General features: G+C 44.7%; 1 protein-coding gene across 1 annotated transcript; it reads right to left on the bottom strand.

Annotated features, from left to right (window-relative positions):
- Positions 1-645: 645 nt before the first annotated feature.
- PPP2R5A (protein phosphatase 2 regulatory subunit B'alpha) lies at positions 646-45,863 on the bottom strand. Its single transcript, XM_057413603.1, has 13 exons — positions 45,510-45,863; positions 27,118-27,314; positions 21,234-21,335; positions 17,032-17,124; positions 14,560-14,690; positions 14,396-14,455; positions 13,044-13,152; positions 10,535-10,588; positions 6,192-6,242; positions 5,249-5,368; positions 5,038-5,165; positions 2,843-2,944; positions 646-1,880 (listed from the first exon to the last, which is right to left on the bottom strand). The coding sequence occupies exons 1-13, from the start codon at positions 45,658-45,660 to the stop codon at positions 1,748-1,750; spliced, it is 1,431 nt and encodes a 476-aa protein (XP_057269586.1). The 5' UTR covers positions 45,661-45,863; the 3' UTR covers positions 646-1,747.
- Between the last annotated feature and the right edge of the window lie 26,226 nt (positions 45,864-72,089).

Raw genomic sequence — 72,089 nt, forward strand, 5'->3', positions numbered from 1 at the left:
TCTGGATGCCCAGCTCAGACGTGTGGAGGCTGCAGGGCAGCAGTGCCCCACGGTATGTTTGCCCCAAAGGCTTTGATGCAAGAAAAGGAGCACACCAGGTCACAGTCTGCTGCTTCCATCCGCTGCTAACAGAGGAATTAATGTAGAAGTAAGCATACCAGAAGCATCCCCCTTTTTCCTTTTCGACTTCTATGGAAGAAGTTCTTCCCTGTGAGGGTGCTGAGGCGCTGGCACAGGGTGCCCAGAGAGGCTGTGGCTGCCCCATCCCTGGCAGTGTTCAGGGCCAGGTTGAATGGGCCAGGATGGAAAGAAGGGGCCCAGCCAATGGCAAGGGGCTGGATGAGCCTTAAGACCCCTTCCAACCCTAAACCACTCTGGGATGCTATGATTCCATAAAATCTACTACTTTCAGGTGATTTCCAGAGCAAATCATGGCAGTGCCCTGACAAAACACAGGAGCAACAACTCACTGTAGTAGAACAAAGCCACCCTACTCACCAAACCTGAAACCCAGCAGCCTTCACCTCCCTCCAACACTCCTGCCACACATCCTTCAGAGACTTGGGTAGTTAAAAGGTGCTTTGTAAAAGCCCTTCTAATTCTCCTGGTCTTTATGAACACAAAGATATGATGTACAGCACTAAATACAAACATAAAGACTTTATTGAATGCTGCTCAATTCCCCAAAGGTCTTTCATTACAAAAGTTTTCCACACAACTGCAATTGAAGAGATTGGAATGGTACTCTGATAAAAGATGTGAAAAATACTTGATCAAGTAAACAGACAAGACTTCTATTGTCAGCTTTCCACTGGGCAGAAACAGACTGCATTTTCTTGAAAGAACACAAGGAACTGTTCATTGACATCCTTCCCTCCCTCCTTACTAAAGACGGAATTAATAATCCCAATTTTGGTCTCATTCTTCAGTCCATGAGATGTTAAACCTAATGCAGAGCCCATCCCAGAGCACCACTCCGCCAGGCATCCTCGGGCTGATGAGGAGCATCATTGATGGGCTCTAGGGGAAGCTCCATCCTCAGCTGTAGCAGGAGGAAATGTCTAAGTAGCCCAGGGCCAGGAGGCAGCAAAACCAGGGTGGAGGCACTCACGAATGGGGAGCTTAGAGACACAGAGCACTGAACCTGGTGTAGTTGACCTTCCCTCCTTACCTTGCCTCATTCTAACATGAGCATTAGATAAATCTGGATCCAAATCCCATCAGGACTGCAAGGACAGCGCTGTATCTCAGCTCCTGCTGCCGCTGCCAGGGGCACATACCGAGTATCTCGAGTTACTGGTAACGTACCTTGGTTTTATTTGAGAAAATACAGCACAACTAGAAGCCTTTCCTATTGTCTTAACCAAAGTATGCAGCGATGTGAAAAGCACATAGAAAACAAGGAAAAATGTGTACAGAGCAAACTCTACCACCTATGTGCAACACAATCAGAAATTCAAGTCATAATTCTCACCACTCCCGGAAGAATTTCACTCATTAAAGGATGCTAATTCAGGCCTAGGAAACGCTGGAGGTGACAGGATACCGATAATCAGACAGGTTTACAATATGCTGTGGTACGACATCACTTACTTAACTGCTGTATTGAAACTCAGATCTTTACGTTTGCCAGAGGGAAATAAAAGTGGCTGCTGCTGTTATACTGATGAGGTTTCTCTTGCAAATCCTTACGTATCTCAAAAGGGTACAAAAGTGTGTGTCTGCCGAGCAGGGGCGCCCGGCTCTGTTACTTGGCACTTGTGCTGTGTGCGTTGAGCACGGTGTGGGAGCTGTTCTGCTTCTCTGCCATCGCCTTCTTCAGCTTTAACTCCTCCAGCTTTCTCCAAAGCTCTTCACGTTCCAACTCTTTCTTTTTCTCTCTGCAAAGAGCAAGGGATCAGTTTCAGATGTGTCTGAAGTGCGATGTGGAGACACAGCTACTTAAACCCCAAGATTCACATCTCATAGAATGGTTTGGGTTGGAAAGGACCTTAACACCATCCGCTTCCAAACCTCACCCTTGACCATGTCTACTAAGGCTCTATCCAACGTGGCCTTGAACACTGGCAAGGATGGGGCAGCCGCAGCTTCTCTGGGCACCCTGTGCCAGCACCTCAGCACCCTCACAGCAAAGAGCTTCTGCCTTAGATCTAACCTGAACTTGCCCTCTTTCAGTTTGAACCCATCACCCCTTGTCCTATCGCTACAGTCCCTGATGAAGAGTCCCTCTCCAGCATCCCTGTAGGCCCATAATTCCTCCTGGTTTTCTCCAGAGCTATTTTTAGTGGCAATTACAGTTTCCTCTGTTAAAAAATGAGTGCATGAACTGTATCTGTTAGTGGCAAAACTCTAACTTTGCTCCAGCAAACCCACCGAACTGCTGTAGTGTGGCTCTGCACAGATGACTGCAAGCCTAAGGAGGTTCTTTACATCCAAAGAAATGAAGGGACTACACATCTTTGGGGGAGAGAAGCACAGCTACTGCCAGGACACAGAGCATGATGCCCCAGCTGGCCTAGGACACCCTGCACCCCACCTCCCTACTCCAACAGCAGGTCACCAGGGTGAGGGAGAAATCTGAGCTATGAAGTATTCTCCAGCTCAGCTGTTCTCAGCCAAACCCCACCAAGAGCAGCAGACCCAGCACCAGGCAGCCCCTAACAGCCAGGCCTGGTTTGACCCCTTAGGAGAGGGTGGGCTCCCTGCCACAGTGCAGGATAAGCTGAGCCCTGCCTACTGCAACCTCCCACTGGTGGGCAGCTCCACATCAGAACTGCCCCAGGCACACCACGTAAGCTCTGTTTCTTTTCATCAACACATGTTTGGAAGCACTGGTCGATACCTTTGTCTTTCTGCCTTGTACGAGCTTGTGAGTTCATCGAAAAGCTTGCCATTCATTTCCATCAGGGTTTTCAGCACGTTGTACACCAGTGCCACAATGGTTCTGCAACACAAGGAACATGACCGTGAGGACACAAGATGCTCTTCGGTGAACAAGTGCTCAGTTTCCGGAAGATTCCACTGAAAGATGAGTGACTTTGCGACACAAAATCCTCAACCATCACTTCCTCTGGAAATTAACAAGTTGCACATGTAAACACGCTCTGTTTAACCTTAAAATCCCAATTCTTGTCATTGCACAGGGTGTAATTACCAGTGCTGCGGCTGCACTATGAAGCCATTCACTTACGTTCACATTTAAACCGGGTTTTGACAACTGTTTGATAGGATTTGAGTAAGGAAATACGAGAGTCCAGAAAAATCAAACTCCTCCTGGCTCACAGTGCCAGGCCAGGGCAGAGGGACCACAGGCGCGTGCTTTCACAGAGTCACTGAAAGGGCTTCTGGGAGCGGGGAGCTCTGCTAATGCAGGCTCCGTTCAGGAACCAAATGGAGACCATTGGATACCAGTTCCCAGTAAAGGACCTTCCTTTCCTTAAGCAGCTTGAGCAATAGTGGTTGTGTCCTGCATGGCTGTCCCTGTTTCCACCTTGGGCATTAATCTCGTGTGAAAGCAGTTGTATTTCAGTAAATTATCTCCACTATGGTGGTGGTTATCTCCTATACACTCACTCAATTACACAGAGATGCAAAACCAGCAATCAAATAGCAATGAAGAAGGCGCCCAGCATTAAGCTTAACACTGATGAAAAGAGACGAGAGTCTTCCCGTCTTTTCCCTCGCCAGCAGTTCACCAGCACTCAGCAGCATTGAGTGCAAGGCTGTGGAGCAGGGAAGTCTTGAGAAATGAGTGAAAGAACCACCTAAGGAAGCAGCCAGAGGTCCAGGTTTGCTTTTTCCATGCTCTCTGTCCACTGTGGCACTATGAAATCTCCCAGCTGCACATCAGAGGCCTTACCCTCATTCAGAGCACACCTCTGCACTGAGCCCAGCCACACACCCAGCTTTGAACACTGGCTTTCATATGGTTTGAAGACAAAACTTACTCAGGGTGTTGGCTTTCTCAGAGGAAAAGCGTGGTTTTGAGCCAGTAGCTAAGGCTGTATCAGACAGACAGATAGGAGCATGTTTCTCTGCCCTCCAAAACAGATTAAGCCCCAAACTTTCTTCCCCAAACTTCCTCAACATACACAATGATCCTGGGTCTCCCACTTCCTTCATACAGAGCAGCTTCCATCTGCAGTCAGGAAAAGAGGGACATCCTTCACATTTGTTGAGATCCCAAGTATTATCAATGCTCCAAGAACTCGTTTATATTCAGGCCCGGCTGATACATGTGCAGCTACACACATCACCTGCACAGATCCAGAATGACTTCAGAGCCTCCAAGGGCTTAAAGCAGGGCACCAGATTCACTCTGGAGTTCCAGGACTACCTGCCTACCCTGGCTTTTGAGCTTCGTATGAGCTTTATGGGTTCAGATGACCTTTGTACGAGCTTTACCTCCTGCAAATGGACTTGCAGCTCAATGCAGGATGCTGGACAGGAGCAAACTTGCTCTTTAGTATTTCAGTGGGATTACTGCTTACTTTCAAACGTGATATACAATTACTAGTATTTAACTTCTGCCATTAAATGTAAGGTGAAGCAGTCACTCCTTTCTCACTAGCACCCTTCATAGTGGTAGGCATTGCTCTTCTCTGAGTGTATCCTGCCCCCTGCTTATCCCACTGGCCAGCAATAACTTCTTATGGAGACGCTGACAGGAGTTTGTTGAGCTGAAGTAGGAAAGGACAGCAAAGTATAAATACAGCAGAAGCATCCTCTGGAGATGATACTGGTCTAAGTAATAGTAATAGTAATTTGCATTTTTCATTAAGGTGTAAGACTAAATGTGATGACAGGATGAAGAGCAGCATCCCATTTCCTCGTACTTTCCCAGTAAATTCCAGGTCTCCATCATAACATTGCAGAAGAGCGAAGACATGCTATTGCCAAAATCATTTAGCACCCATCATCTCGGTGAGCTCACCTGATTTAAGTCAAAACAAAGTCCTATTTACAAGCTTCTCAGCTAAACCTGACCCAGCAGCCAACCGATTTATGGTACCATAGCTGGACTTAAACATTACGTACGGATTCCAATGTTCTTTGGAAATCTTGTACAAACTGCCAAACATAATGGGTAGGATTTTATCAATGTTCTCCTCGATCAGGCTGAGGATATATTCGTTATTCCAGAAGTACAAAGCTCTTTCCGCAACCTGAAACACAAAGTTTAGGGGTCAGCAGCCACAAAAGGTGAGTTACTGCAAGTTCTTCTTTTGCTTTTAATAGTCTTTTTTACCTGAAAATGGGAACTTGACACACACTTGGATATTTGCTTAAATAAAGGCTCTTCTATCTTTTTGAACTGTGTCGGTTCTATTACATCTAAGATTTCTTCAATTTCACCTAAAAACATGACCTGTTGGTATAAAAGAAAGACATCAAAAAGCATGAGAGTGTTTTATACCACCTCTGTCAACAGAACCAAGCCAAACAGCTCATACATCAGCTCAGGAATCCTGCCAAGAATGCTGCAACCGTGTGTGTCAGACAGCCACGGGCAGCATTTGATGTCTTCAAGCCTGGCTGCAGGGATTTCTGTCACCAGAGCTCTCCAAATGGGCTTAGGAAGTGAGAAATAGTTCATTCCAGGTTTAAATTACAACCAGCACTAGGGTGGGTGCCACAGGAGACTTTATGAACCCTCACATGACGAGGGACAATGGCATTAAGGGACCCTGCTCTTAAAGAGCTGTTGGGGGGTGGGATCTGGTGGCATCAATCAAACTCCTGATCTTCAAGCTCATCTTGACTACATAGAAGAAAACAGAAAAGAAGAATTTCCCAACAGCACTAAAAGCTGTGTTTGTACTATGGAAAAAGAACATGCATTCTTCACTGGACACCTGCTATCTCAAGTCCTGCATCAGTGTCACATTGCAAGTGACTATCTCCAACCTGCTCTTTACCTAGTAAGAGACTTCTCACATCAAAATACTTTCCCCATAGGGTATCTTTATTAGAGTACAACCAATAATATGGTTTAATGTGGTAACGCCACACTAAGAGCAGACATACAAAAAGCCTGCACCGAGTTAACATGACAGCATCTCAAGAAGCTCCAGGAAGTGCAAGACTGCTGCAGGGTCCCCCTGGGAAGCAGGGCAGAGGTACCTGCCCCTGCCCCGCTGCCCTGCACAACACAGCAGGCACCACACCACCAGAAACGAGACAAAACCAACCTCTTTCTGACTGCACGTTTTTGGCCAAAATTTGAGCAGTCCTCTGATGACCTACATTAAAAACACAGACAAGTTAAAGCAGAACAAGTTTATATCACATACTGGCGAAGATTTAAACAAAACAGAAAAAAAACATCACCCCAAAAGAGTTTGGTTTTCCTCTTTTCTTTACCCAGAGGTTGAATGAAAACTGAATACAGGTAAATGTAGCTCCACTGGAAACAAATACTGTGCTGTCTCATTTCATATTCATCAGGTGTAGGTTATCAGGGTAATTCAGACCCTGATCGCTTCACAGGTCCTTGATTATCTGGTCACACTCCATGCCCTTAGGCTGCAGCACCTCCCATATGGAGACAGGCTGAGAACACTGGGGCCGTTCAGCCTGGAGAAGAGAAGCTGCGTGGAGGCCTCAGAGCAGCTTCCAGTGTCTGAAGGGGGCTACAAGGGTGCTGGAGAGGGACTCTTCATCAGGGACTGCAGCGATAGGACAAGGGGTGATGGGTTCAAACTGAAACAGGGCAAGTTCAGGTTAGATCTAAAGCAGAAGCTCTTCCCTGTGAGGGTGCTGAGGCGCTGGCAGAGGGTGTCCAGAGAACCTGTGGCTGCCCCATCCCTGGCAGTGTTCAAGGCCAGGTTGGACAGAGCCTTGGGTAACGTGGTCTAGAGTGCCTGTGGCAAGGAGTTGGAACTGGGTGACCTTTAAAGTCCTTTCCAACCCAAACCATTCTATGATTCTACACATATTGACAGGATCCTGGTAACACTGGATTAAAGAAAACCATGAATTTAACTCTCCTGTAGCTAGATTTCCCATAGTATCTTTTGCCTTTACTTGTCTATGCTTTGGGGAACCCCTGTCTTGGCATCAAGGCTTGAAGCCTGAGCACAAGCGGTATATGGTGACTGCACTGCAGGGGAGCCATTGGTCTCCATCACTTCCTCTGCTCTTCCGGAATGGGAAATAGGAAGGACTGAAAACTCACAAGAGGTGAACTTGCAGGGAAAACAGATTTCAGTATCTACGCTGGAAACTATCTTACACAAGACGGGAAGAAAACCTTTGGGATGCTGAATTAGAAAGTACAGCCCCAAGAAGAGCGGGGGGAGCACAACAAACAGAGGCTGGGGGCCTGTCTCCTAGAAACAAACATCTGACGTGGTATCTGAATGACAAAATTAATGCTGGCTAAAAATAGCACTGTAACTGTATGCTTCGGAAGCAGAAACATTCTCAGAGCCTCAGAAGTGTTCATCGGAGGCAAGGACATCTCTTTCTGTGATACAACACCCAAGTGATCGCACCCAGCCAGAAAACTTCAACTATTAGAACGCTGCAGCACCTCCTGTATGCAGACGGGCTGAGAACACTGGGGCCCTTCAGCCTGGAGAAGAGAAGCTGCGTGGAGACCTCAGAGCAGCTTCCAGTGTCTGAAGGGGGCCTATAGGGATGCTGGAGAGGGACTCTTCATCAGGGACCGCAGCGACAGGACAAGGGGTGATGGGTTCAAACTGAAACAGGGCAAGTTCAGGTTAGAGATAAGGCAGAAGCTCTTCCATGTGAGGGTGCTGTTTTTTGCCATGTTGATGTTTTTCCCCAGCTCCCAGCTGTTCTATTCACAACTCGGGGTACTGCCAAGGTGGCTTTCCAGAGATGAGCCTGGATCAGGCAGTTCTACCCAGCTGGCTGAATGGTGCAGGCAGCTGCAATGCCAACACCAGTGCCTGAAGCAGGAGCAATCAGCCCCAAGGGTGACAGCTTTGCCTTTGTCTGTGAAGGGGAGGAGAAATGTGAAGCTCCCCCATTTCACTGCCATCACCTGATGGGGCAAGCCTTCACTCCTTCACTTCTATAAATGAAGCAAGCCAAAAAACTTCAGACAAGCACATTTACCAAAGCAAAGCTGTGAGAAGCCACCAAACACCCCAATTGGAACATGAATTTACCGCTCTTGAAAGCATAAAGCTGAGCCCACTGGAAGAGTCCAGTCTCCAGCACTTGTTATTGTAAGAGTGCTGAATATACTTTGCTACAGAGACTCATACTCTCAATAATGTGATCAGAGTATAAGAGGGCAGACCTCAACAAGATACGTAACTCCTTGCTCCTGAGAGAGGGCATCAGCTTCCAGCTTGACTATGCTATATGTTAAAGGCTTATATATGCTCATTTACGTTCAAAGATTGTATTCAAAGGAACATTCAACATGAATGTGGAGCTGAGATCTTGCTGCTCATACTATGCAGAACTCCTAAGTTTAATGTTCTTTCCTGAGCTCACAAAGTGACTTACACCAGTAGGCACTGCCTAGAAACCTGATGTACAAGAACCACGTGGTTAGCCCGATTCCTTCAATGTAAAGGCCATTGCACTGAGCAGGGTTAGGTAACTCTTCCTGTCAAAGAAAGGGAGCTTGCTTCTCTGCAAACATCAGGATTGACCTAAGGCAGCCTCCCATAGCTACAAGAGCGTGCACCGAATGTCCTCTAAATTGACCCAGAGTGACAATCCATGCCAGAAAAATAACAGGAAGGTACTTGTGAAGGCAGCCTCTGATGGGCTCCTTAAAATATCCCTTGACCTAAAGTCAAAGAAAAACTTCCAGATGCTCTCTCATCAGCTGCCCCAAGATGTAACATTGCCTTTTCAAGCACTGCAGAAAGTCTGAGCTTTGCTTTCTTATCTGACCAACTTCTATTCCTTTATAAAGCGTCAGTTCTGCTCAGAGTAATGGCCAAAGCAAGCACAGGCAGCGACTCTGCAGTGAGTTAACCTTCCCTGCTCTGAATTTATCTTTACTGATCAAGAGGCAGCCATAACCATCTGTATCATCCAGCCTCAGATTTGCACCATGGCACTCCTGTTTCAAAAGCACTGCCTTCTTCACTGTCAAATGGGCTTGGATCCTGCACCACAGCTCTGTGCATTCGGATCATTTAATTCAATTTCACAGGTCTCCATGTAATACTGCCCATTTTCTGCTCACATGTCAGCTGTCAAGATGCCTGGGTGGTTTGATCACTTGGCTTAAGGAATAAGGCTCACACAGTTCCCTTCTCCTTGCCCTATCCAACAAATGAAGCTTATTGACCACTGTAGCTGGCAACACTGCAGTGCAGAGGGAAAGAAAGTGCTTCAAGGAGACAAGGCACATTTACAGCCAGGTCAGCCACCTTCCACCACCTACAGAGCAACTTTTCTGATGAGGAACACCAATACTTAATACACGCAGGGATAGGAAAAGGGGAAGCCACTTTAAACTGAAAGAGGGTGGATTTAGATTACATCTAAGGCAGAAGCTCTTCCCTGTGAGGGTGCTGAGGCTGCCCCATCCCTGCCAGTGTTCAAGGCCAGGCTGGACACAAGGGCTTGGAGCAACCTGCTCTAGTGGAAGGTGTCCCTGACCGTGGCAGGGGTTGGAACTGGATGACCCTTAAGGTCCTTTCCAACCCAAACCATTCTATGGTTAATGGATGTGCAGAAAACAAGCTTTCACTGCAATGCCAGTGAAGATCCACACTGTTCCCACCGAGCTGTTCATCTTCTTTTTCTTATGCTGAAAAGCATAAGCTTTTCATTTTCCTGTTACAAAAAGGGATTTAAATATCAACTTACCAAAGGATTTAAACATCAGCATACCCCCAGATGGAAAGGTTTCCAAGTGCCCAACTAAATCCAGTTTCTATTGTGGCTGGTCTGACATCAGCCCTTGTCCCCAGAGCTGCTGCACTGCCCCGAGCTTGTGCTCTTCTTTGCAGGCATTGCCAAAGCCCCAGCACAAAGAAGTGCTGCAAACCCCTTTGAGCTGAGCTGTCAGTGTGGATCACAGAGATTCAGCCTGGCAAGAGCCTGAAGCACCTGTACAGCTGCTGAGAGGCACCCCGGGAACTGAAGGGACAGCACAGGAACATTCAGAAATCAGAGTCCTTCCTGCCTAAATGAAGTGCTGTTTTTCTTTCCAACTTTTATTTTGGGATTGTTTATTCCCTAAAATATTTCAGCTTCACGCAGTGGCTGCGCACAAGCCACCAGCACCAAGAATACTGGGATTCTAGTTGTTACCAGGAGGGAAGACAGTTGTTACAGGCTTTCTCATACAAGGTGATCTGCATGATAGCAGTGGTTTGAATGTCGAGTTACATTTGTGCCTTATCTTGGTCACAGGTTGAGAGGTAACTGCCCTTTCAAACCCTGTTCTAGAGTAAAAACACCCCCCCCCCCCAAACGGCTCTGGCTCACGAAGGCGGCACAGACAGCATTGCTCTGCAACTGCAGCAACTGACACTGCAATATTTAGGTGAAAGTAAAAATAGAAACCCATCCAACTCAATAGCACACTTACAGGCTCTGTTAAAGTTGTATCTTTTTCCAGGAACTGTACAACACAATAGGCGAGCTGGAATGGAAGGCAGATGAGTAGTTAGTTTAAACAAACACTGTTTAGACACTGCAGCATAACTAAATATCACAGCTTATAATGGAAGCACTTAAGATCGGGGCAAAGGGGGACCCAACCCAAACCCCACCACACAGTCAGTTTGAGTTCTTCCAAACTAAACAGAACAGCAATTAAAGCAGCAAGATATACAGGCCTGCTCTATCTTACTAAAGCTTTCTGCATACCAAAACCCTTCCTTTTTTTTTCCCCTCCCTCCCCCCATCCTGGAAGAGAATCACTTTGAAGCTTGACAGACATTTCCCCAACTCAAATCCAGTATCCAGACAGACTTTCTCTCAATGTATTATGTTAAATATCTATAGTAAGATACATTTCCTGTATTAACATTGCAAAACTGAAATTTCAAACATCTATACCAAGATTAAAAAAAGGTGGTATTTTCAGTCAAAAAAAGGAAGTTTTATAACGGGTCTGACTGAACACACATTGCTCGATGTCTAGACACATCCAGCACACAACAGCTGGCAGTGAGATTACAGGCAATAGCACTGGAAGGTGTTGCACGGCCACAAGAGATGAGGCAGCCAAACAGCCTATCCTGAGCAATGGTCAGCAGCAAACACTCATGAAGAGTGTCTGAAGGAGGGGAAGCAAAATGTCATCAAGTTCCCAGCACCCTCTCCCAGCCTCTGGTGAGTCCTGTCCAGGAAAGTCTTCTTAGGCCAAAGTGTGATACTGGGTTATCCAATTCTTGTTTAGTTACTCAGCACATAGTCAAGTAACTAACCAACCATACCTCTGCCCATTACACAAACTGTACACGGACCCTGTCACTGAAGTAGTTACAATGCCAGATTCCATTAAGACCGAGTTTAAGAAGTCACAATCTTTTTCATCTCACAGTATGAAGCAAAGACAAAGGTTATGGACATGTACTACCTACACTGACATTGCTATACTTAGGATGCTTGAATTCAAGCGTCACCTCTCTCTTTTTTTCCTCTGTCATCCCAAAGCTGATAATTGCAATTCTGTAATTACAATTCTATAATTACAGCAGGTCTAATTTACTTCTGTTACCCTTAGGCTAAGGATGCATACGTGTAGCTTCAACAAATAATAAATGTCACACTTTAATCTCATAAAATCCCACTCCATGTATTGTGCAGTAATGCTCTATTGTTCACAGACACAAAGACTCAAACTTAATTCAGCTTTAAGGCTTTAACTTTTGAGAATAGGCTAAACCTGTACTGTACAAAGCAATCAGACCACCCCTGCCCGCAAAGCTGATGTGATGCTGGTCTCCACCTCCAGGATAATACAAACCCAGAAAACACTCAGTGCTGAAACTGCACGGGGCAATATTGCGGTACGACAGCAGAGGGGCATAGCCTGGTCAGCAAACCAAATGCTACTTTGGGTACATTCGGTACAGCTGAATTAACAGGACTCTTTCAGGTAGCGATGAACGTAACGTGATGTTAAACACGCCACAGCAAAGAGGCCGGCTTGCTGCGCCGATCTGCCAGTGAGAGGGCCTTTGGCAAGCCACTGGTCCCTTCCTTAACACTGATTCATTCAATGGAGCAGCCTACTGCACAGCAATAAGCCACAAAGACAAGTGATTTAATTAACTTAAAACTTTATAGGAGAATCAGGAATTAACTTGAGCTCTGACTCAATCCTGTTTGTAACTCTACAGTCATAATGACTTGCTTTAATTAGGAACTCATTTCCTTATATCATTGGCCTATAAGGAGCTGTATTAGTGAGTTAAGTTAACAAAGCAAGTTTTTAATTAGCCACAGCAGAACTGCAAGTCTGCATCAAATGGATTCAATACTCAAGTGCCATACGTCTGGAAAGGACACAGGTTATTCCTCAAATAAAAAGCTGAATCTCTGTGCAAGTATAAGAATGGGGCAAATGAACTGCAGCATTCTGACAGTGTGTCAGGACCTACATAATTCCTAGCTGGATTGATCCAGAGAGCTATTAGCCATCTCTGCCATTTATATCCAACATTCTCCTCCCCTCCCTGTCACTGGTATGGCTTTAGGAATACAAAAGCACTTCTTAAGTACATACCTGGCCATCCTCGAGGTTCCTTTATGCACAGCATTCAGGTTACATAAAGGAATTGATAACAGCACAAGGTCCTGAGATTAAATGAAGCTTAAAGTGTGACGAGACAAGCCAGCAAAAAAGCTTCTCACTTCAGTTGACGTGACTTTGACTCACCGTTACATTCTTTCACTCTTAATACGTGATAAATATTATCTCAAAAGTAACATTTAGACATAAGATCTGTAAGATTATTTTTAAGAGTGACCAAATTTGCAGATATTTTGGGGTATTGACAGAACACCACATTCAGATTTCCTTAATTTCAAATGCAAATACAAAACTCCCCCCCCCCCCCAGCTCATAATAATAGGCAAAAGCTTACCTGTGCATGGAACAAAGCTAATCCCTTTGCAGTATGCATGGGAATCAGAACTTTCATAAGGAACTGTTTGTGTTCTGCTTTCAGTGGCAGTGCAAAGCCATTGATAATACTGAAAACAGGAATAAGCAGGGTTTATTTTTCATAAAAACCTATTTTTCCCAGCAAGTCAAGAATTTATGTCAATTCAAGAGATGCCCCATTTCTGATTCCATTTCTAAACCCAGTTATTTTGAAGCCATAAAACAGCTCTACATATGCATAACCTTTAAAGTGTTGGTATCATGGGAGTTTAGACTTTTAGTAGGAATACCCAAGAACCACAGCAGCAGTCAAATAATGCACGTTAGATGAGCTGAAGCATTTTGATTGGGACCTTGACTAAGTAAAACCATCCACAGTAAGCCTTGCTGTCTTAACTGTAATGCTGAGACAGATGCATGAGGAAGCTGATCCATTCCACCCACAACCACAAACCACTTGCAGAGAAAGAGACGCTGTGGCATATGGTTTGGAACTATTTTAACAGTGCAGTTTGAGGCTATTGAACAGCCCTCCCCTCCAAAAACAACATTCAAAAGTTCTCACTGATTCAGTAATCTCCTTTCTAAGAGCTGAGCAAAAATTCTTCAGGAAGAGGTTGGGGTTTCTCTTCCCCCTACATCTGAGATAAATCCGAGAAAACAAGGGCATTCCTGTCATTTGCTTTTCATGACAATTTGTTCCACAACAAACTGGTTGGGTTTTGGTTGGATTTGTTTCACAATGGCTGGATTTTCAGTTAGACCAGTAATAAAGTTTTCTACTGTAAAATGTGTGTACCAGTTCTGGAAACACAGTAAAATATTACCATAAAAACCTTCAAAGTTAAAGATTTGTATTAGTGAAATAATGTCAAAAGAAGATAACTCAACCCCCCACCCCCAGCACTTATAAGGCTTTCCTGAAGAGAATTTAAAGAAAACCAGCCTGCTGAAGATTAAAGCATTTCACTCAGCATGAGGACAAAAGTTAACATTCATTTTTGGAATCCAGAAACAAGGGGAGTTGGAACTGGATGATGTTAAGGTCCTTTCCAACCCTAACTATTCTCTCATTCTATATAGAAGACAAGGAAGAGTAGATATTCCTGACAAACAAGGAGCCTTACAGTCATCTGTAAAACTTGCACCAAACCAGAGTAACTTGCACTCTATACCTTCATTTGATATTCACATGGTAACCCAGATGCAGTATCAGACCAGTGACTGCACTTCACTGCTCATTACTGTAGTATTCCTCTTCCCCTCCATTCCCAAAACAAGAAAGCAGAAGCAAACACCCACAACGGTTTGTATTTGTCAGATCAAACTTACCTTCCTAATATCTCAAGGAGTTCAGCAACACCATTGAAATGCTCTGTTTCGTATATAAACCTGTTACAAAAAGAGACATCAAAACAGAGGATCAGAGATCCCAAAGAAACCATAAAGGCAAGATACAATATTCCTCAACCTGGTCACACACACGCAGAGCATACCTGAGGAAAATGTTGTTGATCTGTTTCCTGATGAATGCTCTCAAACCGAGGAATTTCCCGTAGATTCGATGAAGAACTGTCTTTAGGAAATCACGTTCTCGTGGGTCTTCACTATCAAAGAGCTCCAACAACTTGAAATATGAAACTGAGATTTATTACTTCTGAAGGACTTCAATTTTGTTATGTTAGAACCAATTCAAGTATTAACTTTCATTTGCAAGTTGGCATTAGAAGAATTAGTTTAACCTAAAATCGTTTTTAGGTCAGTATTGTATCTTCAAAAGTAGATTTTTAATAAAGCTGCTCATTAAAAAAGAAAGAAACCACCAGCTTCATTCCCTTCAGAAGCCGGTATACAACAGACAAAGCAATTCCAACAACTATTACACTATCAAAAGGAAAATTAAGAATGAGATTATCAGACTTTAGGGTAAGTGGTTTACACTTAAGTGAACCAAGTCTGTGGTACTGCTCATCTCAAAACACTACTTGTCTTGAAGGTTAAGCAAAACCATTCCCGTAAGAGAAATGTAACAATTAATAATTTAATATGGAGGGGGTCATAAAAGAAGCATAAGATCCATAACTATTAACCAATTCTAATGCCACAAGCAGCTAAGAAGATCTCCCACCCGTTGTTTTCTTGTAGAAAGTCTGCCAAGGAATGACCATACCCACTCGAAGACATCAAAAGATATTCCCATCCCACTACAGACCATTACTGTAGTGATTTCATTTCCCCTGTGGATCCAAGTAAGAGCATGTTCAGAAACACTACCTGCACTATCTCAAGCAGTCCTCAGCCTCTGCTCAGTGTGGGTCTGGGGGCTCAGGTATGCCTACAGCAAGCAGCAGGAGGGACTGGGAACAGCTGTTCAGGAACTTCGTTCAGGCTCATTTTTATATTTAGAAGGAATTTCTCAAGGTCACTACTGCACTTCTCCCCCCCCCCCCCCATATATCTATAGATAGATAGATATCTCAGTTCACTGCATTGTCTGTCTTGTACTATACAGAAAGATCAAGTGAAAGGTCAGGAATTGAAACACTGCAATGGGGCTTTTAAGAGCAACACGTCAATATTGGACACGCACAGCCAGAAGTTCAGCAGCTTCAGGCCTAAGTTTTTGTGGGGAAGTTGAACAAAATAGAGAAGAAGGTAACACTTCTAACCAAAAACAGTAAGACCAAACAAGTGGAAATTAAATGCAGCCACTGAAGGAGGGGAGGGAAAGCGCCCATCTATGTTTTTACTCTTCATTGCTATGCTGGCCTGCCAGCACTCACTGGAGGTACTGAGCTTTTCCTTAACAAACAAGTATTTTGACATGGTAAAAGAAAATCCCCACTGAGTAACCCTGGACAAAAGTCGTTATGGTATTCTACAGCCCAATTCCCTGAGAAGTTGTATTTAATATGAAATCTCACTTCACTCTCTAGCTTGTAATGACTTTGCAAGGTAAAGCATGATTTTCCTGTGTACTTTCTTCCTTGCTTCTCCTTCTCTAGTTAACACACAATATTAAAGAGAATGACACCATCTAATCACAAGTTAGCAGATGTTGGAACACATTTCATGTCCAATAAGTACATGAAGTTTTCCCATGATAAATCTATGACAAAACAAACATAAAAGCACTACAAAAATTCAATTAGCACATTGATGATTTGACTGCAAGTTACAAATCATTAAGAACACAACCTGTGTCTACAAATTACAACTACCTTCCATTGCAAAGCACTAAGGTTGATAGTTGAAGACAAAGTGTTTCTGAAGCCAGTAATTAGATCTCGTCTGTGTGGTACGATGTGCTGTTTATGTGGTGCTTGGCAGAAACCGCTGCTGGAATAACTAAAATTTAACCCTGTGTCAATGTGAAAGTTCCACTTTCTTAAGGACATGTCATAAGGACACAGAGCTGCTGCAGCAAGTCCAGAGGAGGCCATGAGGATGCTCAGGGGCTGCAACACCTCCCATATGGAGACAGGCTGAGAATATTGCGGCTGTTCAGCCTGGGGAAGAGAAGCTGCGTGGAGACCTCAGAGCAGCTTCCAGAGTCTGAAGGGGGCTACAAGGATGCTGGAGAGGGACTCTTCATCAGGGACTGCAGCAACAGAACAAGGGGTGATGGGTTCATACGGAACCAGGGCAAGTTCAGGTCAGATCTAAGGCAGAAGTTCTTCCCTGTGAAGGTGCTGAGGCGCTGGTACAGGGTGCCCAGAGAAGTTGTGGCTGCCCCATCCCTAGCACTGTTCAAGGCCAGGTCGGACAAGGCCTCGGGAGACACAGTCTTGTGTGAGGCATCCCTGCCCATGGCAGGGGTTGGAACTGGATGCTCTTAAAGTCCTTCCCAACCCAAACCATTCTATGATTGTACGATTCTAATATTCTCCTTGTCTGTACAGTCCATCTGGTAAGTTAAGCTGGAGAGGTGATCTTTAACTCCAGGGGTGAGAAAACTCTGTGCTTACCTGCTGTACAAACTTCTGGTCAATATACCGCTTTGCAATGCTAGGCTGAAAATCCGGGCTCTCCAAAAACCTCAGGAAGAATTCATACACCAACTATAAACATCAAAATGAAGAGTCTCAAGTTAGGAAGCGCACAGTAACACAGACCTCAGGCCCACCACCACAGAGTCAGTGGGGCTATTCACATGCTTAAAAGGTCCAAAGGGAAACCGAAGCCTGACACATCACTGCTTAATCACAGCCTTTACTGGAATTGATTGAAACAGTTACAGTAAGTAGCAAGAACACTAATTCCCAGAAGAATCAAAGTTTAGTAAATAAGTGACTGAAAATATCACTATTAGACAAAAAGCAAGTTTAGCTATTCCACAGTTATTTCATGTTCCATAAATTCGCATTTTCTTCTATATTAAGAATCTATTTTGTAGAAATAAGTTACCAAACACTTTACAGCACTGAGGGTAAAATTAAATGTTCCAACACCACGAAATTCCTGAAACACGTAAGAAAAATCTGCTCAGTGTTCCTGAAATTAAGTTACAGCTGAAAACTCCAAAAACGAAAAGTCATTAAAAAGCTGAACACAGAAACTGAAGGGTTTGGCTCAACATTAGGTTTCAATATCCTGGACACTCAAGTCAAACAACAGGACCCTCTGCAGATTTATCTTCATGTATTTAATCCTTTATATTTTGTAGTACATTATGTCTACTGAGTTCAAGTCCCCATTTGCTATGAAACCACAATACCCACAGATGGAAAAAGAGACAGGAGAGAGCGCTAGTGAGGGCCTGAGGTAGCAGAGAGACGCAAGAAGCCAGAGCACAAGTCCCGTATTTTGGGGTTTATCAATGCACTACAATGTAGTACAATGCACTACCATGGCAGATGTGTAAAATACACACAAGACACCGCTTAACCAAGACAGAATTGGGAGGAAACATGTTGTATGTCCAAATACATTAACAGCTGCTTATGTTCTCAACACCTATTCTTAACTCCATGTTAAGCTGGTTAATAGTAATACTAAAATGCAAGTTAGATACATGAAGACATCACTGACTGGACTTCTAAATAACACCCACACAGAGCTGTGGTCACACCCACAGGCAGGCATCTGAACTATTACCACACTGAGCTGAGAGCCAGTACCTGAGAAATTCAGGATTCTGAAGTTCACCTGAGAGAAGTGCTTGACAACACGTACTTTTTATCCAGAACACTTGAGATGAGTTACTTACACATAGCCTCACGGAGGGTATTGCTGTACCTGCAAAGCAGAGGCTCAGAAGCACAAGTTCCCCTTCACTCTCTCTTCCCCTCTGGCAGACGGTAACCAGAGCTTTTCAGATCAGCAGTTTACATGTATACAGATTTCATGTAACAATACTGTACTAAAACCTGGACAGCCTTAATTTGTCTTCTTGTGCATAAACACAGTAGCTGCACAAGAGACAACACAGGACAATTTTTAAAAGCTTGGTAACAGACAATCCAGAAACATATTTCTAAGTATTACCATACTCCAGCCTCTGCCTTGGAAAGAGAGAACCCATGACTCTTTCATGTCTTCAGCAATCACTGCACAGACAGCAGGATCAAGTGCACCCTCAGCAAGTTTGCAGGTGACACCAAGCTGAGCGGTACAGTTGATGCACCCAAGGGAAGGGATGGGATCCAGAGGGACCTGGACAAACTTGAGAGATGGGCACATGTGAACCTCATGAGGTTCAACAAGGGCAAGTGCAAGGTCCTACACCCAGCTAAGGGCAAACCCCTCATATCAGTATGAACTGCAGGGCACCGTCCAATCCTACACATGCTTGAGGAAGCGTATTCAAACCTGACGGGATACACAGGTTTGACAGGATACAGCAGAATTGTCACGGGACAGAGCACCTTTTACAGGTGAAAACTAAATGGGTATGGTTCGTTTTCCCAAAAGTACAGGGGAAGGGAAGGACAATTGTGGCTTCTTTCCATAAATAAATACAGGGACTGCAATAAATATCAAGGAGAACTAAGTTAAAGCATAGCGCTGTAACATCTTGGTACAAGCTGTCCAAGATTAAGTTTAGGCTATCAACTACAATGGCATCCAATGGAACATCTCGTCTATAAAACAGAACAAGTCAATACCAATCCAAGATCCTCCATACTTGATGACAACTTAAACTGTCACATGTCTCATTTCTGCTAGAGGAGAATATGCATTAGTAACCTTCTGGATGCTTCAGAGAAGCACATGCAAGTCCAGAATCATGACTGCTGCTACTGTTCTGAAAGACCTTTCAAACAGCATGCTCAAAAATCCAGTTTCTGAGCTGTAGCACAGGGAAGTTTTGTGCACTGTGGGAGCATTTATGCAATTCTGATGTGTACAGAATTGTCAAGCTTCCTGATAATCAGTACCACTGCTCCTACAGCAGGTACAGCTGGTAAAAGGTACCAAATAACTTTGGAAATCCTTGGGAAAGCCATGAAGCTTTACCTAGGGCATTTCAGGAAGCAGGCTGCAATGGCCACTTCTGGATAGTCAGCTTCTCCCTTCTCCTGCATACTGATGTTTGCAAACTTAAAATTATAACTATCACTAGAGACTACAAGGGGCCTACAAGGATGCTGGAGAGGGGCTCTTAATCAGGGACTGCAGCAACAGGACAAGGGGTGATGGGCTCAAACTGAAACAGGGCAAGTTCAGGTTAGATCTAAGGCAGAAGCTCTTCCCTGTGAGGGTGCTGAGGCGCTGGCACAGGGTGCCCAGAGAAGCTGTGGCTTCCCCATCCCTGGCACTGTTCAAAGCCAGACCGGACGGGGCTTGGAGCGACCTGCTCTAGTGGAAGGTGTCCCTGCCCGTGGCAGGGGGCTGGAACTGGATGCTCTTCAGGTCCTTTCCGACCCAAACCATTCTGTGACTCCATGAAACAAGAATGGATTCTATCCACAACTGATACTGACTGCTTTTACCTAAAACCAGAAAATGAGAGGCAGGTATGTTGAACCTCCTTGAGTTTAACCAAAGCATTATCATTGGAGATACTAAATCAGGGGAGGACTGTTGGATTTGGTCATTTTGGTTCTCAAAATCGGTTTGCTTGGGTCCAAAAAGTTATGCAATAACTCCTGTTACCTCTGGTGTTTCCATCTTCTTTCTCCCAGACATCACCAGAATGTTACTGCGTTAAGCAACCAATTCCACTAACCCTGCAACTCCCCAGGCTTCCAAATACACAGCAGCTGTAATGCCAACCTGTTCAACCTCGTTCGGCTGTTATAAACCATCTTGAGTGTTGCTTTAAAGCAACGCCTTCCAAATGGTACTCACGGTACTGAGTCTTAAGTTGTGACTACACACATTGGTAACTTACTAAGCCATTATCTAGCATGTTATTTTATAGAGACATGCCAGCAGATGCAACCAGAGAAGAATAAATATCCAGGTTTTTCTTTATTTATTTTCCAGACAACTGGTACCCAACTGCCACATCAAGACAGAAATATCCATACCTCCCCTTCCCAAGCAGGTCTTCAGACTACAGCAAAAGTAATAATGTGGTCTGTGGAAGGGAAGAGGAGTAAGGATTGTGCACACCACCTTCCTCATGCCCAAAATCTGATGCTTCAAGTACTTTTGTGCTACTGGAAGGCAAATAATAAGTTATCAAACTCAGTCTTCTACCATTCAATAGCACATAAACTGTAAAAGAAAGAGGAAAGCACAAACTGCTTCCATTGTGCTGAAGTGAGAAATCTATTGCAGGATGAACCACGAGTGCAGGAGAGGGAAATCCACAATCAATGACCAGACAGCCTGGCCAAAAGTCATTTAGAAAAAGGCTCCAAACCTCTTTCAGTTTCTCTTAGATAAGCCTAAAGCACAAGTGAACTGGTCACAGAAAGCACAAGTGAACTGGTCACAGAAAGCACAAGTGAACTGGTCACAGAAAGCACAAGTGAACTGGTCACAGAAAGCACAAGTCCTTTTCTACACAACGAACTATAGTTTACTTATGACCTGAAGTGACCCAACATGAACAGTTTTACTCCCGAGAGACAGGGGTATTTTGAAGTCAGATGATGCCACTACTGACTGTAAGGGACACTTTCATGGCCCTTACACCCTTCCACCTTGTCCTGATATTAAGGTCCTTTCCTATCCAAGCCATCCTATGATTCCATGACTCTGTAAAAGGATCGCATACCTGTATGTGGGGCCATGAGGCTTCAAGAGTTGGTTCGTCTTCTTCTGGATCAAAATCTGGATTATCACTAGGTGGAAGTGTTCTGAAAATATTAGAACTAATCTGCAAGAGAAGAGAATTTCATTGTATCACTTCTTATGCTTGCACAGGTCACGCTCAGCAAAGTGCTGCTGGTGTCCTCACATTATGTGAAACAAAATCGTATTTAAAAACCCCAATATAACAGATAAATATTTTAATGCCCTTTTTATTATCTCATCCCCCCCCCTTCAAAACTGCTAAATCCAAACAGCCAGAAGTCTGAAACACGCCAATGAAAATAATAAGAAAGTAACATTCGTCTTTCAACTGGGTTACAAGTTCGGAGCTGGACACGGTCACGTTTACGATTTTACTCTGAAACCAAGAACATTAAAAGAAAGTTGTAGTTTCCCCTTACAAAGATCAATTTTCAACTCTGTGTCACCAAGAGCTGGTTTGACTGGCACAGAGAAGCTGCGGCTGCCCCATCCCTGGCAGCGTTCAAGGCCGGGTTGGACACAGGGGCTTGAAGCAAGCTGCTCTAGGGGAAGGGGTCCCTGCTCGCGGCAGAGGGCTGGAACTGGATGACCTTAAAGACCTTTCCAACCCAAACTATTCCTAATTCCATATAAAACAATAAATACAGCATGACTAGCCATTAATTATTTTAACAGAGCTCTCCACATCTAAGGCACACAACCCCCAAAACAGCTTTGATTTCCGAGTTCTTCACTTAATTTCAAGCTATTTCTCACTTTAAAGTCAGAACTGAAAAACTGTTTGCAATCTTTCACCTTTCATGATTTCAAGCTGTTCACAGTTTTGGGCAGTCAGAAATATATTAACAATTGTAAATGTCTGACTTAATACAGAGTAACTTTGGACAAAAACCTAAGAAAAATAGCTACCAAGTTACTTGAAGATGGAATTGTCAAATCCAATTCAAAAGGGCAAGTTTGAAAAGGTTTCTTTAGGGATTTTTTAAGTATACATTAGTTTAGAGAGAAGACCAACCTTTCAGATGGCAAAAGAAAAAGAAATGGCATCTCTTCTGCCAGATGTAACATACTGGATTTTAAGCCTCTTTATCATGAACAGAAGAGAACATAGAGTTCGTTTCTGCATTTTCAACTGGTTGCTCACTTGTAGCCCAACTTTTCCGACCATCTTTCAAACCCTTTATGCTTGTAACCAAATCTGCTTCAAATAGCTGCTAACCACCCAAGCCTATTGAGCACCACAGAAAATGCAAGTCTGCAGCAAGTGCTGCTGCACAGCTCCCAGGGAGTCTCCAAGGTGTTTGAAGAATGTGGCAAAAGGACTTGAAAAGATCCTGAAGTCACCCAGCTGGCTCTGCACTGAGGAATCAGCTGCCTCATTAAACAACATACAAAGCTATTGCATAAACTGACTTTTCATTTCCTCCTATGTGCCTCATCCTGTGTCATGTCACTGTCTGTACTGTTGGTACACGGTAAATCTGCAGACACCGCTGCTCTCTGGAGTAGAAGAGCTATGATGTTCTGTATGGATGGGCACTACAGCAGTCTCCTTGTTTACTGCATAGCAGGAAAAACCCAACCTGAAACAGTACAGTTGTCCTTTAAAGGGACTGGGGGCTCCGCAACACAAGAGAAACTGGGGGGAAAGAAGGAGGAACTAGGACTCTGGGAGAAGGAGAAGTTTAATCAAGCCCAAAATCCAAGGCTAGTTCTGTTATTTGATACTCTTAGCAGGTATTCAACAAAACCATCAACATACAAGTCAGTCCCTTACAGAGGCTTCCCCACCTCTCCTTACAAGTCTTCTGGTAACAGCGCTTGAAAACACATCCTTATATTTCTAGAGGCATCTTGCTGAAATGGCCCAGTCAACCTTTGAGCACAGAACCTCGGTGTAGAGAAAACAACAGTTTCAAGGCCAAACCTAAGGTACTACCTACTGAACATACGTGTGCAGCAGAAACGAAGAGTAACACTCTTGGCCAGATCTGTAGAAAACTAATGCTATGATTTTCAGAGCATTCAGTGCTTCTCCTGGTACGATCAGCCTCCTGAGAACTAAGAATGAACTGGGTACAACTTTTATGTACAAGCCTGTCTCCCTAAACCCAGAGTCCATTTACTTCATTATGTTTTGAATACTTGGCTTCCTGTCTCCTTTGATTTTTTTCTAACGTCTTGCTAACAGTACTGATCAAAAATGTGGCTTGGGTTAAAACCCCCATTATTTTTCCATTGGCAAATTCTTCTCTATATCCTCTTACACTATTTAAAACATCCATTTTCTTTTGTAAGCGGGGTCTTATCCCAAAATTGTGATTTGAGAAATACAGATCCTAAAAGGCTTTTACAGCTGGAGAGGTTTCCACAGAAGCCCAGCATTAGCTTCCTCAACTAAATCTCAGAAAGCCTGGTGCCAGTGACATCTGAAAACGTGCTACTTCATGTATTAAGATACAGCAATTCCATTTTATTAGAACAAGAAAGAAAAATGTCCCTTATTATACTGGAGCAAGTTTAGAGGAGGCCACAGGGATGCTCAGGGGCTGGAGTACCTGCCGTATGGAGACAGGCTGAGAACACTGGGGCTGTTCAGCCTGGAGAAGAGAAGCTGTGTGGAGACCTCAGAGCAGCTTCCAGTGTCTGAAGGGGGCTACAAGGATGCTGGAGACGGACTCTTCATCAGGGACTGCAGCGATAGGACAAGGGGTGATGGGTTCAAACTGAAACATGGCAAGTTCAGGTTAGATCTAAGGCAGAAGTTCTTCCCTGTGAGGGTGCCGAGGTGCTGGCACAGCGTGCCCAGAGAAGCTGTGGCTGCCCCATCCCTGGCAGTGTTCAAGGCCAGGTTGGACACAGGGGCTTGGAGCAACCTGCTCTAGCTGAGGTGCCCCTGCCCACGGCAGGGGGTTGGAACTGCATGATCTTAATGTCCTTTCCAAATGAAACCCATCTGGGATTCTATGATTACCTGTGCACTTCCCAATGATCTAAGCTTCTAGAGAGACAGAAGATTCAATTCCAATTTCTGAGTGTGCAGATAGGAATAACAGATGGGGTTTGAAATGCTGAATTCCCAGCTCACACAAGCTGCTGGGACACTTATTTACACTGGATTTTGATATGCTGGTGGGGAACAAGAGGAGGCTGGCAGGGACAAGGAAATGGAGGAGTTGTTTACTGGAGGGGCATATCTGTTACACTCCCACACCTAAAGGTTTGGGATAAAGGCTAGATAAAGGTTAGAGCCTGTAAACTTCCCAGGATGTTTTCAAACTGAACATATTCACAACACCAAACCCAGATTTGCTGTTGGCTTCAGAGTACTTCCAACTGAGAAATTCCAAACAGAGAAGACACTACTTTTAGATGACCAGAAAGGAGGTATTCTGGGGTACCCCTTCAAAACTGTTAAGTAAAACTCTTCCTCAGTTCTTAATTCAAAGGTTTTGGCACAGGAATTATATTGAAATCAGGTTGCGTGGGGCACCAAAAAGAATCTACAGCATGTCTTGCCCATCTGCCTAAGCAAAGGGGTTTGGGGGAGGTTTATGGCTTGAAGACATTGGTATCATTCCCACCAGTGCTCCCTACCTCAAGATCCAAGCAGGGACAGCTACACAAACCACTACTGCATGGTACTGGCTATCACGGTAACAGAGACTATGTGAAGGGAAGGAATGGTCAGAGCCCTCCTCACCTGCACAGACCTTGCCTACACACTGGTCAGGAACAACACTTATTTTCCTCTTGATATCTGTAAAGGATTGTTGACTTTGCCCCCCCAAGACTTGGGCAGCTCCAAGGAAACTGGGCTGCTTCTTCCGCAAGCTGGAGGAAAGGTGTCCCAGGCCTAGGGAAAGACAAAGGGGCTTTCTGCCGCTGATGCCACTCTGGCTTTGTCAGGGAATATTTGGAGGCTGTTCATCCTTTACTACTAGTCAGATAATAGCAGTGTTTTATTAATACTGAATTCTACTTTTTCACCCCAAAATCCACTATCCTTCAGACTCTGCAAAAGACCTCGAATGCTTTTTCTTTTAATGTAGTAATACTGTCCAAAATCTAAAGAATTAAAAAGAAAAAGAAAAACCTTTTTTAAACCTCATTGAAATTTTACTACAAAGGAAGGCCTCAAGCCTGACACACGTGTTGTCTGGAGGAGAGACCCAGCCAGAGCTCTTTCTGAAAGCTGGTACTTGGGCCTGATTCACAGCAAAGACCTTTGCTGTTGCCAGTTGCCTGGGAGACTAGAAATACTATTCAGGCTTGGAGGAATCTTTTGTCTCAAGCTCTGAAAAAGCTCTCACTGAGCATTTTAGGCCTTCTTCATTTTTGGTCACTTTAGCGGACAAAAGGAGGCAGAAATTTGTTATGGAAGGAAAACCAAGCATCCAGAGAGCTCAATCACTGGCACAACAATAACCTCAAAAGAACAGCTCAACACCACCTTATCTCCAAGAAAAGAAAACAACTGCAGAGTAAAAGAAAAGCTCCCTTCTACAAGTATGATAAGCTAGTTAGTATACTCTTTCTTCTAAGAAAAGGCTAGAGAGCACACAGGGTAAGAAAATACCGCAAGGGTTCAGGCTTGCTGCCACCAGCAGCAATAAAAAAGCCAGAGAAGAGGTGGACATGCTCTGTCCCTTCTGTTCTTGATTTTCTTGTGTAGAACACATTGAGGACAGAAACACAGGTCCTTTAAAAAAGCAAAACTATACACACACACACACTGCCCCCCCAGTGTCCTAAATCTTTTGTAAAACTTACTAAGCACCTGATGAACCAGCCAAAATGATTAACAGGGTTTCAATAATTCCAGCCCTTTGGTACAACGGCACATTTTCACGCTTATTTCTATTAAAGATCTGGTATCAGCTGCTCAGAGAAAAAAAAAAAACAAAACAACAAAACCAAACAAAACCCAGTGAAAAACCTTAAGGAAAAAAACAGCTTGCATTGCGTAGAAAACCACAAAAGACACAAGCCATATGTTTGAGCTGGTCTGCTTACGTTCCTGATAGCTACTTTTGAAGTCAGTGTTGTGTGTCTGTAAACTCAATTGAAGTTTAGAGAACCATTAGCCTGAGTGCACAGGCACTAAACAACATTCTTTCTACAGTGAACATTTCTAAAACAGACAGTTTTCAAGTATTCCAGATGATTGGCAAACGTCCCTCAGTTGAGCTCCCTGTACATGGAGTACAGGCATAGCTGAAGCGTTGCTTAGGTAGCACATGAAAATGAATCTAACATACCTGGGAAAGTCAGCAGATAGTAACCACAACTATTTTGTTGCTTATTCAACAAGCCATTGGTAGAAACTGGACAGGATAAATCATCCCATGGTTTACAAGTCAAGCGAACCACTTAAAGACTACTCTAGCACAGCTCTCCAAGGCCAGAACAGTAACAGCCAGGCACAGAAAGTATTTACAAAGTAGAGCTGCTTCCCTACACTGATAAACCCTTCTGTTGACACTAGTACCCACAAGAATCTTTACTCGAAAACTTTAGCCTTCATTCTACTGCTATTCTTAAACAGACAGGCAGCACTAAAATACTGCCTTTTTCTGAATGAGAACAACTTCAAAGCTTACCCAGACTGCAAGCATCTGCAATATACCTGCTCTTTCATTTTCATTAACCTGCATGCATTATATTTCAGCTAATAATTAAAACTCGGGTTGTTTTTACAAGCCTTTCTAAGCAATCTTGTAGACCAAGTTATCATTCATGAATTATACACTATATTGCATAAGCAGAATAACCAACAGCAAGCCCGAATTAGATGTCATCAGAGTCATAAACTGATTAAGATATCTTATTAACATTGAAAATATAATGAGCATTCTACATACCATTTTCACTATGTCAGCATAAGCTGATTCAACAATCACTCCACGATTCGTTGAAACATATTCAACCAGTTCATTCAGTGTTGCTCTCTTAATTTCTTTGCTTTTCAGGTCTGAAACAGAGTCCATGAAGTCAAAGAGGACACAACACTGTTGCAACTTCTGACAAAAAAGATCTTGCTGCTCACTGAAGGTGGCATCTATGAAAGAAAAACCAAAACCCAGCAGTTAAGTCCAGAGAAACAAACTCTGCATTGCTAAATCGCTTGTTGGCTAACATTTGCATTGCCATCAGTTTGTCACTATGGGGAATAGTATGTTCTGTATAGACATCAAATTAAGAAATGATGTTGTCAAAACTGAAAATATCTGTTTAAGTATATTAGAGAATGACTCACTATTCTCAACCTGTGTTTCATACAAGAAATAAAGAGTAAACATATGGCAATAAATGTATTTATGAAAAATGAATTAACTTTATTTGAAATATAGACATGAATAAGTACCAAGTCACTCTCATCAGAAGTCATACACAGCAGCAGTGCATCATTCTAACCTCCCATTCATCCGATTTGGCTCATTCTGTTCCCTAATCCTTTATTATGTAACCTGGCTTAAAAACTGCAAAAGCTGCTTTAAAGGAACCTTGTCTTTTTACCCCAATACAAAATACTTCACATACTTTAGACCTCATGTGATAAATGTTTTCCTTAAGAATCAACTCCAATAATTCAAAAGGATTAACCCTGGATTTCCATGCTTTGGCCTAACTAATCTATTACAATCTTAGTCACATCAGGTTTACCAGCTTTTTGGCCTATTAAGACAATGTGTTTGGCTATGACTTGGCATTTTCATTTGAAAGTGCAGTTTCTGTCTAAGCTGATAAGCAAAATTCCTCCATTAGTATTTCACATTAGCTCTCAAAAAGGATGGATTAAGTACCATACACTTCAAATACTGTAACTGTTCAAAAGTTGCATGATCACAACAAAAGCAGCTATGGTTCTAACTGAGAAGTTGGTTTGGTTTAATGCATCTTTTGTTCTTGTTTTTTATTGGTTGCTGGGGTTCTAAGCCACTCCAGCAACATTGCATCACCTCATTTAGCAGTCAGTTGGGATTCCACTTGTTCTGGTGAAAGATTAGTTCTAATTTCATCTGCAAGAAAGGAATGTTCTCCCTCTGAAGCATTTTCAAGGCCTGTCGATCACCAGGCAACTAATCCCTTAGCTTCATGCATTCGCTGTAGTATTGATACTAGCACTCCTGCTCATCATAGGGAAATTATCAAGACAAGAAAAAGGCAATTGCCCTGTAAAACTGAATATGCAAGTCTCGCTTCAAAATTCAAACAAACCACAGAAAGACCTCACGCTTCTCCTGATTGTTTTAGGATTATTCTTATTAAACCAACTTCATTTTAAGTTTTAAATTTAATAACTCACTCAGGTAATGCCAGTTCCTCAGGTTTCTTACCAAAACACCTTCCATTTAGTGGCTGGAACAACAGTCAACAGTGGGTTTAACATTCAGTCATTATCTGATAGACTTTTTGTTTCCATAAGCAAAAAGTAATAGCTACAATGGACTGAAACCCCTCTGCTGCAATCCCAACTGTTCGCTCTGCCCTGAGAGTTCAAACACCGTAAGACTGTGGTGCTCCCTTCCACAGCTATGATCCTATGAACTGAGCAGAACAATTTCGGTGAGCTTTTGGAGAAAAGCTACCAATTGCTATTCCCTTGCAAAGACCAGTTCATACTTTGGAATGGTAATTCTGCCATGGCACCATTTTTCTGTGGAGTAAGTATCTTGCGAGCTGCTTATTTCACTCAGAGAACAAAGGTGTAAAATCATGAACATCAGCTGCAAAAACAGTTGTAAGTTACACAACATTTCAGCTCAGATCTAATACTCTACAGCGAATGGCATGAGTAAGTATTGTATCACAGCAACAAAGCAGCAACAGTGACATGCCGAGGATCAAATCCAAAATGCCTAATTTAAGGAAGAGATGCAGGGAGGACAGCTCTCTGAACTAGCTCCAATGACAGCCAGGCTCAAACAAGAGTCAAACCTACTCTTTTCTTCCCTACAAAAACTTAGCTGAACTCCAAAGTGCAAAAACCCAGCAGTGAGCTGGCTGTATTTAGCTTATGTTCAATAAGACCAAGTGTCACTAATCAGTTTCCCAGCAGAGAGCATCTGAGTGCTCCTAAGAGGGGTCAAAACAGACTAAAGATCTAGGGTTAAAAGCAAGTAATAGGAATTCAGACAAAATAATCAAATCACTTATTCCCTTCCCCAGAATATTAAAGAAACCCCTGCATTAGCCCCTTTCAGTTAAATATGAGTAACGGATCCTATCTCTCCTGCCATGCACCACCAGTCCATTTCATTAGCAATCTGATCCATCTCAACTAGACATGTTTTCTCTAATGAAAAACTGCCCATTAATCTGGTTTGTTACTCTCATCATTTAAAGCAAAAACAAAGCAAATCTTCTTCTACACATATATCCATTTGCCATACTTACAAGGAGAATCATAAAGACCTCTACAAGAGGTGTGCACCCATGGTAATAAATCAGGTAATAAGAAAGCCAGATCTGTTGTACCGGCACTGCCCATCTTCATGCGCTCAATCCCTGCTTGACACATCATGCATTCGTCCCAGGAATGCTATCAGAGATACCATGGGAACTACCAAGTGATTTGGGAGAATGTGTCTGTCAGATAGTGCTCTGAACTTTTACAGCCTTGTATTTAACCATCTCACTATCCCAGCACAACAGAAGCTACACAAGTCTACACCACAGCAAAATCATATTGCAATGGTTTATCCCAGTTCTATGAATAAAATGAACTGTGGCACCGTAACTGCATCATACCAGAGCTTTTAGCTTTAGTAGTTTAACAACCTGTGTCATGAGACTTTAAAACCAGTTTAAATTTAATACCTATCAAGATTTACACCATACATCTGAAGCTCAAGATAATGGCTTCTCTTCAAATACCCCAAATAACATAAGGACCACAGAGGATAATGTAAGCTCAAAAGGAGGAAAGGGAAAAAAAAAAAACAACAAACCCAAACACACTCATAAGGAGGCCTGAAGCATTAAAAAGGGAACAAAAGCATTCTATCCTATCTAGAAGAGTATCATACGCTAAAGCACACCCCAGAAAATAGGCTACACACCATGTGATCGAGGTGATAGAAATGCGATTGCCTCGACTTTGTCTTCTACATGCGGCTCGACAGAAGTGTGATTTAGGACATTCTTTAAATCCACTGTTCTGTTCCTTGAGAAGTTGGTTGTAAGTTGATTTGAAGTCCTTGGGAAGGTAATAATGACATTTTTAGGCAGGCAGAGAAAGCTGATACTTAATCATGTGTTAGGAAATCCTAAAGACACTGATTTCCATCTGACACCAAAAGAGCTGCTGTAAACTATGATCCACTTCAACCATGCCTCTTTCTAAGGATATTCATTGCCTCTGGGCGTTTCCAGGCTAGATGGTAGAAAGTTTGCAACAGATGAAAACAGTTCATTTGGTCACTGTCCTTCATAACACTGGAATTCTCAACAGACTGTTCCTACTACTTACAAAAACCTGACAATAGCCACAATATCAAAGGATAAAAAGTTACAAACAAGTTGAGTCGAAGTTCCTCTGAGCCAAAGTTATGAAACACTAAAACTGTTTCATTGCACAGATCTGTCTGTAAGTTGAATGCTTTCAATTTTTTAAGGTCATCACAAGTCTACCCATAGAATATTGAGTTAAAAGATGAATTTCTTTCCGGGAGGGCCAAAACAAAACATAGATAGGGACAGAGAGTTCACAATCACAGAGCTACCTCCCTGGCATGTAACTGGAGAGACAAACACCACCGTATCACCAGCCAGAGGACTACAATGACATCTTTCCACAGTATATTTATCTCTTACGTTTACAGGCCCTTCTCTTGGAAGGAAAGGACAGATTCTTCTTTCTCAATAAAACTGTTTTCCCAAGATCTTCTGTACAAAGCCAGAGAACCTAATGTAATGCTTGCTTCAGTAGCAGGAGCCAGAAGCTGAGTCCACAAAACCCCCTCTCTCAACTACACAAATTAGGAGCTCAAATACCATCCTTCCTTGCCAATGGAAAACAAACCCTCTCAAACATTTGCAACAAGTTCCCAGTGGGTTTTTTTTAATACCTCTAATTCAATATTTCTATTTTTCCCTGAAAAAGCTACCCTAGAAGATGCAGAAGCCAGAGAAACGACCATGAAATTTTCCTCTTGAAGCAGTCCACACACAGCCCTTTCCAACACTTAGGGGACAGTGTTCTTATGGAATGAAGCACTGCATCTCTCCTTACAGTAAACGGGGTAAGGAGAGATGGCAATCCTACACTTCTACATAATTCCCTGACAAATTGAAACACAGACAAGGACCGATACGTGACAAGGATCATGCCACAGTTCTGTTATGTACTCCACAATGCGAAGTTCAACATTTAGTCTTTGCTGTCTGGTTACATTTACTGTACTATATGCAGCTGTACTCAACAGTGGATGTATGTGCCAGAGCAGAATGAAGGCATAACAGACATGGAGAAAGAAGAACATTACTATGAGAATCAAGTGTTTGGGTTTGTTTGCTTGTTTTATTTCTTTCTTCACATCACTGAATTATCAACACTTGTACAAGCTCTTTTCAGTTTGGTATTAGTTTGGAAAGGGTTAGTCTGGTAAACTCCGCCCCCGCCTACATAAATCAAGGGAGTCCTGTTTAATCTAAATTTAAGGTTTATTTTTGCCCTGGGAAGTTCTTGTGTGCATTGTGATCTCTCATAGAATCTGAGTGTCAGTGGTTATGTTCTAGGCATGATAAACCATTACGAAATGGAGTTTTGATGTTACAACAGGGGACAGACAGTGTTTCCAGGCTCTCAGAAGCCTGCATCTTGAGCTTGACAGGCAACAGCATAGTTGGCCAACAATGAAGAGGAAAGAAGTCTCCCCCGACTACTCCTTTGCCATTTATTCCTCTCTTCCCTCCTCTGCTCTCAGTCACGTCCATCCCTCAACACTGCCTCTGGAACCTGTCAGACTCCTCTGTGAGCTGCTTTAACTCAATAACGTGGCTGTATTAGTGAGGTTAAATGGCTTCTGGAGGGGCCTGATGTGCCCTGGCACAAGATTAGTGATGGGAGCAAATACTCCTTTCAGCTGCAGTGAGCTGCTTGTTAGCTCACTCTGTAACCACATCACCCAACTCTAGAAGTATGAGAACTGAAAAATCTTACTCACACATTAAGTGAGCTACTTTTATGAATAATAAGTTTGGGGTTATGTGGGGTTTTTTAAATTACTTGCTTCGGTTTTCTTTAAGTTCCTTTTTAAAGGAAAATGCAGCCCCTGTATAAAATCATCACAATATACTTAGCTATACTGGTAGTCTATAATATTCTCCAGGAACACCATACACCCATGACAGAAGCTTTTGGTAACTCAGCAGCCCAACTGAAACTGGTGGGGCTACTCAGACGAGCACTCATGCAGCACCTTAGGTATCCAAGGAGTCTTGTCACCAGTATTTTCAGGTCTTCCATGCAGAAAAACTCTGCCACCCTAAGGAATAAGTACCATTTCTTAATAGACATGGGTTGCAGGTTTCCCCCTCCCCCTCCATTCAGAGTTTAACAGCATGAATTTTCACATTACCTGTTACCCCAATGCCTACAGCTGAACTCTGGAAAGGGCTGAGTAAGTTCCTCTGTGTGTTTTCAGTCAACAGAGCTCTGGCCTTCCAGGTCAGATAGAACAAGATTATGCATCTCAAAAGTCATCCAAGTCCCTACACAGTAGTATGTTTGCTCACAAGAGGAGTTTAGTAGACAACAGGGTAGAATAGTATTCTCAAACTCTAGGCTACAAGGAAATTCATACTACATATAGGAGATAACCAAAACAAAACTTGGCACAGAACTAAAGGTACAGAAGGCATTTTGGTCAATCCTGTCTAGGACCTGTGTGCTCATACTAACCAGCTCTTCATTTCAGAAATCAAAAGGACTGCAAAGGAGCAATCTGAGATAAGGAGCAGAGCTGAGCTTTTGCTGTGCTTCACCAGGAATTGCAGTGATCGGACAAGAGGTAATGGGTTCAAACAGGGGAAGTTCAGGTTAGATAAAAGGAGCAGGTTGCCCAAAGAAGTGGTAAATGCTCCATCCCTGGCAGTGTTCAAGGTCAGGTTGGACAGAACCCTGGGCAACATGGTCTTGTGTGAGGCACCCCTGCCCATGGCACTGGATGATCTTAAGGTCCTTTCCAATACTAATTAATCTATGATTCCACTTACAGGCAAACTACGCTGCAGACAGTGGTCATGCAGGACTTCCACTAAGAGATCCGCATGAACAGTACTTTAAACATACACTGTGACACCCTACTGCCCCTGTAACGCATGATTTATCTAAGTTAACATACACCTTTCTCCAACCAGCTGTGCAAAGTCACATTAAAACTGCCCAAACCAACCAACCTGGTAAAAATCATCCAAGTAAACCTCCATTTCTCTTTTGAAATTGATAAGAAATCAGAACATTTTCTCATTAGAATAGTCTGGATTTAAGATTAATTCTGTGATGCATGCCAAGGGAAAAGGGGGAAAAGAAAGAAAAAGGGGAAAAAAGAAGAAAGGGGAAAAATGAAGAAAGGAAAAGGGGGAAGAAATGAAGAAAGGAAAAAGAACGTTTATGAAGTTACAAAGGCAAGGCTATAGACAATTTGAAGTGTCTTACTAAAAGCACTCCTGGAAAGCTCTCTTCCATCCAGTAACAGATATTGTTTGTTCAGTCTCACATCTGCCACTGCACATGGCCAGCAGTTGACCTTAACAAATCAGTCCTGAATTTGAAAAGCCTATGCTGATCTAACAACATCTGTCACAACTGCTGTGCCGTGACTCCTTGCAGTGATGGGAAACTGCAAGTGTCTTATCTTGATTGTTTCTACCACCTTCCAAGCCTTCTTATAATTGCATGGAGTTAAGAATTTCCAGCTACCACATTAAATCCCCCAATTTTCATGAAGATTTCAGTCAACCAAGACACTTTGTACAGTAAGAAAGTACCCTGCTGAAGTGCTTTCATCTCAATAGCTTATTTTGTGCTCTCTAGTTACAGAAAGCAACATGCAGTCAGATGCAGGAAGTAACAGAAATTATTCTCTTGGTTCTCAAAAAGGCAGTAAGCCTCTAGTAACCAGGTCTGCCGAATTCACCTCATTTCTACCATGCTTTCCCAAAAAGGAGAATTAAAGCACCACTGATTCCTTAAACGCTCAAAAACCTCAGACATACCAATGACTGGAATCAGAACGTAAAAAAAAAAAAAAAAAAAAAAAAAAAAAAAAGTCATCCTTAACAAAGTATGGAACTCCAGTACCACAAAGGTTTCCTCAAGAGCACACCACCGGTTCAGACTGTAACTGAAACTCAGCTCCATGCACGAACAAGAAAGGTAGAAAGTAAGAATATTGTCCAATGACCTGACACAGCTGAACCAGTGCTGCTTGTGAAAGCACTGAGGAGTTGAGCAATTTGTGCTGTTCAGAGTGATACCATATTTATTACAAAAGGCAAAGAACTTTGACTTCTTATACAGCTGAAGTGTACGTTTTCAAACCCTATTATGCTGCTCCTCTTGCATTTGAAAGCAGCTTTCTTCCACACTAAGCCAACTGTTACGCTCCCCCAGTGCATTTGTTTTTGCATTTCATTTCTTGTATTGGCAAACACTGCTACTGTATTTGCTGTCTATGTTTCAAAATCACCAAGCAGTTTTAATGCCAGGATGGGCCTATCTTGAATGTAACCAGAGACTCAGAGGTTAGTGATCCTGCCCCTCCACACTATTCTTGTGAGACCCCACTTGCAGCACTGTGTGCAGTGTTGGTGTCCTCAGCATGAGGACATGGAGCTGTTGGAGCAAGTCCAGAGGAGGCCACAAGGATGCTCGGGGCTGCAGCACCTCCCATATGAAGACAGGCTGAGAACATTGGGGCTGTTCAGCCCGGAGAAGAGAAGCTGCGTGGAGACCTCAGAGCAGCTTCCAGGGTCTGAAGGGGGCTACAGGGATGCTGGAGTGGGACTCTTCATCAGGGACTGCAGCGATAGGACAAGGGGTGATGGGTTCAAACTGAAACGGGGCAAGTTCAGCTTAGATCTAAGGCAGAAGCTCTTCCATGTGAGGGTGCCCAGAGAAGCTGTGGCTGCCCCATCCCTGGCAGTGTTCAAGGCCAGGTTGCACACAGGGGCTTGGAGCAACCTGCTCTAGTGTGGGACATCCCTGCCTGTGGCAGAGGTTGTAACTGGATGATCTTAAGGTCCTTTCCAACCCAAACCATTCTGTAATTCTATGATTCTCTCTTGCATGCAAGACATTAGTCCTACAGAGCATACTGAAATGCAGCACAGGTCTTTGTTATGGTAAAACACACATGCTTCCAGGAATTCCTCCTAATAAGAGGGCAAACAAAGGTGAAAAAGTCCTGGGTGTATAAACAGGTCCTTTCTTTAGAGTCTAACCCGGGTTACACAGTATCAGTGGCAAGCTGAAAGCACCCCCAGAGAAGCTGGTACACAACAACCTGCTACTCCCAGTAACTCCCTCATGTGCCAGGAAAATGAACCAGCACCAAGACCCAGATTACACAGAAAGGGAAAAGGCTACAGAGGTTGTGACAAGGTGGACTCCAGGAACCGCTTCACATTGCTCTGATTCTTAGCAGGGTGAATCTGAACAGCTTTGCTCCCTATTTTACTGCTCCAAACCCAGCAGCTGTAGTAGCCTCTACGTACATTACACCAGGAGACAAAGACAGCTGAAAAGCAGTTGACGAGGTTGTGTGCCACACAGACTCAGCCAAAACTGCAGCTCAGTACCCACTACACAGTGCTGTATCAAAGCCATTCCCCAGTCACAAAACGTCAACACTTTGCATGACCAGAACCAAAGAACCAAACCAAACTGATCTGCACTTTCTAAGCTTGAAAGGACAGAAACTGTATTTCAATTTAAGTTCCCTTTTTGTCAAGTCAACTGCCAAACCCCTGTCTGACTGAAATGATGGTATTTTATAATGAGTGAACATTGATAAGTATGCCACAAGTGGATCTGGTCTGGGCTATTGGTTTTAAATATATTAACTTGTATTCTTCCCCAATCATCCCCTCACCTTATTGAGGCATAAAGCTCATTTTGGGTAAGATGCTGAAGTTGCTCCAGTTTGACATCACACTGGAAAATGCAAGTTGACATTACAAATTTGTGTTTTCCCAGAAACTGAAGAAACACGTCGTTTTCACACAGCAAAATCAGTGCTGAGTGCAATGTAAAAATACCTTTTCTTTGAAACCAAGGAGTACCTGCTGTTAATACTTCAGAGAAGCACAGAAACTGATTCTGCAGTTCATGTTGCACTTAGCTGTTATAAATGCGTGAAGGGGATGTACAGGGAAGTAACTTAATAGGAAATCTGCGCCAGAGGAAACGGCAATCTGGCTTTTCAAAAGCCAAGGGAAAAAAATTCCTCTGCCCTTGAATCCCTGTAAAGCCAGGTGGAAGTTATAGGTATTGGATTAATTCTTCAGATAAATATGCACTTTAAGAATAGGCTGAACCAGTGTTTCTTAATTTTCAGTTTTCTGAGGCAGATGAGCTACTTTACAGTAAGTGGCATAGTTAGTTCTTCCTTACAGTAGAGAGAACCGAGATTAAATTCAACTGGAAACACAGGTGAAATCCTGGTTCTGCTGCATTCAGCGACCCCACTCCCACTGACCTCAACGGGACTATGCCATCCTGAGAGGATGAATATTCAGGCACTTGCAGGATGTCTTTACCCACTTCACTTAAACATTTAGCCTCCTGAATAAAAGGTTGAGCTACTTTTCTCATCAATTTTAACCATACTCTAAGAGTTCTATCAAAAACTGTAAACATGAAGCGTTTGTTAAAAAGGGATCCTACACATAAGTATATTCCCATTTGGCAAAATCTCTTGACTGCTTTTAAACTGAATTTACACAGTTTTGATGCCCTGAGTTTATTTTGCTCCTGCTTCCTACTCTTAAGGGAAAATACACAGCAATATAAATCACTACTCCTTGTCCTTCCTGGCTGTACTGTGGGACCCAGCCTACACCTCTTTCAGGCTTCCCACACTTGCATCTGGATTTTGCATCTCAAAATAATGCCTGGATTCTGCTTCCCTATGGAATCCAACAGTGCTGAAGTGCACAAAGCGATTTCACATCTAGAATTCAAAATCTAAGTTCAAGTCTCATCATTTGTTGCTGTTACAAGTAGCGTGGAACCAAAACTTATGCTGCTTAACTGACTTCAGTCTTACATGTATGCCACACTTTCAGCACAGGAGTCTGAATAAGAAACATCATACGCTTGCCAAAAGCTTTACCCAGTTACACTAAATGGAACTCCTTTTTCTTTTTAAATCCGTTTTATTCCCCTACACTTCCCCACAGAATTTTACTTGAGGAGACACTAAGAAAATAAAAGCTGTGGTTTTATTTTTTAAAGGCCCAACCATCTACAGAGCCAAAGTAACCTATTAAATCACTTCTGAAAGTTGCCTTGTTATGCTAGTTCTCAAATACAGCAAGAGCTGAAATAGAGCTGTTCCCCCTTTCATATTCAGACAAATTGCTGTGACTTTTATTCCTGCTCTTCTTCAGAATCATAGAACAGTTAGGGCTGGAAAGGACCTTAAGATCACTGCACCATGCTACACTGCCCTTTTCTACCCTTACTCACCCCACCTCCTCTTTCTGTTCTTCTGAGAAGATCGACAGTGCTGCGTCTGCTTCTTATTCACAGCTTGACAGCTCTTCAAGTGTGTCATGGTCTTGGACATAAACTGACTTGGGTATCAGTCAGTACTTTGAAAAAGCAAAGCTGCATAACATACTGAAAGTCTTCCTGGTATGGTAGGGAGTAGCTGTAATGTCTTCAATTCTCAAGGGTTTAAAAATCACTTATTAGAATTATAATATCTTGAATGTACATGTGCAAATAGCATTTTTGTTGTTACTCACACCTTGACATCCCAGCTCCATAGCAAAATTCATACTTCTCTTCTGAACCCTACCTTATCCATGAAGCTGACAAAAGCTACCAATGTCACCAAGCACAGCCTTTTCCCTTCACCATATTCACAGCAGCAATACATACTGCTGCTTTAGCAGGCTACAAGTCACCTACAATCCTGACCAGACTGTCTCTTCCCATAGCCTCCATACCCTTAAAATACTAAGGCCTAGTGCCCTGCATCTGCATTTCACTGGCCTTTCTCAGCTTTACTTCCCCTCCCTTCCCCAAACATGTAGTGGCCAGAAGCAGTACTACTCAACACAGTGAAAGTGAATTTTGTGCTCTACTCATGGTTATGTTCTTGTTTTTAAATTCTCAAGACCCTCATTTTGTGAGCCAACTCATCTGCAATCAATTCCTGATGTACAAAACAAAAGCCCTGAGCCCACAAAGTTTCAGGAAGACCATGTGAAGTTCAAAAACCATGGCTGCAAGGGAAACTACGAAGATGCTAGAAGACAGTATGACAAGAAACACTTCCAGTAAGTTTCATGGCCAGCAGGAATGCCGAAACTTTAAACACTGAGCTTACTACAGCTACTGGACAGGAGGTAGCTTCTGCAGTCTCTTTCCACTCAAGCTTCTTTAACCAGCCCACCACTTTCACACTATTCCCTCACCAGTAACACACTTCTGGGCTCCTTGCCTGTAAAAAAAAGACAAGTTTTCCATACACCTAGTTGCTGTGCCTAGCAGCATTACAGGCAAGAAAACCAAAGGAAAGCCATGCACAGCAGCCTCGCACAGCATAGGAGGTGAGAGTAGCTCACCCTCAAGATAGATACTTCAGTAGATATAGAATAGCACAGTAACTACTGAATCAGTCTTATTACTGACCTGCAACAGGTACTGAGCACTTTTGGAAATTTGCAATAAACTGTATCTTCGTCAAGAACTACATGCTAAGCTCTGAAGTACAGCAAACATCAAGCCTCAAGGCAGTTGGTTTTTTAGAATCACAGGATGGTCTGGGCTGGAAAGGACCTTAAAATCATCCAGTTCCAACCCTCACACTACACCATGTCACCCAAGGCTCTGTCCAGCCTGGCCCTGAACACTGCCAGGGATGAAGCACTTACAACTTCTTTGGGCACTCTGTGCCAGCACCTCAGCACCCTCACAGGGAAGAACTTCTGCCTTAGATCTAACCTGAACTTCCCGTTTCAGTTTGAATCCATCACCCCTTGTCCTATCGCTACAGTCACTGACTAAGAGTCCCTTTTTTTTATCTTTTAATCTTTTTTTCTCTTAATATTGACACTACACAATTTATTTTTCTTCCAGTCTTAGAAGCAGTTCAAATTGTTTTTTTGCTGAAACTAAGAAAATTAATCTGAGGAACAGTTCCAAATCAAGCTGTCCATACTTGGCATGGAAAACTTCAAGTCCAAACGGTTTAGTAATGCTGTAAGCAGCTGAGAATAAGGTCTTGTGGAGGAAAACTGTAGGCAACCTTAACTATGAGGAGCTCTGCCTTCAAGTCAAAAGTACACCATGAAATAGGCATCCCACAGACACCATACTTCATTGGCCATGCACTCAGAAAAACTTCACAGCAACTAGTTTAGTGACTCTGTGATAAAAATCAGCAATTCAGACATTAAAGAGAAGCTGCCACAGTAAGTCCAGTTTGTAACAGAGCATTTTGCCACAGAAGTCTTATAAAACAGGCGTTATTTACTACCTATTCATCTAGTTCGGCTGTGGTTCAACTTTCCAAATCCACACACTGTTACGGAACTATAAATGTAATTTTAGCCTGCTAGATTAAGCCAAGAGTCAGGACTACAATAGCATACAAGCTAAATGTTGTACCTTTCCCAATGGAAGGGTCTTTTTTCCTAAGAACACAACACACACCCCTTCTATGCTGATATACAGTAGTAATCTGTCCAGAACTGTTGGCATCACACCTCTTCAAAAACACTGAATGCTTTTAGATAGATACTTCAATATATACATATACACATATAAATAAATCTGTAGATTGAAGTCATCTTCTTTTGACCAGATAGCCTGGAGCAATAAAGCAATTCCATCTGTATCTCCTACAGCAACTAACATTAAATTCAGCACCTGCAAAACTAATATCTGCCTCAACTAGAAAGCAACGAATATGGAAAAAGAAATCTGATCCTAAGCTGGCACACAGAAGATGTGAAAGATTTAAATAGAAAAGTTCATGTGAAGACTGTCAATAGGCTCTATATTTAGGAGTTACTCTTGATGGGAGTATATTCTGAGACCAAAAATTCAAGTCTAAGGATAAAAAGGTCGATTTGTTAAGAATAAAAGACTAAATGTTCCATAAACGAGGAACAGTTCCTTAATATAGAAAACAAAAACAATAAACAGTGAACTACATTAGAATATTAAAAAACAACCCTAAAGCTTTTTTAGTCATTATAGGTTCTCCATTTCTCAAGACTGCAACTTCACTAACCAGAAGTTTTGACTGCTTGGCAGTATGCCCTCCTCAGATCACACGTAAGAGTTAAATCTAAATTCCTTACAGAACATCCTCATTCTTAGCCTGACATGAAGATTCTCTCCTACGGAAAATCGCCTGCAAGAAGACTGCAGTTGCAAGGGATGTTGAATACAAACGGTAGAGGATGGGGGACTGCAGGAGAGGAAATGACAATGAACCACAAGGGATACAAAAAAAAGTGCACATCTGAGACAGCAAACTGACATTTCACAAACATTTATTAAGGCTGTAGTAAATGTAAACCATCCTAAAATTCTGAAGGACATTTTCCTTTGGGGAGCAAAGGCAACTTAATATGAGAAGAGAATTCCTCTCAGCTGTTTTTAACTCTGCTTATTTTTGTCACTCAAGCACACACTGTATGACTCAAACTAGTCAAAGCTGAAGGTCTGAAATGACCCTGATAGATGTAGTAACATTAAAATTCTACCCATAAGCAAGCTTGTTAGGCCTTCCTGGAACATTCCCACAAAAGCTTAGCTTGAACACAGCACCTGGTTTTCAGCCAAACCCCGCCAAGCTCTCTCAAGGGGTCAAGTAAAGAAAATACAATTGTTAACACCTATTTCAGGCTCCATATTTCACTGCTGAAACTACACACTGGTAGGTTGTCTTAAACGTGTCTTATTCCAGGGTACTTCACCACTTTCCGAGCCCCTCAAGAGATCACTGTAACGATCACTTGCCTATGGCTGAAAGATTTCTGGACCACTTTCCAGTGGCTCTGCTGCAAGGAACAGAGATTTCTATGTGGGGAGAGAGTTTCATTTGGAAGCGAAAACTGAGAATTTCTTTTCATGCATTTGCTCACTGATATAGTATATTTGTTCACATGATGTAGTAAATAAGCCTGTGGTGACATGTATCTTCCCAAATGGATATTCACTACTGAGAAGATCACGGAAAGGCATCAGGAAACGTTTATTCATTCCAGCTGCACTTGACATGCTGGGTACATAGGGGAAAAGAAAAAGGTATTACTTACTTTACAACCTGACAGACCATATTAACAGTACTAAAAGCAACAAGTTGTGTTTTCTATTCACCATTTCCACCTGTATTTTTACATGCTTCTTCACTCAAAAGTGATAAAAACGAGTAGGTGTACTTTTACTGTATTGAGTCAAATCAAGCTCCGAGGTCAAGTTGCACCTCTTTTGTTAGAAAATGAAGATGACCTTACAGTCCTGCAGTCTCGTTTTGAAACACCCTGCTATTGAGACAAAGATGTTAAAAGATGTTAATATGTTAAAAATAACACTTCCTTTGACAGATTTCTTTAAACTCAACACTCTGAATTGCCCGTGGAGTGATAAAATCCTGCTGTTAACCAGCATGTTATTTTGGCTGCACATTTTTCAAAGGATTTGCATGATGCAAACTATAAAGTAACAATGAAAAGGAGATGGGAAAAAAGTAACTTCAACTTCTAAGAGGTTTAACATTTTAAATACTGTCACTGGGTCTGCAGTTGTTTCTTATTCAGCTTTTACAAAATGCAGTAAAATGGATAGTCTCCTGAATAACAAATACATAGGAAACCTGCTTAACTGAAGAACACATTGCTAATTTATTGTATGTATGCTGACATCAAGCAGGTTTTGCAGTTTCTAGCTAAAATGATAGCTATATTCACATACAATAAATAAGCTGAATGTTAACAACACACAGTCTTGCTACCCCTCATCTCAATCTCACTCCCACAACAAAACCTCCAAAGAGAAATGCAACTACTATTTGGGACTGTTCCCTACTAGTTACGGATAAGATTACTTCTCCGAGTAGCAATACACTATGCAGCCAAAATAAGGCATTTTGGTCATACACAGCAGCAGGACGATTAACTCCAGAAATATGTACTTTTAAGATTATCTGTCTACAGGCTTTCCAACAACACAACTACAAAAGCATGTTACACAACCCGATCTGGCCATTTCAGTGCCAAACAAACAACAGTCCCTAGATAAAGGGGAAAAAACACCCACAACATTATCTACCCAAGAAAGCAGTTTTTAAAGTGGATGAGTACTTTTTCTTCTGGAACACCTCTCCTTCCAGGTAAATCAGTCTTTTAGGCCAGTATGACAAACCTACTGGGGAGGTTTATATTTCATTTAGAATACCTGTTTCTGAAAAGTAATGAAAAAAGTAACTATAAACAAGATGAAATATTTTACAGCAGATTAATACCCAACTGCTTTTTTCATCTACAAAGCACTACTTTTCTCCCAATACAGGCTTCAAACACCTCACATTTAACCATTTATTAGAACATACCTGGAAAAGCAAAGTCTTTTCATCTAATTTCCGAAGTGCACGCTGTACAGGCATCAGTATAGTGAATGTACTTCACAGCCCCTGTCAGAACACTGTCTACTACTCTGTTGATGATACCGCACTGGCAGCATCACAACTATTATCGAATTCCATGTTAACTTCAACGCAAAGCTTCATCTTTCCTTTATTAGAACAAAATGGTTTATAAATGCATATAGAGAGCAAACACTTCCTTTCCTACACCTTTTTTTAGTTTGGGTGGCAGGGGAGGTTCAAGAGAGAAAAGGAAGAAGAATAAGGCAGATAGAGAGGAATCATCCTACGTCTTAGAGCTACGATCTCCCAATCCTCTAACATCACAAACCCAAGGGAGAAAACATGCAGAGCAGTGCTGCCCAACTTCCCGACAACTGCATATTATAACTCCTAAAAGCACACTTTGCCCACAGTTTATGTTCTGAAGCAGGTTTAGAGGACAAGTCTTTAAATCATAAGCATAAAAAGTTAGTGATTTTCCTTTAAGAACTTAAGGCAATTCAAACTCCTATAAAAACTCTGCCTAACTGAAGGAATTCCTCTGATAGTTTATGACCTCAAATTTCCAAACATCTGAGCTGCTGATGCCATGCAAACTTTCTCTGTATTAGAAATAAAAAAGCTGTAAAACCACACTCACAAAACTGTAAGACTTAATCATATAGAGTTACAAATTTAATATTAAAGTCCCAGCTCAGCAAAGAATGTAAACTTGGGCATTTTGCTGACTGAAGCTGGAATTACTCCCTGCATAAAGTCCGTATGTTTAACTGTTTGCTGGATCAGGATTCCAGCTTTCTGAAGTCTGCCACCTATGTGCAATATTTACCAAGTGCTTTTACAAGGTCTCGAGTGTTGCTTTATAAAAATGCTCTCTGAGGAAAATACACTGTCAAAGCAGCACATGAACAGCAGGAGCTATCAGTTTAAAACTGATTATTCTGGTTATAAATCCCTCAAATCAAACTAGTGCACTAACACAGGACACAACTTCACAGAGAAAAGCAAGCCCAAAACAAGCAGCAAGAACACCCCTGCTGCTGTTAAAAGTAACACCCGAAGCTGCTGCAACAAACATGCTAAAAAGCCCCCAAAACTCCCCTTGTTATTCCCCTGCCCAAGCTTATTTGGGTTCAATAACACTTCTGCCAATAGCCAGTTCTGTTGTTCGTGGACATCTGCCGCTCAAGAGTAGGGAAAAATGAAAGTCTTGAAATACTACAGACAGGGCAGTAAAAGCCATAGAAATCAAACAGGAAAACAAAAAATACGCAGTATCCTGTAAGATTTTTAAGTTTGCTCTATTTAATTCAGGTTTTGGGTATTTGCTGCCAGTCATCAGACTTTTTCCAGCATCACAGAATCACAGAATCCCAAGGGTTGGAAGGGACCTCAAAAGATCATCTAGTCCAACCCCCCTGCAAGAGCAGGGTAACCTAGAGTACATCACACAGGAACTTGTCCATTCAGCTTCAAAAAACATAAGACTTTAACACCTGTGCAAGTAAAATTAATACGCTGGGTTCCGGTACGGTCATCTCTCTCCCTTATTTCCCAAGTCCCTGTCAAACACTTCAGTTACAAGTTTATATTCTCTGCCTAATCGATACTTTTTAAAAGAAGAAATACCGGCAAATTTATTTTGATGTTCAAATGTTGCAATTAGCTTCTGTTTTATTTCTGCAATCTAACAAACCGAGTCTTTTCAGATTTTAGCTCCCGTACAAAGGATAAAACCTGCACTACCTACTTTGCTGTCAGCAGTGCCAGCATCTACAGTTTCCATTTACTTGCCAGTGCTCCCAGTACACCACTATGCAGGAGAAGGCCTCTGAGGCAACTCCTGATCATTAAAATAAGCCAAGACGCCATTCAACTACTACCCAAAAGTCATGGAAAGGAACCTAGAAGCCAAACGCCAACTCTCTCCGGTAAATCAGCATATTATGCCACAGGCACAGAGTTCCTCTTTGCAAAGTCCCCCCGTGGGAGGAGCCACCACGCGCTCCGAGGTTTAGGAGCTCGACTACCAGCACTCCTGAACTCACCGTCCACATCTTCCGCAGAAAGCCCTCAAAAAGCAAACCTGCCCGCCCTACGCTTCCTCCTAAGTTACTCAGGAAAAGGGGGGCGAGCTAGCGGAGTCAGTCCCTGGGGCAGTAAAGGAGAACCAACCTGTACAACACCTATTTATACGAGTAGAGGAAGCACCCTGGAAAGCACCGGGAGCGGAGGAGGACACGGCTAAAGGGCAGAGGGTGCAGAGAAGAGGCCAAGCCAGGGCAGGCGGCCACAGGGCAGCGCGGGGCACGCGAGCGGTGTCAGAAGACAGCCCCGGGCGACCGAGGGCACCGGCACCTGTAGCCGGAGGGCTGCGGTGCGCAGGAGAGGAGGGGGGAAAAGACGCAGACGGGTACCTTTGAGCTGGGGCAGCGGCGAGAGCTCCACCTGGCTGCTCTGGCTGCGGAACTGCGAGGAGCCCTGCGAGCGCTTCTGCCTCTGAGCCTTGCGCACCGATTTCCGTGTGAAGCCATCCACTTTCTCCGCGGCAGAGATGGCCGCCGACATGGCTGGGCGGTGAGGCGGCGCGGGGGGACGTCGCACTCCAGAAGCATATATTAAAGCGGAGGAAGAAGAGGGCGGCCAAAAAAAGGGCTTAAACAAAAACCACAAAACCCCCACAAAATCCAAGAGAACGGCAGACCCAGGTCCCCCTGCCCGCGCACACCACACGGCCGGGAAGAGGGGAAGAGAAGGACTGGCGGCGGGCGTTCGGGAGGCTCCCGGGTCCGGGCTGAAGCCTGGCTCCTCTGTTCCTGCTTCCCTCGGCGTTTCCTCTGGGCGCCGGGCCGGCTGCCGGGGAGGCGGGGGGGAGCGGCGGCCGGCGGGGGAGCGGAAGAGGGGGAGAAGGGAAGGGAAAAACAAACAAACCAACCCAGCGACAACTCCGCTCCGCCGGGCGGGCGGGCGCCAAACTTTCCCGCGGCGGGTGGGGGCAGCACGGCCGGGACTCCCGCTCTCCTCAGGGCAGGGCCGGTCTCTGGGAAGCCGCTGCCCCGCTCCCGCCTCGCTCGCTCCGCGTCCCCTTCAGCCAGGCTCGCCTGCGCCAGCCCGCGCCGAGCCCGCTGTCATCGGCCGGATTCGCCTCTGGGCCGAGCTCGCCGGGAAGGCAGCTTCCACTCCCCGCTCCTCAGCCGCTCGCTTCCACACGCCCCTGTTCTCTGCCTTCAATTGCCGCCGAGTGCTCCCCGCGCCTCCGCCGTCATCCTGCCTGCTCCAAGCTGGGGCCGCCGCGAGGTGCCCGCCCGCCGCAGCCGCAGCGCACCGAAGCCGCCGGGCGTGGGGCCGCGGAACTTGGCGGAGCGAAAGGAGTTGAGGGGAGGAGAGAAGGTGCTTTCAATAAGCCGTTAGCAGCCGGACGGGGGATGCCCCTTATGGGGGGAAGCTACGGGAAGGGGGTTCAGCAGCGAGCGAGGCGGTCCGTGCCTCTTATAGAAGTGCTGCTGCCTTGTGTTTCCCCTCACTCCCCGCGCATCCACGTGTTGTGGCTTCCGTGCCTCTCCGGCTGAGTTCGGCTCCAGAGTATCCGCGTTACCATAGCGCTCACTTTCTCCCCTGATTCACAGTCTCGTTTGTAGGCTGAAGGCACAGAACTGCCCCGGACAAACACGTGCTGAGCTTTCCAGGAGGGAATGTTTATGGAGTAACTCATTGCTTCTGCTTTGAGCTACGAGAGATGAGACCCGAGGCTGCAGCAGCACGTCAGAATCACGGTGGTGTGTGCCAGTCTGACTGCTGCTCCGTCCCGCTTCCATGTGGGAGCAGCTCCCCCTTTGGAGCTCCATACATGTGGGATGCCTTCGGCTGTAGTCATTCCCGTAGAAGTTTTATGCACATCAGCACATTTCTTCTTACTACATGGTTTTAGGTGCCAATTCAGCAAATAAGTATTTGTATATTTTAAATACACACTCAAGTTTCAGTAGCTGTGGTAGGACATAAATACTGCAAGGTAACCAGAAATGTTTGCTAAATGCCTTCATGACTTAGAGCTTAATCTTTATATGTATAGGCCATAAATCAAAAGCCAAGTGTAGATTATAGCTTTATGCAAACATAAAAGAAGACTGAGACTGTGGAAGCCTGTTCAATAGAAACTGTTGTCTGTGTTTCCTTCTGTCATTCCTTCCTTTTTACTTTCCTCTGTCAGCACAATGTTTTAATGTATGATTATTACCTGTGCATCTCCCAACTTCCTTGCCTTTGGGAAGTCATCTTCAGTGTTTCAAAATAGAGGGATGAAGAGTTCTCTTAAGAGAATTCCCTTCCTATGTACTTTAATTTCAATTATGGATACAGCATAGCTAGAAATAGCAGGGGACAAGCGTAATATGCTGTTATCTTTCTTGCAGGTGTGTAGACTTTGTAGTTCTTTATCTACGACCAAATCCATTTTACAGACAACATGGCAGCCTTTGGGCGCCTGTCTTTCAAACTGCCAACTCATGGGTTTGTTGCAGTAAAAATACCTTTGCGTTCCTTACCTGGTTAATTCAGGGTTTGCCTTATGGCTCACAGCTCCTATCAAGAGCACTCAGGCCTGGACCCTGTGTCGGTGTGTTCCTCTGTTCCTGCCTGCCTTCCACCAGCTGTCATTCTCCTCTGCACCCATTTTTAGAAGCTGACACTGCCCACTGTCCCCTGTGCACTGTTTATTGGCAACTCAAGCCTTGCTGCATGCTTCCAGTGTGAAAGAGGCTGCCTGAAAGTTTCATCAATTAAATAGCTTGAATTTTGTTAATGAAGAGCTTTATCTGAGTGCTGAGATTTAAAATCTTTTCTTCTTCAAGTATTTTCTTCTTACAGGGCTTTGCAGTGGCTTTCATTGCTGTTTATGTTGTAAAAGCCTGTTGGCAGCTGAAATTCATGACGCGAAGACCTTGGTCAATAATAGGTGTAGGCTTGCAATGATAGGATTTTCATATTGATTGCACTGGGAGATATTTCCAGACCGTATCTTCGTGTATCGCTCGTAACAGAAACATCGGTGAAATCTGAGTCAGCAAAAAAAAAAACAAGCTGGTTTATTCTCTTCAATAAATGAAAAGTGGTTTTAGCTGTTGAGTTTTGTTTTGTCTTTTTAAGATAACTCTTCTGTTTCAGAACAGAATCGGCAGCAGCTCTACAGACCAGCCAGAGCTTCCCAAACTGCAATGGCAATGTTTGAGTTAACATCCACTCAAAGTTAGTGGCATTACGTGGGAAACCATTGGAGCATGCAGGCCTGTGGGACTGGGGTGTTTGGAGAGAAAACCAAAAGCAAGAGCGCTGGCTGTCAATCTGAAATAGCTACGTTTGAGAAGGCTGGAGATTGCCCTTCCCTGCTTTCTGCACATACTGCTTCCTACACAGCTGCCGGAGCTGCTCTGAGTCAGCTTCTGAACCTCCTGGTTTTGAGAGTGTATTTAAAGGCACACAGGTTATGTGATGCCAGGTTATAAGCTACTGGCTCCAAACCCAATTCATCAAAGTCTGAGGTCTCCGCAGAGAATGCTGTGAATAGTAATTTTATGCCAAGCTATTCCCACTCTTAAATTGGAGCCCTCAGTATGCACTGAAGCACTGATTCTGCAAAACCACACGCGTGTCTCTAATTTGACTTGGAAGAAAGCTCATTATCATTCACAATCATTATTCAGAACAAAGAAGCAACATTCTGGAGCAGATTTAACTAAAAGTCACACTTGCGGTTCTTTTCATTCAATCATAAGAGATTTATTTCCTTCTTAGCACCTTTTTACCCAGAAGTGAGACCTTTTGAAAAGTGAATGGGAACATGATATACCATTAACTTGTAGAAACCTGACTAACTTGGCACTTCGAGTACCAGGTTGCTATGGAGTTTTTACTACGGGGAGTTGCCTGGCTGCTAGCAAACAAGGAGTTAACTGTAGCTCTGCTTTCCCATTCTGTACTGATGCTTAGAGGCCAAGTTACAAGGAATCTAGCTCTTCTCAGAGACAGTGGGAGGAATATCTTAGTAAAGACGTTACGGCATATCTTCTTAGTAAAGAGGATGCCCTAAGTGGGTGAACCCTCAGCCAGGAAGGTTTGTGGAGAAAGAATATGAAACCTTACTTTTATTTCCCTTTCAAAGTGAAAATTTTTAAGGAAAAGCCCTGTTGGCAACAGCCGTGCTTATATTTACAACTGCACTGTCTTCAGTACTACCCCCATCAGTTTTTTAGGGGTATTTCAGCTAACTTAAAACACTTTTCGAGCTGAAGCTGCGCTCTTTCAAGCATACATGGAGTTAAGTTTAAGCACTTGTACTGTCCCAGTAAAACCAAGTGTGCTATTACTCACTTCAGGTTAAACTGTATGGTTACATACTCTGCGGTCTTCACTGGCTAGTTGCTATCTAGCAGAAGTGTTCCTAAGTCTATTGCTTGATGAATCCTTAAATAATACAGCATTGGTTATCTCAGGGGCCATCTGGCACCTTCCTCCCAGAGAAGGATTTGAAACTCTGGGATTGGAAGGCAGAGATTAGCTGATGAGGCCTTCTCTGTAAGAGCCTTGGGTTTGATTTCTTTTGGCATACCTCTGGATAACATCAAGACAGTCTTCCCAGGGAAAACTGTGTGAATGGATATGGGCAGGCAATGGGTTGTTAAAACTAGCTCTGATTCATGTTGTTACTTTAAAAGACCTCTTCATTTAACGTTCTGTCAGGCAATCCAGCACGATTGTGTTGCAAAGAAAAGATGTAGTTTATCAAGTTTCTACACACAGGCACACACATATACACTGATCCAATGAAAATGCATCCCAGTTTAACTCCTTAATTCTACCTGTACCTTGAACCGTCATTCTGGGTGGAAGCAGTGCTGTCTGAGAACTCAGCAGCAGTCACTTTCGCTCAGTAAGATGCAAAGCATCCCTCAGGGATATAGGTTTACAGCTAAGCTTTCAAAGTCAGTTAGCATCTTTGCCGTAATGACATTTCCATACAGAAAGCTACAGAACATGAGCATATGTGTATTTATTAAGCTGTTCTCTGTGCTGAAGATTTGTTTGCATTTTATATATAAAACAGGGAAAGATCTTCAGCAAAAGGAGTGGATTCATTGCATTTTTAAATGTAATAAATGGCACCTGTATTCATTGAAATACAAAATAACCCTCCCCAACAACTGACCACCACTGCCAACAACAAAAAACATGTGGCCTTTCCACTACCACTTTCTAAATGCTTTTGTCTAGGGCAAAGCAGACCTTTGTAAATGCCAATGAGCACTATCCTCAGCTTTAGTGTTCTATAAAGGTTGTTCAACACAGCACACAGAAAATGAAAGGGAGCTGTTTCTGTTAGGAAATGTTTGCATGTTAAAGTGAGCACCTGGAAGCTTGAGTTCTTTTGGAACTAATTCCTGAAGCTCAGTGAAAGGAATTAAACAAACAAACAGCAAGGTTTATTCTGTCAGCTTCTCAGCAGGCTCACAAGAATTACTGCCTGCTAAGAGTCAGCTGCTCTTGGAAACTTAACGAATGTGGCAGCCAGAAAAGTACAAAACGTGGCCAGGAGATGCAAACCAGATATATAGGCTGTAGCAAAGCGAAATGAAGAGGATTGGGAAATCTCTCTGTAAATCCAAGATGAAAAGGGTTCGCAGCACCAGGGTTTCTGAGCACTTCGACAGTGTAGAGTGTTTTCTGTAAGGAATTGGGTTTGCATTTCGAATTGTAACTCTATTCCCTGGTAATTCTATTCTTCTTGGAGAATAATAGCAGAAAAGTATTTTTCTGTTTTCATCTGTCCCTGCTGTGATTTAGCAACTGGAAACAAAGAGCCAAGTTAGCCAAACAGCCACTTCTCCATGGCCAGCTAGCAAGTGGGCTGGCACCCGCTGTCTGCAGATCTGCCCTCTCAAACCAGGCTCAATGCCCAACTATCACCTTCCAGGGACATTGCTGAAGCTTCTTCTGCAAAACCAGAATGAGTGCTCCTAGTAAGAAAGAGACCTAAATATTGATTAATTATAATCAATCCTTCCACTCCCTGGTTAATGAATGAAATCAAATCACATGCACTTGTGGATATTACGCATTTGTTGTATTGGTTACAAAACCTTTGTGTGCAGTTGTTTCACACTCTGAAGTTTTGCTCAACTGTTTCCAGAGCTGCAAAAGAGACCTAAAAGCTGTGATTCTTAGGAGCAGGATCCCCAGAGCTGGATCTTTGGGGAAAAAATAGAAGTAAGACTGTAGATAAAGTCTGAATTGTGGGTAAGCACACAAAAAGGATTGATGGGAGCTTTAGAGAGATTAAATAATGTTCATGGTCCTTTGGTCATTTCTCTTTTTATGACATCTACAAAGGTTTATTTTTGTCAGCACCTGAAATGAATAGCCTTACTGAGATTTGAGGGGTATGTACCTCCACATTAGGGCTGGTCTACCTTGGGGAAATGTGCTGCCTTTCCCATAGCATAGAGCCGTAGTGGTGGAATTAAAGCAGCACAGTAATGCCCGTGATTTTTCCTGATGCAGAGCAGCTCTTAGTCACGACATTACAGCAAAAGCTGTCTCCCAGAGGTCACCATCCAGAGCAAGAGCCCAGCGTTTCCCTGCTTTTGCTGAAGGATGGAGCACCTTCAGTGACCTGACTTGCTCTGACACCCCAGCCGCTAAGCACGGAGCGTGCAGCAAGCTCACTTAATCCTCCGCAGCGAACGCATGAGCCACAGTTTGCGTTTCAGTCTGTAAATTGTTCTTTTGTTTTGCAGGCTTTACTGAACACGGTTTTATTTCATGTGACTGTGCTATTTATGGCGGGGTAAATATTGCCGGGGGTCTATTGAAAAAGGCCAATGACCTGGATTTTGTTCCGTTTGAATTATCTCCAAGAGGCAGGCATGGTTAACAACTGAGCTTTTTCTTGCTTGTTGCCATAGCCTGCAATTGCTTCTAACATCTTAGATCAACACCAACTAAAAAGACAAAGATTGTGAGGGAAATAAAGCTGCATGTAGTGTGAATGTGATTAGGTAGCGTGTGACCTTGCGTTTTTGGAAGAGATGAATTCCACCCTGAATTACCAGGTATCAACATAGCATGTTTTTAAGCCTGATTATGAGGCTTTTCATACTGCTGCGGTAATTTGAGTTCAGAACTCTGGTTTGTTCCTTGTATTATTTCATTTTACAAAACCAGTTATCAATCAAGTGTTTCCACACATTATAAAACCAGCAAACAAACCAGGTTGGGGAAAATTCAAACAGAGCAAATGGTCGTCTTGCTGTTCTTGCAATCTAAATAGCAGGATTGCTTGACTGTTTAAGAAGCAGAAAGTTAAAGACTGCTGGGAAAACAGTGCTGTATTTTCACTTTCAAGAAAGAGCTCTGTGAATGCAGGTAGCCAAATGTCTTGAATATTAAAGATGTTTGACCATTCTTAAAAGATGAGCCAACCGTATTTTATAACATATAACAACATACTTTTTAACAGTATAAAATCTGTTGATCACAGCAAGTATAATGGGTTCCAACCTGAAATCATGCTGTAGACACACTTATCATCACCCAGGCCCGGAAAACCATAGAATCATGGACTCAGCCAGGTTGGAAAAGCCCTTTAAGCCCATCCAGTCCAATTGTTCCCCAGCCCTGCCAAGGCCACCACTGACCCATGGCACTGAGGCCTCATCTCCACAGTATGTGAACACTTGCAGGGACGGTGACTGCAGCCCTGCCCTGGGCAGCCTGTTCCAATGCCTGAGCACCCTCTGGGACAGGAATTGTTCCTCAGCTCCATCTAAACCTACCCTGGTGCAGCTTGAGGCCGTTTCCTCTTGTCCCACCCCTTGTTCCCTGGGAGCAGAGCCCAGCCCCCTCCTGGCTCCATCCTCCTCTCAGGCAGTTGTAGGGAGCCATCAGGTCCCCCCTGAGCCTTCTCTTCTCCAGACTGAACCCCCCAGGTCCCTCAGCCGTTCCCCATCACACTTGTGCTCCGGGCCCTGCACCAGCTCCGTTGCCCTTCTCTGGCCCCGCTCCAGCACCTCAATGTCTCTCTTGGAGTGAGGGGCCAGAACTGGACACGGGATTCAAGGTGCACAAGTCCCACCACTCCTGCTTAGCCCATCAGGAAAGCACCAAGAAGCAAGGGCAGAACGTTTTTTCCTGTTGATGTCCCAGGTGAGACAGTTTGAGCTGTTGGGATAAACAGTGAAACTAACAGAAATTTGCATTGAGGTTTCTTCAAATGAAACAGATCTGAATCCTTGGAAAAGATGTTTTACAGAGAATAAAGCCTTTTTTGAGGGTTTTCCACTCAAGCCCACCGCTGTTACTTTAACCTTCTCATTTTTAGTGTCCCTTTTCCAGCACTGGGGTTGACCAGCAAGTTATTTCACACTTTAACCCTAAGACATCACCTTCCTTGGGTCCAAATTGGTGTTGTGAATGAACTGCTGTCAGTGACACTACAGCCTCTGTTCAGACGAGCTGTACAAGTGCTGTTTCATTCTCGGTTGTAACATATGTTTCCAGTTCTCGCTTGTGTTACTCAGCAAGAGCGTGCAGACTCTAACGCAAACCATCCTTCATTAGCTCCAGCCTTAATTAGCCAGCACTGATCAGAACAGATTGCAATGACTATGTGTGCTACTCCGGTCTAGCTCTTTGTTATAAAGCTGCCAGCTTTTAAGGAAAGAAAGGATTCAGACTGTTTTCTGGCTTAATAGGCCTCAGAACTCGCTTGAGGTGAAGCAGAATAATTCTGGTGGCTGCAAACAAACCCAAATCCTTGATGGCTTTATGCAGAATAACTGTACAGGAAAGAAACAGATGTGGTTCCAGGGCCCAGGTGAAATGCAGAGGAAGGCAGTGCTCATAACCACAGTGATGAAAACACACCGTAATGTTGAATATTGACATCTTCTCGCTATTGGTGAGTAAAGAGAGGTCCTCATTTGGGTCAGGGAGGAGAATTTGGGATCCAAACTGGCCCCTTTTAAAGACCTGGTTTATTTGTTTCTCATGAAGCTGTGTCTGATGGTGGGGTTCTGAGATGCAGAATTCACCTGAGGCTGCCCAGGACCCCTTGCACAGGGCAGGTTTTCTATGAGGGCTTGAGAGGCTGCACCTCTACCCTGCACCTTGTGCACGGGGTTATTTCTATCTCTCTTCCAGAGTAGCTCCATGCCCATTCCCTTGGGTGCTGGATAAGCCCAGAGAAATACAGTGACTATTCCCAATAGGATATGTGTCTGACCTCAGTACTCGTACCAGTTAACACACATGACTGCATGGATTCATACAAACTCATCTTGGGCACATAAGGTGCCGGAATCAGAGATCTGTGATCCCTCTACAGTCAGTTAATAGAGGTACTGAAGGTGCATTCTTGCAACCTCTCAGTGAGCAGGGAATGATGAGGCATTGGTGCTGAAGAGCCTCAGTTAAATACTTGGAGTCAAATGGAGTTAAAGTTTCCACCTCTGAAAGATGCAGTAAAAAGGGAGGGAGAAAGGTAACTGTGTCACCTTGGATGAAAGGCTGTTTTGCTGGCATTGTGAAGGCTGTGTATGCGCAGTCATGCTAATGGCAACCAGGAATCTCACTGGAAATTAGGTGAGAAGCAATATAGGTAGGAGAAAAGGGCACATGACTGTATGAGAGGCCTCCTAGAGCCATAGCCAGGTGAAGGCATAGGAGAAGATAATATGCCAAGCAAAGATGTGGTCTGGGTTGTTCAGCTGGCATCACATGGGGCTGAAAAACGTTGTTTTGCTGTTGCTGTCTCCTGGTTTGACTGGTAGTAACTGAGTAATGGGGATGGGAAGACATCCTGCAGGAGGATAGCCAGTTTGGGGCAGGGTAGAAAGACACAAAGCAGGTCTCAGTGAGGACACGCGGGTGGGAAGCCTCCCATTGCTGCTTGTACTGGTGCTGCTGGGGTAACTGGGAAGGGTAAGGTTTGTTATCCAGGCACCGCATCTCAGCCCACTTGTGAGGTCGATAAAGCACTGCCAGGGAGGCCAACAGGACCTCAACACGTCTTCGTTTCTACTGCAAACACAGGCAGATCTGTATCCCGCCTGTTTTGAATCGCATCCAAAATGCTTGCAAAACCCTTGCTAATAATTGTGTTAACTCAAAATAGCACACTTGATAATGGCCCGGATTGCAGGGAGACCACGTGTTTTGGTTATGGTTTCAGTCTGGTTTGTTCTACTCGAATTGGAAAGGATGCTGGTTTTAATAAGCTCTTGAGAACAAACTAGTGCTGTGTAAACAGAATGAAGCAGCCAATTGATGGATTTGGAAGCTCTCTTCTGTTGCTCAGGGCTGTTAATGATTTTTTGCTTTCTTAAGTATTTCCTCTTTTTATTTGGGCTTCTCTCTTGGGGGTGTTGAATTCCACTGGTGCTGACCAATTCCTGGCATCCAATGGTTCTAGACAGGGATCAGCACTGCCTGGACTTTCTGAAAGCTCAGGTTTTTTGGGTCTTTCCCTGGACCAGCCTTTAGAAATAATGTGGTCCATCTCCATTTGTTGTATCCCTTTGTTTGAAACCCTGAACAATGTTCCCTGAGCCTCATTTCAGAGCAGTCATTTATTTGGGTGAGTTGGGACAGCAGTGACACTCAAATTACATTCAGATGAAGCACTTTTCCTATCTGCGTTAGCATTTTACCTCTTGACCTCCTAAATCCAGACTGCAAGTCGTCAAGGTGAGGTGAAGCATTTCTGTATCATGTATTTACTCTTGTCCTGAATTTCTGTGGGTGCATCCAAGGCAAGGCTTCCCTCTAGAACGCTCAGGAATGAGCACAACCCTATATAGCACATCCATCCTACTTGTCCAACCTCAAAGATAGGTTTCTTTGCAGCTTAAGGGAATCTTAGGATTGCAAAGAGTGATGGATTTAGTTCCTGGATTCTTGAGGTCCATTTGTGAACCAATCCATTTGCAAATGAAAGCAGGCCGACGTGATGGAGACCTTCAGACACTAAGTTCACTCCTGAACATAAGCAGGGTTCTCTTAGCTTATGGTTCCTTCTAATTCACACTCCCGTTATTCTTTAAAACTCGGCCTTCCTTGCAGCAAGGCAATTTTGTGTTAAAATCGATCTCGATCTGACATCACAAATAACAACCCACTGGTGACCTGCAGCCCAGAGGGTAAGAAGAACCCAAACCAAAAAGCCCCATGGTGCCAACAGTTCAGGAAGGTGGATTGCTGAACCCCTGGCCAGGCACTGTGCTGGAAAGCACAGTGTGCCTCTAAAGACCACAAAGTGCAGGTTCTTCTGTGAATGGCCTTGGCAAGACACTGTCACAAGTCCCATGCACTGCAGAGTGTTCTCTCTTCGCTTCCAATAAAAAGAAGAGGTGAAATTGCTGGAAGATGAAGCCTTTTGCTCTGTGACATGCCAATGTCGGTTTCCAGACATCTCTTGAGTTAGGAAATGAGTCAGAGGGTTATTATTTACTCATCGGCTCTGCAGTTTCTGCTGTCTTCATCATTTTGGTTGTAGCTGGGAGTGTTACCTTCTTCAAAACAAAGGCTTGAAAGATGAGCAGCTAATTGCGGTCTTCATTCCTTTGATTACAAAACAGCAGCACATAGGAGGCTGGCAGTTGTATTAATGCCTAGGATGAGGTACTTCCCTGCAGTGTTTAGAAGGATCCCAGAGTATTTAGCCTGTAAGGAGAGTCAGAATAGACGCAGTTAGTAACACAGGGATATCCAACTACAAAGCTACAGCCCAAGGCTTCCTAGTGCCCCTGTGCATGAATGGGCCCTGATCCCTGCCCACTTTGGCGCTCACAGGGCTCAGAGCTGCTGCATGGAAGTGCTCCAAAACTGCAATCCCAGCTCTCAAGGGTAAGACAACCCTGCTGTAAAGCATCATGATTTGTTGCTTCCTAAACAGAAGTGAAAAAGCCCAATCCCATAATTCCTCTTTTCTGGTACTTTGATGGTATTCGGTTGTGACAAGCAGCCTCTTTTCACTTGCAGCCCAGTCCCTCTCATGTGAAAATGGAGAGTTTCCATCTACAAAATACTTTCTAAGCCTGAATATATATGCAGCAGCCATGGCTGTGGTATCTGAACACCCCAACAAATCACTGCTGCAAGCTCCAACTGCTGGGGCTTGTTGTTGTTATAGCCCCAAATATACCACACTTGCTATCTGAACTTTGAAGCGACTTGCAACATTCCCTGACTTGCTTGTACCATCTTCCTTCCTTATGCAACAACTGGGTAGCTCAGTGTCATTTGCTTTTGCTCTCAAAGCAGCATGGTAGAGGTACAGGCTTTTCTACACAGATCTCACATTCACCCACAACTGCTAGTGCTGTAATTGTTCCTTTGGTAACAAGTGCTGTTAGTGCCTTGTTTGCTCTCTCTATCACTGTCACATAACAGTACTAGATGTCACTTACCGTTGGAGCACTGCCCATTCTATGGCGGGGATGTGTGTTCAGTAACCATATAAGTGTCCCACTGCATATCCCTGTACAATTATTTGTACAACTTCTTTTGTTACAGCAGCAGCTAATGGTTCCAATGAAATAGAGGAGCAGCAGTTTGAATTCAGCATGCAAATCCATAAAAACAAGTTGCCCCTTCCCTAGTTGACCATCTTACAGTGTAAATAAAGACAAGAAAAGCCACTGAAAGTGGGGAAAGCTAAGCCATTTCTGTACTACTGCATTTCTAAAGCTACTAGCATTTAGCATCCCTCACAGAATTGGTGGCAGGATCAAGATGCTCCAAGAGTGTGAGTGCTGGTTCCAGACAGGCTGAGGAAAGGGGAGGGGAATAAATTCATCAGTTAACCAAAGAGTTTCTTTTGATTGCAAGCTGTACACAAACTGTAACCCAAGCATCACACCATCAGTAACTCATATCCATTTACCTACTTCATTAGTTGAAGGATTGAGGTGCTTTTAATCTCTGTGATCTGGGTCAATGCAGGATTCAGGCCGATGTCCGAGTCAATATGGTGCTTCGGTTTCCTACTCCTGCCACTGTGTGTTGTGCAGTCTGCCTGTTCTCACTCAAGTTGATATGAAGGAGGTCAGACTTTGCAGCTTGGCTTGGTTTGTCTTTACCAGTCACCCCAGTTAGATTCTTCCCTTGGTTTGTCACTAGGTTGTTTAAAAGACTGACACAAAGCCATCAGGGATCGGACCCCCACCACATTGAGCACCATGCAGCCCTTCGCTTCCCCAGCTTGCAGAGGTAAAAGCCTGAGCATACTTCAGGCACAGGTAAGTTTCTCGTTTGGGGTTGTGGATTAGTTCCCTCGGTGCTGTTTTACAGCAGCCTGGTACCTAACCCGTCTGCAAGGAGGACATCGGTGAAGCGCAGGCAGCTCCCCAATGCCCTTCTCATGCTTCCTCTCTGGAATTCCAACTCATCCTGCTGCTGGTATAACCAGCAGGGACGTAAGCTTCAAGTTTACCAGTCCAAAATTGTTGCAGGACAACTCCCATGGCAATCAGTTAACATCAATACACAGTTCTTCCTATTCATCTTTAACAGAACAGCCTGGGATACCAAACCCCCTTCAAACTACTGGGGTGAGCTTCACTATGAAGACTTGAAGTCTTTGCTTCAGATGGAAGATTCTCCCCCTTTTTGCCTCCAGCTTGTTATTGCCTTGGAGAAGGATGTGTTAATGTGTGTGCAGGGGCTGAGGGGATGCTGACTCCCTTCAGGAAGCATGGAGGAGTTACTCCCGTCAGGAGGAATTGCCTTGTTGCTGGTAGAGGAGCAGCAGGGAAGATAGATGTACACACAGAGGTGCCTTAGCCAGTTTGGTGGGGTAGCTGTTAAGTTCTAATTAAAATATCCAATGAATCTAAATGGGCAATAGCCTCAGAGAGAACTTGTGTGGGGAAAAATAAGGTCTGTGCTTAGGGAAACCTCTTTGCAATGGAAAATAGGCTGGTGACGCAGTCTGATGGTAAGAAGAAAAATTATACCTCTCCCAAACTGTATTCATTCTCTGTCTTCCTATAGGAAAATCCAGGAATGAGCAGGTAACAGTATTGCTTAACACTCACCTGTCCTGCTGGAATAACTGGGCTTGTGCTGGCCTTCTGCTGTAGCCGGTTTGGTAACCTATCTGACTGATAGGAAAGAAGACGTGATTGTTGGAAGGAAAACTAGAATTTAGATGATCATTCATACCCATAGGTTTGGTCTGATAGTGTTGCAAGAGGACTGGGAAGCATCCAGCTTGGAGTCAAGTATGGGAAGAGGTCTGGAAGCTGTGGAAGCACACATGGAAGCACAGCAGAGGATGCAAACGGGGGTTGTGATGAAGAGATCCCCAAAGAAAATCCTGGAAGAAGTGATGGAGACATATGCAAGTTCAAGTAAAGGCAACTTTAGCTGGGACTTACACTCAGGTTTTGTTAACAAGAATATGACTTTTCTGTTGAGATAATATATACATATATAGCCAGCAAAAACTGCATACAGAGCTATGAAAATCAGTGTATGGCAGTGTACCCTGTTTTGCTGTAACTGGACTAAACTGTACCAGCATTATAGAATCATAGAATAGTTAGGGTTGGAAAGGACTTTAAGATCATCAAATTCCAACCCCCCTGCTATGGGCAGGGACACCTCACGCTAAACCATATCACTCAAGGCCTCGTTCAACCTGGTCTTGAACACTGCCAGGGATGGAGCACTCACAGCCTCCCTGGGCAAACCATTCCAGTGCCTCACCACCCTAACAGGAAAGAATTTCCTCCTTATATCCAATCTAAAACTTCCCATGTTTCAGTTTTAACCCGTTACCCCTTGTCCTATCACTACTGCCCCTAACAAAGAGTCACTCCCCAGCATCCCTATAGGCCCCCTTCAGATACTGGAAGGCTGCTATGAGGTCTCCACACAGCCTTCTCTTCTCCAGGCTGAACAGCCCCAACTTTCTCAGCCTGTCTTCATACAGGAGGTGCTCCAGTCCCCTTATCACCCTCGTGGCCCTTCTCTGGGCTTACTACGACAGCTCCATGTCCTTTTTATGTTGAGGACACCAGAACTGCACACAATACTCCAAGTGAGGTCTCACAAGAGCCGAGTGAAGTGGCAGGATCACCTCCTTCGACCTGTGGGTCACGCTCCTTTTGATGCAGCCCAGGATACGGTTGGCTTTCTGGGCTGCAAGTGCACACTGCCTGCTCATGTTCATTTTCTCATCAACCAGCACCCCCAAGTCCTTCTCTGCAGGGCTGCTCTGAATCTCTTCTCTGCCCAACCTGTAGCTGTGCCTGGGATTGCTCCGACCCAGGTGTAGGACCTTGCACTTGGCATGGTTAAACTTCATGAGGTTGGCATCAGCCCACCTCACAAGTGTGTCAAGGTCCCTCTGGATGGCATTCCTTCCCTCCAGGGCATCAACCGAACCACACAGCTCGGTGTCATCGGCAAACTTGCTGAGGGTGCACTCAATCCCACTGTCCATGTCAGCGACGAAGATGTTGAACAAGACCGGTCCCAACACCGATCCCTGAGGGACGCCACTCGTTACTGGTCTCCAGCCGAACATTGAGCCATTGACCACAACTCTTTGCATGCGGCCATCCAGCCAGTTCTTTATCCCCTGAGTGGTCCATCCATCAAGTTGATGTCTCTTCAATTTAGAGACAAGGATGTCGTGTGGGACAGTGTCAAAAGCTTTGCACAGATCCAGGTAGATGATGTCAACTGCTTTGCCCATATCCATCAGTTCTGTAGCCCCATCATAGAAGGCCACCAAATTGGTCAGGCAGAATTTCCCCTTAGTGAAGCCATGCTGGCTGTCACCAAGCACCTTGTTGATTTTCATGTGCCTTAGCATGCCTTCCAGGAGAATCTGCTCCAAGATTTTGCCGGGGACAGAGGTGAGACTGACTGGTCTGTAATTCCCCGGGTCATCCATTTTCCCCTTCTTGAAGATGGGGGTTATATTTCCCTTTTTCCAGTCTTTGGGAACTTCACCTGACTGCCAGGATTTCTCAAATATGATGGCCAGCGGCTTCGCAACTTCATTTGCCAGCTCCTCCAGGACCTGCGGATGGATTTCATCGGGGCCCATGGACTTGTGCACATTCAGACTTTTAAGATGGTCTCGAAATAGATCCACTCCTACAGTGGGCCCGAGGTCTTCATTCTCACAGTACCTGCGTCTGCCTTCCAAGGCTTGGGTGGTGTGGTCAGAGCCTTTGCCAGTGAAGACGGAGGCAAAGAAGTCATTCAGAACCTCAGCCTTCTTCAAATCCTGTGTAGCTAGTTCTCTTGAGAGCTTCCTGAGGGGGCCTACTTTCTCCCTAGTCTGTTTTTTATTTGCAATGTACCTGTAGAATCCCTTCCTGTTATCCTTAACATCCCTAGCCAAGTTTAATTCTAACTCGGCCTTAGCTTTCCTAACCTGGTCCCTAGCTTCCTGGACAACATCCCTGTACTCTTCCCAGGCTGCCTGTCCTTGCTTCCACTTTTTATAAGCCTCTTTTTTCATTTGAATTTTCCTCAGCAGCTCCTTATCCATCCAAGGAGGTCTCCTGGCCCTCCTGCTGCACTTCCTTCTAGTTGGGATGCAACACTCCTGAGCTTGTAGCAAGTGATCCTTGAATATCAACCAAGAGTCTTGGGCCCCCCTGCCCTCTCTATATCCCATGGAACCTTACTAAGCAGGTTCCTGAAGAGGCCAAAGTCTGCTCTTTTGAAGTCCAGGGCAGTGAGCTTGCTGCACGCTCTTCTCACTGTCCTGAGGATCTCAAATTTGACCATCTCGTGATCGCTGCATTCAAGGCTGCCCTGGAGCGTCACATTTCCAACTAGCCCTTCCCTGTTGGTGAGCACGAGGTCAAGCATGGCACCTCTCTTTGTCGGCTCCTCTATTACTTGCAGAAGGAAGTTGTCTTCCACACAATCAAGGAACCTCCTGGATTGCTTGTGCCAGGCATCAGACCAGCTCCACCAGCACCCAGTAGACCTGGCCTACTAACTTGGGTCCCGTGTTCAAGACACCCAAACCCCTGACTATGACACCACCCTTCTAACCATGTATTAACCTGGCTAATCCTCCTAGCTTTTTTTAGGTCCTCCCCTGTATCCTGGAGAACTGGTGAAAAGACAATCTGAGCTCCAGAGCCTCTAACCACCTCTCCCAGGGCTCTGTAGTCCTTCTTTATGTTCCCCAGGCTACTACTGCCTATACCCCTAGCACCCACATGCATCACCAGAAGTGGGTAATAGTCCGTGAGACTTACTAGAGCAGGCAGCCTCTCTGCCACATTCCTGATCCGTGCCCCTGGTAGGCAACACACCTCCCTTGAGACGGGGTCAGGCCGACAGATGAGTGCTTCTGTCCCTTTCAAAGTAGAGTCCCCTACTACTACGACCCGCTGCTTTTTCCTAGCGGCACCAGTAGAGATCTTCTTTACCAGGGCATCAGCCGGCTGTTTCTGGCTCGAGTGCGTTTCCTCATTAGCCCCCTGCAGGACAGCAAAAGGGTTCTGCTTGGGGACAACAGATTTAGGGGGAAGCCCCTTGCTTTTGATTGTCCTTTTCCTCCTTTTTTTGTTGTTTGTTTTTTTTTTTTGTCACTAATTCCCAGCTTCCCAGATTAACGGCCTCCTTCTTTCCTTCATGAGCTAGAGGGGAAGCTTGAGGCCCCTGCACAGTTTGGGCCGGGAGCAAGCATTCCTGCTTCCTCTCAGTTCCCAGACATCTCGCAGCCTATTAACAGCATCCCGCAGCTCAACCCCTGCTGGAGGGGGTTGAGCTCCACCAGACCTCCACCAGGGAGCACCGAGTGCAGCCCTGCCCATTGTGCCCCCTCCTCTCACCAGACCAGTGCAGGCACTCTCTACACCCCGAGCTCTGCGCTGCAGCCTCCCTCCCCTCTCACCGGCTCCGCCTGGGTGCCTACGCTGGCCACCGCCGGGGCAGCCAGAGCAGAGCTCCCGGACCGGGCCCTGCTCATACGCCGAGCGCTCACCATCCCGCGCCAACTCCCTCGCCGCGCTCCCGATCACTCGCGCTCCCTGGGGCAGCTTTTTAATCGCTCAGGGCTGGTGCCGCTTTTTAATCGCTCAGGGCTGGTGCCGCTCCTCCTGGCTCCGCCCCGTGTGAATCAGCTGCTCGCTCTCGTCAGCTGAGCTGCCGGCTCCCGGGCAGGTCTGTCGAGGGCTTGAGGCTCCCTCGGTGGCTCTTGTCGCTCTGAGTTGAGGCTCCTGGACGCTGATCTCCTCCCCCGCTCCGGTGTTGAAGGCGTCCTCTCTCGAGCTACTCACCTCAGCAATATTACTGCTACTGTGCCAGAAAGGCATCGTGCTGCTCTGGGTTAGGGTGACTGAAGTAGCAGAACTGCTAAGCATAAGGGAATCCTTGTAGACTTTGGCATCTCGTTTGTAGTCAGGAGGAGCTGCTGGTCTCGTTTGTATTGCGTTGCTTTTGGAAGCTGTTCTTCTGCTTTGGTTTCTGCAGGGAAACGTTTCCTTATTGCCATATAACCCCTGTCTAGTGCTGCGTGCACTCAGCAGCCTGCCCTGCTTCGTTTCGGAAAGGCTTCCCTTCTAGCGTGCAGGGCTGCTGAGGCTTTGGAGAGAAGTCCTGGCTCACTCTTTTAATGAGGTGTGGAAAGCGAACGTTGGGAATAAGAGGACTTGGCTGGACTGAGTTCTCTTGGTCCCCTGGGAGTTCTGAGTGTCAGAGGGATGCGGGCTTTCAAAGCTAAGAATATCCCAGAAACGTGAAGTTCCTGAAGGAAATACTGGTCGTCGTCACATGCATCCCAAGCCCTTGTAGCTCATGAGATTTCAAGCTTTTACACTGTACCCCTTTACTTCAAAGGAAGGATGCCTGAAGGGAGCAGTTAGATGAACCACAATAGATCCCATTAACATTATAAGGCAGTAAAAATATGCTCTAAAACAGTTAATAACATTAACAACCTGTCTGAAATATCGTAACTTCAGCAAAATGAAGACTCTGACCTCCCTCATCCTTTGAGAAGGGCAGAAGAACTGTTCTAGATAACAGGGAAAAGAATAGCAAAGGGTCATCATGCCCTAGCCCTTGGGAAAGATAAGCTAGATCCAGAAAGTATGAGAGGCATTTCTACACACGTCAGTGCAGAGAGGGGATGCTTCTCTGAAGCACTTCTCTGTTTAGGAGTTACAGCAATAGTAATCAATGAGATATTGGCTAAGAAACTTGTGAAGGAATCAATCAGGAGGATTTTAGATGGAGAGAAGCTGTCCTTGGGGGCTTGTATGTGTATGTGCAAGAGAATGAGAAGACAATGAGACATGACTTTTCACTGAGGTCCAAACAGCGCTAAAAGCAGTTGGACCCTCTCTTTACCTGAACTGAAAGGATCCTGCTTGTGTAGTCAAGAATATTTGGGTTCTGCCTGCGAGGTGTAGCGCCGCTTTGCACGCTGAGCACGCAGCTCGATACGTGTGCAATGCTGGGTGACCACAGACCCATTTCCATGTATGCTACAGCATTCCTTTGGGAGGAGAGGTTCTTAATAGGTCTGTTCATAATGAACGTGTGAGCATGCAAGCTTTGTTACCTGCCCCTGCCAACTCACCAGGAAAGTATGCCATTCCTGCACTGACGGGTATGGAACCAGGGCTGTCGAGTTATCATGTGCTTGCGCTGCCAGAAGCACTGGCTCGCTCTGTCCTTGGGCTTTCCACTGATATACACAAAGCAGGAGGCTCTTGCACCTCTGGTATTGTTGCAGGCACTGCAGAAAGCAAAGGGCAAACCGGGACAGAGTTAGGTGCTCTGCTTGTGAAGAAAGCTGAGGAGCACTGATTTTAGTGCAAATCTGTGACATACAAAGCCTGGGCCTGCAGTGTGCATGACACTTGAGATAATTCTAAACAAAACCCAATATTTAAAGGCCTTCCTGTAAAGCTATGATTATAGGGTAAATGGTAGGGTTTAGATACAGAAAGTGCCTAAATCTTTGCCCTTTCCCATGCTTGAGGGCTAATGCTGTCAGACAGTCCTGCGGAGTTGCCATTTGAGTGCTGTGCAGAAGGAGTCTGATCACAGAAACTATCTCGCAAGCTTGAGGGGCAGAAAAATACAGCAAAAGAAAGTTGAGGTATTAAAAAGAGAGCGCAAACTCCAGCCAAACCAGAGCCACAGGATATGGGGTCTGAATGTAAGAGCAGGATCTAGATACAAAGGGATTTGGCAGGAGAGAAATCACTGCAAGGGCTTCAAGGAGAAATATAAGGCCCACTCCTATAAAAACAGTGCTTGTGATAGGTCTTCATCCCTGCAAATGAACTCATTTGCGTGGCACTAGGGTAGTTTGTAGGTCCAGAATCTTAGAAAAACACTGTGGAAAAAAGGGCAGCAACATTGGAAAGGGAACAAAAGGTAGGAGCAGGGAATGGAGGAGGGATTGCTCGCTCTGTGCTCTCTTTGGCTGGGCAGCAAAGCCCCTATCCAGAGTGACAGGTAGTGACTGTTCTTCTCCAAAAGGACTGAGTGTTTGTTGGGAAAACAGTGCCTCTGGTTGTGACGAAAAGGGGTACGTTTCACATATGCTTATTTGCCAGTTCCTCGGTTTCCATCAGGATACTCCTTGCGATGCTGGATTCCTTCCCAGCCTCCTGTAGATCCTGGAAAGCCTCCCATTCAGCTGCCATGCAGAAGGCTTTGAACTTAAAATGGGAACAACCGTAATGCACCCAGTGCTGCGGGGACCCTCACAACCCTCTCCCCATCTCTTTCTTCCCCATCAGGACCACCAGGGAACTGGCAGGCGCCATCCTGGGACCAGCAGTGCTGGCAGTGAGGAGAAGTGGGGTTTGCAGCACGGGTTCTGAGGATGGAGGCTGAGATATTTAATTGGAAGCCAGTGCCTGATTAGGCTTTAGGACAGAACTAAATCTCCCTATGGAAAAGGAGGCACTTGAGCACAGGAAGGCTTTAGTTGTGCAGAGACTGGTGAAGAGATAGCTGTCCCAGAGCCATAAAAGAAAGGCTGCAGAGACAGGTACTCCATTGCTGTATGGAAACAGGTAACATTACAATTTCTTCGTACAACATCAACAAACTGCTTTCCCTTCAAGGAACAGGCACACTGACCAAGGAAATGCCATCTGTGCATCAGCTCCCCTCTGACTACAGATGTGCCTTAAGTCAGGAGACACAGAACTGTAACCTATTCAGATGATAAGCACAAGCAGTTAATTTAGCTGCGGCATGCAGAAGGTAAATGTAATGCCAGTGAGAGCTGTGTGCAGCTAAATGCGGCTCATAAAACAAACATGACTTTGGGCGGCTACTTGGCAAAGGCCTATCCTGCTTCATCCCATTTGGAGGCATAGTCATGGCACTATGTGTCATGTATTTATTTGTCGATATGTCTGATGTTTGCATATAGGGTCTGAACTAGAAAGGCAGAGATACCCTGGGATATGGCTAATACTGCCCTCGATATCCTTGATACACCCAGTGTGGTGTTTACCTATCATAGGACATCTAAAAACCCCTTCTCCCTGGCCTGAGGTGCTGTAGAAAGTTGTTGGTGTGAGACAGCATGAAAACCAGCTTCCTTCACTTCCTTCCTTATGCTCTTGCATAAAGCTGTGGTCACCAGCATAGAAGAGAATTAACGCATCCCTGTTTTGTCCTTCTTTTTAAAAGCTTTATAAGGTTTCTTCCCTGACACAACAGAATCAGGCTTCAGTTTGGCTGGAGAGACCCTCAAGGTTGCTTGGACACTGCAGAGCTGCAGAAGCATGGCGGGGGGTACAACCAGCCCCATACAGGTTGCCTTGGGATGGAGGTTAGAACAGCAGGTCCCAGCAGCGACGGAAAGAAATATCCCATCAGCTTACAGGGATTTCTTGCAACTTCGGAAGTGGCTGCTCTGTAACAAAGGGTATCTCAGTAAGGAGGGGCTGGAGCCACACAGGAAATTCAGATGTCACAGGGCTGTGCACCACATTGCTGGTGGGTTTGTAGGATGTAAAACATACAAGATGAGAGCTTTGTCCCTCTGCAAAATACGTGGGGGAGAGAGAAACATCTGCGTGAACAAATGGGGCAATTTAAGAATAGCTACATTGCCAGATTTCACACAAATACAGCTACCCACTTTATCTGTCTTACCTACAGAACCCCAGAATGGTTTAGGTTGGAAGAGACCTTATGATCATCCAGTTCCAACCCCCTGCCACGGGCAGGGAGACCTTCCACTGGAGCAGGTTGCTCCAAGCCCCTGTGTCCAGCCTGGCCTCGAGCACTGCCAGGGATGGGGCAGCCACAGCTTCTCTGGGCACCCTGTGCCAGCGCCTCAGCAGCCTCACAGGGAAGAGCTGCTGCCTTAGATCCAACCTGAACTTGCCCTGTTTCAGTTTGAAGCCATCACCCCTTGTCCTATCGCTGCAGTCCCTGAGGAAGAGTCCCTCTCCAGCATCCTTGTAGGCCCCTTGTAGACACTGGAAGCTGCTCTGAGGTCCCCATGCAGCTTCTCTTCTCCAGGCTGAACAGCCCCAGTGTTCTCAGCCTGTCTCCATACGGGAGGTGCTCCAGCCCCTGATCACCCTCGCGGCCTCCTCTGGACTTGCTCCAGCAGCTCCATGTCCTTCTTACGCTGAGCGCACCAGCACTGCACACAGCACAGGGGGGGTTGGAACTGAATGATCTTAAGGTCCTTTCCCACCCAAACCATTCTGCGATTCTACGATTCTACCTCGGCCACTCAGGAGAAGCAATTCTGGTGTGGTGCACAGATGCTAAAGCAGCTCTGGAAAGGAATATGAAATCCAGTAATCAAACTCAGCAGATTATCTGGGATTTTCCCCCCCCCTCCGGTATCTCCTCTGCTGATCACTTGTATTTGTGCAGGTACACAGTATCCAGGAGGAGAAAAAAGCTCTAATGAAGAAGTTTCTGAAAGAGAACAGTAGAGAAGGTAATTCATTGACAGAAATTATAATGCTAGAAAGCTCCCTGGTATTTAACTTCCCATAACTTGAATAAACCAGGTCCTGATAACTGTAAGGAATATCCTTCTGCCACACCAAGTTGGGAATTGGTTGTGTCAGCAGCATTGATTGTGCTTTCTATAAGCACAGTATATCACCCATCATGTCATGAGGGAGAGGATGAGTGAAGTGAACGATGCAACAGGAATGCTTTGGTGCCATTGCCCTGAGAGGAGAGCCAAGCTGCTGCTGCCTCTGGACAGATGTGTCACAAGTGCCCTTTGCTCTTCCAGCACATCTGCTCAGGAGGCAGCCATCAGCTAACCTCACCTTCTCTCAAGGCTTTGGCTTAAAAGCAGGTATTAGTCAGGTGAGAGGTTTGAATATTTGCATTGGAAAAAGTGCATGATTAAGGACTTTCTAAAGCATGCAGTCGATCTGTTTCCAGCTGTAAAGCATCTGAAATGCCAGTGGTCAGGGATTTATGAAATGACTTATTGTGCTAGTGACCACTTAAATATTTCATATCAATGGGTTCTTTTCTCTGTCAGAGGAAGACCATTCATTTTTATCCAGGGCCAAAGCCTGAAGTCATTATTCATTTTTTTACTTGGGCAAAATTCTCATTAAAGGCTTAAGCGTTTGGCTCAAGGCTCGCTAGTTCAAAGGAGAGAGTATTTGGAATAGGAAACAGAAGGAAGATCTTTGTAAACACCCGAACGTCTCTCTTTAAACTCATCCTACAAACACATCAAGTCCCTAGCCATGCAAACAGCGAAAGTTATCTCGGCCGTAATTCCCACTCTTCTCCTGTGCCAAGAGATGGATCTGTTTACTCCTCATGAAGACAACTTTGTTTATGCTCTCCCAAGGCAGCCTTAGCACCTCCCCTCCTACCACCTCCATCAGAGGTGAGCCCCGGAAGCCTGCTCTGCAAGCCTGCTGTGATGCTTATCTCCTTGGCGCCCGAAAACATCTCCAATAGCCTGTAAATAAAACCGAGCAGAGCGACAGAGCCTTTCAAGTGCACTGCAGTGAACAAATGATGTGGTCGCTGAGGGAGCCTGCAATGGAAATAAACAGCCTGGAGATTTCAGATTGGCCCCAGGGAAATTCTGAAGGCACACAGTGCAAACCTATCAGTGAGCATTGCTGATGTGTCCTGGGCATACATATTCCCTCCTAACTCAATTAGGGAAGTCCTGCCGGTATGGGTACCAGGTACCAGGTGATTCTGCAGGTGTATCTCCAAGTTAAACTGGATACTTTTAAAATACAGAAGTGGCTTATCTGTAATATGGTTACACTTTCATCAGTCTTCAACTGGATTTGACAATCCCTAAAGGCAGGAATTGCATTTGGTTTAGGTGCACCTATGGATGACAGTTAAAAATTCAGCGATGGATGTGAGGAGGATTGGAAATGGCTTTGTTTTTCCTGAAGAGTCTAATAACTTGTTTCTGCACACTGAGACTGTGGCAGCATTATGTTTGTGCAGGGGCAAAGCTATTGGATTTCAGAGGTCATTTTTCACTGTTAGAGTTTCCTCATGTAAATTATACCACTTTCCGTCCTGGAAACACGTTTTCCCTCTTCATCCATATACCAAAGCAAAGAGAGGCATTACTCCCTGAATTCTCAGAATTAAAGTAATGAATAGGAACAATTTAGGAAGGAGCGACCCACGTTTCACTTAGACCACCTTCCTGATAGCAAAGACAGAGGACTTCTTTTGAGTATCCAGACAAGCATGAGGGTGAAGCAGCCTAATTCACCTTCATTGGTACAGCTTTAAGGTTTTGAATTCACACCATCCAACATGATTTAGTGCCCCTAGTCCAAACATCATTACCTGAAATGACCCTCCTGGCCTGTTCAACCAGAGATAAATGTGTATAAATACCAACTGAACTTCAACTGCAGGGTGAATCTGAGCAGGTCTCAGACAGTGGTGCATAAATGTGAGGCAGAGCCATCATTCAAATAAAATGTGTTTGTTAGGTAACCTCCAGCTCAGAGCTGTGTAAAGGCCATCAGCAATGGTCAGATGAGACTTTTTCCTCTCCCATGTTCACCAAACAGTTGTTATGCACATGGACAGTTGATTTGCCCATAATTTATTAACCTGGACAACACTTAGGTCTTTCAGGTATTCAAAAGTAAGTCTTTTCTATGTGATCTAGGAAAAATGGGTAGCAGAAAGAGATTAATGGCCTTCAATATGCAGTTGCCGTATTTAACATACCCCACACCTGGATTATTTCGTGCCCTTTTACTCTCCTTTTTAAGTCACAAATGCAAGTGCTGAGGGCTGGTGAAACACCAGAGTTTAACCCCCCCCCCATGCTTATAATGCATATTTCCGTCTCTCTCTGCATGCATTAGCACAGACTCCAGTCACTACATTTTGGCAAGCGATGTGACCTATCTGCAACGTCCAGATGCGTGGAAAGGTATTTTCCCACTGAAGCCAAGACAAGCCTTTCGGGAACAGAGCATGTGCTCCTGGGCTGCGTAGCCACCACGTGATGGTGCCGGGCTCCCAGCTTCCCTTGGCCTGGGAGAGCAGGCAAGACCTCTGGATGCAGAACAGGCAGATGAATCCAGAGCCGTGCCACCTCAGATGGGTCCGTTCCACCATCCTAAGTGTGCTGTGCCAGGCCTTCTGCTTTCTATCCTCGTCGCTGCCCCAACCTGTGGCCAGCCTGGGAGCAAACACAGCCAGCGTGCTGGGTCGCTGGCTGTACCCGACGTGCTTGTGCAAGCTTGCAGGGGAGATAGTGAGTGCATTTGGTTTCCAGGGCAGCCTCTAGGTCACCCGTAATAGGTCACCCTTAACAAACAGCGTTGACACAGAGCTGGAACAGCAGCGAGTGAATGAAACTTAGCTCTCTCCTATTTGAGCAATGGAATTTATCCCCAGCTCTGACCCTGTGCAAACTCTGTTGCCATATTTATCACATGGAAAGAATGACTGCAGCCGGTGCCAGCAGCATGGGCAAGGAGGCGTCCTCAAGCAGGAGCAGCAACCAGCCTGGTACAGACACCGAGGAGCCAAAACACACCTGGTGGTGCTGGGGAAGGAGGGATGTCCTCTGCTTTCCCACCTGGAACTGGGGATGTTGCAGATCCAAATGGCGCCCAGGACACGGATCTGTGCAGGATGCTGGGATCTGCTGCTGCCCAGGGTTTCTCTTCCCCCTGGGATTGCTGCCCTGAAGTGCTGCTCTCTCCAGTGGTGCCATCGCAGCTGAAGGTGGCAGGGCAAGGAGGCTGTCACCTTCCTGTCCCCCTCGTGCTTGAAATCAGCTGCTGCATCTCTGAAATGTGGGCTTGCCGCAGGAGATGCTGTAGGAGGCCAAAGAGAAGGGGGACTTCTGCATGAGAAACATCTTCCCTTCAAATACATACCCCCTCTTGCGCTGGCAGGGGCTGCTTGTACGGAACCTGCCTGTCCTGTGCTCCCTTCTCTCCTGTGTGCCCCTCTCTGCTGGGAATGTGCTTGGCCAGAAACAGCAATGAACCTCCCTGAGCTTACAGGAAACACCACAGGAAGCTAGAATAAGAAAGCCGATGGTGTGAACAGAGCTGAACTTCCCACGAAGTGTGACTTTTCTGCCTTTGTTACATTTAAATGCAAATACATCACGACAAAGCAAACACAGAGGTGGTACAAGAGAGCAGGGGCAGGAGCCCGTGGGACACATCTGCTTTGCATCTGGATATCCTGAGCCTAGAGAGACATGCATGCCAAAGGTTATTGAATAGCAGCTCAGAAGGGAGGCTCGTTCCTGCTTCAGGTTTTGTGTTAATTGACTGTGAGACAGCTCAAATCAGTCAACTCTTTTGGGCTTCACCTGAAGTAAGTCCGTGCTTTTCAAAGCCCCCACGTTGCCGGAAGGAAGCCTCCTATTTTGGCCGAAGTGTAGGTGTAAAGGCCTTACTGTAGTGATGCTTCCCTGGGTTTCCCCTCCCTTCACCCACAGTGAGATGCCAGAAAGAAGGAGAGTTCAC

The sequence above is a fragment of the Pezoporus wallicus genome, unplaced genomic scaffold, assembly GCF_028554395.1.
Source record: "Pezoporus wallicus isolate ANWC-B61680 ecotype Strahan unplaced genomic scaffold, APGP_CSIRO_Pwel_v1 contig_11472, whole genome shotgun sequence".
Classification (NCBI taxonomy): Eukaryota; Metazoa; Chordata; class Aves; order Psittaciformes; family Psittacidae; genus Pezoporus; species Pezoporus wallicus.

What these genes read in the sequence shown, in the direction of transcription:
- PPP2R5A (XM_057413603.1), bottom strand. Translation starts at nt 45,660, where the DNA reads ATGTCGGCGGCCATCTCTGCCGCGGAGAAAGTGGATGGCTTCACACGG. An exon ending in ACCAGAAGTTTGTACAGCAG is followed by an intron (nt 14,691 to 17,031) that starts GTAAGCACAGAG and finishes TCATATTTCAAG; the next exon opens with TTGTTGGAGCTCTTTGATAG. An exon ending in ATACAACTTTAACAGAGCCT is followed by an intron (nt 6,243 to 10,534) that starts GTAAGTGTGCTA and finishes TTTTTAATGTAG; the next exon opens with GTCATCAGAGGACTGCTCAA.